Genomic DNA, 72,089 nt, shown 5'->3' with positions numbered 1-72,089 from the left:
GTTATTGAGTGTCAATGCTGCAGGCATTCATAATATAAATATGAATATTCTGGCAGATATTTGGCATCTTTGAACATGCTATAAAATTACATAAAATTATTGTATTTTCCCCTCTTCCTCAGCAGTATTATTTCACTTGGTCACTTAACATCATATTCCAGCTCCTGTCTCTTTCTCTGTCTGTCTGTGCTTCTCTCTGCCAGTCTTTACTTAACTAAACTAATCAAATTGGTCATTATAAATCTTACATACAAGGAAAAAAACTGCAAAAATGTTTCTAATCTGAGACCTCGAGCTGCTGATTCATTGTAGTAAAATTAAAGCAGAGTGTCAACCGCATGTTTGCTTTTAGTTTTTGCCCTGCAGGTCTTATGGTGTCAGTCATGTTGATGGTAATATTGTTTTCATTATTTAAAGAAAAAAAAGAGAAAAGGTTCACCAGGAGTTCAGTTAGTGCACTTTGCAGTCAGAGATGCATTGGCGTCTAGCTCTTGGCAGTAATTGAGGTTTTCAAACTCACTTTTTGTACCATACAGATTTACTGCATCTAATCTTGCAAAGCTGCTTGCAAAGGTTCCTAGGTAACATAGCTATCCCATCAGAGATAAACAGTCTATCTGTGAAACCTGGGGAAAAGAAGGCATTTTAAAATTAAACTGGTAAATACAAAATGTTTAATACATTATTACTTGTATAAAATGTACATTTCCATTTACATGGGTAGCAAATGTTGTTTATGTCTCATATAAGGGGCTCTAGTCATAGCTTCTTTAAGAACTGATTGTTTTGTGACATCAAGCATTACGGTTTGTGGACTGTCTTTTAATTTGTATGCAGACACACATTATATATATGTTTCATTTTTCATATTATGGCCAACTTGTGAACATTGACATTTGCAATACGTGTCGGCAGGACTGTTAGCATTTAACATCTCTCAGCATGTTCACAATGTTTGCCACCATTGAATAGGAAGGAGCGTTATGGAAATATGTTGGATGTTTGATGCTTTAACTCTGAATTGTACAGCAAGACACGGGGAATTGTGCAGACTATGCAGGCTAGGTCTGTAGAATAATAAACGGGGGGAATGAAATCCTCTGAGGACAGGATTCTGTTTGTTTATTCAGAAGGTGCATTATGGGTGCTTGCAAAGGCAAAGCATGGGTGGTTGCAAGTCAAGACTTCTTGCAGGTTCTGTTTCCAGTTGGAGTAAGGAAGCTGTTGTTCTTCCTTCATAATTATCCAATCTGTCCAAGCTTTCAGCAAGGCTTCAAGGCGTTCTAAAAGGATGACGGTGTTGGTATAGTCAGGGACAAGTTCAAGCAAACAGAAGCCTAATGTGAAACCACACGAGATCCCATGAGCAGCAGGTGACTCCTTTTGTTTTCATAGCACAACAGTTTCATGATGTCGGGCCTAATTTCCACTGAGATCGTATTTGAAGTTGCGCTGCTTAATGTTAACATAACACTCATTCTTTCAGATAATTTACATGAACACAAAGTCACAAAATACTTCACAATATTTTGAGTGCAGAACTGTACCCCAATCCTTTTATTTCACATTAGGCCCAACAAATGTCTCAACCCAAAACAAACTTACAAATGATAACTGTATTCACAATGGAACTGGAGCTTGTGGTTTGACATCATCTTAAAAGAAAATGAACAACATGGTCTCCAAAAAAACACAATAGCACATTTGTGTTCCCTAAGATACATCTACTGTGTAATTATAGATTATGCTTGTGACACATTTGAAAGGTGCTTAGGTCGCCAATACTGCTGCTTAATATCAGTCTTTTTTAATTAGAGCTCTTCAGTGCCCTTCCTGGATGACTTCAAAACTTCAAACCAATCAAAATAGCCACCCTGTTGCTGGCGTATTGTATTATGTCTCCCCAATATAAACCCTCTTAGCTTTCTGTTGTGTTAACAGACACTTGCTGAGCAACACGTGGGCAAGAAATCATCTAGATGTTGGCTGAAACTGATAAGTCAAAGTTATGGCTACAAATAGTTCAAGAATGAAGGCAATGTTTATTGTTCCCCTTTCTCCACCCCCCCTCCACACACACACTCTCTCTCTCCAGATGGTGGTAGTAAGACATACACTAAACAGAGGAAGGTCAGGGATGGATCAACACTTCACTCTGTGTGGCATGGGGGTGTGTGAGGCCACAGACCTGCCAGGCGAGGTGCTGGCTTTTAAGCTTTTTGGGGACAATTAATCAGGGTTTTGGGGAGAGGCTGCTAATTGTCTGAGTGAACAGCCTGACTTCCAGGATGTTGTGTTTTTCTTCCATCATGAACTTTGATCCACATTGTCAATACGTGACATGAGACAAGAAGAAGGATATAAGATATTCGTCAATATCGTTTTTTTGATATCTTCTCAGTACAGCACTGTTTATGGCACTGTTTTGCTGTTGCAAAGAGAATTCAATTAAACAGTTCATCGTTCATATATATATATATTGTTATATTGTTTTAACCTAGGTTTGGATAGCCAGTAGACATGGTTAATATGGAATCTTATTTATTCTTATTTCTTTTATTGATGAATTACAGCTTTTCGATCAATTAATCAATCAATATTTAATACAGCAACCCTTCGCAAAGGAACGCCTACAGGGCACTTTACAGAACACTTTACTGAAGAACACTTTTCAGTGACTCAGTGATTGTATTTTGTTTGTACATATAATTTAAATGATCTCTACTTCCATCTTACTGATTCAGTATATACTGTGTACTAAATATCCATCCAAGCATCCATTTTCTATAACCTCTTAAACCAGTACAGGGTCACAGTGAAGCACAGAGTGCAAGGTAAGTGTATATTCAGTATCTATCTATATATGTGTGTCTAAAATTGTGATTGGGGACATTACACAGGAGAGCTAGTAAGTCAGAGTCTACATTCTCTTCTGTGTGAGGTTCCATGCTTCACCAGTTCCCACAGTCATTCTGAACTTTTTTAAATTTCTTTGTATTTTACATTGTTTTTAAGAAGAAGTGACAAGGCCAGATTAAATTAACCTCTGACCCCGGACCCTGCAGGGTTCCATGTTTTATTATTTTTAGTTTTGGTCTCAGGAAAACGGACACATAATTAAATGTAATGAAAGCAAACGTGGGGTTGTTGCGTTAAACTCATTTGACATTGTTTTGACTGCATGAAGTCATGAACTTCTGTACATGTTTTTTGCACTGAGGAGCATAGCTGTGGTCAGGGCCCTGCAGCTCTCACACCTATAGTGGAAATACATTAAAAACACATTCCCTTTCCATTATAAGGCTTAATAGTTTTACAGGTCACATGATCTTTTACACAGTCTTTCCAGATAATAAGGTTTGAAAGGAAGAGAAGAACCATATCTGATGCAAGTCTGGTATCACCTGTATGTGAGACCAGAAAAGAAACTACAAGCTGTGACATTATAGAGGTTCTTCTTTGATCAGTAATACAAATTGACAACTTGGAACACTTATTGTAAGACTTTTTTCTTGTTCATTCAACTTTTCAGCACAGAGAGAACCTACGCCAGTTGGATTCGTTCAACTTCAGCAAAATAAACAGACATCTGCTCTTAACTTGCCAGGCAAAACAGTTGCAAGGCCATTTAGAAAAAGTGTTGCTTACTCTGCATGATTGCTGTCTCCATTTGAAAAACATAATGTTATCAATGTCTGATTGGCAAATGCAAGGAAATCATGAACTATGAACTATGAACTGACCATGAACTAAATTAAAATATTCTACCGGAATAAATGGAACGTTTTCGGGGTAAAGTTGGATATTCAGCTCATATTGTGAGAGACTATATTTAATGTTCCACACAGTCTCCTATTTGAGATACACACAGAGCTGTGTTTTTACATAGAGTTTAAAACTGAAGTTCTGGAGGAGGACAACCCCTATCTCATACTTGACTTCCACCTTCCCAAGCACAAGTATCCGCCAACATAGGTACTTTCCCACCCCACACACAGCCTTTGTGTAAGCTCATTGGCTCATTCCTTTTAGTGGTCATAGTTCCCTTAGTCAAATGAGTCTAGGCCAAAATAAACTACTACATACGCCTATTGGGGTTGTCGTAACTCCAGAACTGTAATATATTGTAGATACGTGAATTTCATTGTGTCACTCAAAACAGTTTGACTTTGTTTCATAATTGTGTTTTGTCTACACTTAAGGTAGCAATACAAATGCATGAGTAGAAAATACTTTGCCTGATTGCCAGGAATTCTGTGCTTTGGGCATGTTTTTTTTTACACATCAAAAGGAGACAGCATGTGTGACACATTCAAAATGTGTGATATTTAGTTTAACAGTTCCTTCAGGCTATATAGTGTAAAAGGAAAGGAAAAAAAGAAGAAAGCCACCTGTGCTTCATTAGGACAGTTGCTCGACATTTTCCACTTTCACAGTCTGTGGTTCACTGCATATTATTGATTTACAAAGAACGTCTTATAATTTGCAATCAAGCCCGCACAAGCAGAACTGGACCCCGACCAACACAACTAAATTGCCTGAAACTGAAAGAAGGAAAATTAAGTATTAGATTTAGCAGTGATACAGTAATCACAGTAAGTAATACAACCGTGCCATATGGACAGAAAAACTTTCTATTCATTTTGAGTAATAGCTGGAGGGCCCTAACAACTGTTTAATATTTATTAGAAAACGCAAGACAGATATGAGACACATTTTCCAATTCAAATTCACAGTCATAAAACAGGCAGCTAAGAATATGAGAATGTTCACATTTATATATGAGAGCAACATGTTAATGTTTATCAGTAGAAGATGCCTGGGGTGGTGTATGCATTGTTTTGCTGAAGCTGTCATAAGTTGTGGTGATGAACATGTTTACAGTGTTGGCTACTCAGCTGGGAATGTGCGTACAACAGTCACTACACAGACATGCAGAATAAGTATGATTTCGAAGAATGAGTAGTAATTATAAATGAAGGCAACATGCTATTATATGGAAATACCACAAAGTTGTGCTTTTGCATCCGGTACCTTTGGTTTCCCGCTGCATCATATGTTATAGAGATTTATGTCTGCATCATTTTACAAGCAATAAAAAACAATGAGTTCCACTTCTGACAAGCTGTAAAATACTTATTTCAACTTCATATGAAAGTCTCATTATAATAATAATAATAATAATAATTACTATTATCTCTTTCTCTCTCTCTCTCTCTCTCTCTCTCTCTCTCTCTCTCTCTCTCTCTCTCTCTCTCTATATATATATATATATATATATATATATATATATATATATATTATTGTATTATCCAACACAACTTCACATTGTGTTTCAGAAGAACCTACTCTATCAATATAACTCTTATAACATGCTCACTGAAATGTCTTGCATACATTATAATAAACTGTAATTTATCCTTCGGTGAGAAGGGTTTTCTTAAATACTTAAGCAGACTTAAATCATTACATCAGGACTAAAGAAAAGATTTCCACTATCTGTGCAGAGTTATGAAATCTGCAAGAGATCACACATTTGCCATGCAGTGTAATAGTTTTTTGTATTCGTTTTTATATTTATTATTATTATATTTTATATTATTTTTGCTAATTTGAAACATAAATTACAAAGCATATCTCTGTGTGTCTAAACAAGATTAAATGTCTATTAAACTTCCTTTCAAGTTACAGCTGTCATTTTAATGTGGCAGCTTGCTACCATTTTAAGATCTATGCTGTTAATCAAATACTGTCATCTTGAGAAAAACACCATAGCTTATTACCCCCCGTTTCACATAGAGATAATATTATATTTTTAATGCTTTTGAAATTATTTATGCACAAAAACTCTTCAGAATTTCTGTAGTGTACTATTAAGAATCCTCAGTTTTGAATTTTCATGAATAGTTTATGATTTAATTTATTTCTTGTGTTAGGTGCCATGTAGTATCAGACTACTGTTTTGTCTGGGTATCATGCGGCAATTTAACATTCCTTCCAAGCCTGGGGTATTTTGAAAGCATGGTACCCCTGCCTTACGTGCATTTGTATTTTTTATAAACTGTTACTTCTTCTAAATTGCAGCTTTTGTAACACTGAAAAAATTCTTACATAAAGGAAACAAACTGTCTCTCTGTCCTATTCCCGGTTTTATTGCGGTCGAGGGAAAGTGAAGCCAAGATGTTTGCAATTGTAACATACAATGTAGTTGCCAATATTGAGGTTAACCATAAAATACTTTTTCATTGTAATTTATACCAACAGTTCTTTTGTTGGCTTTAGTGTCAGTACAGTATTCATTCTCAGGTTATTAACCTCAAAGTTACATAACATACTCTCCTATTGCATGTCAGGGAACTAAGACAGAACAGAACTTTATCTAAACTGGAATAAAAGACTACTTTAACAGCCCTAATACACAAACTGTTTTATTTTAAGTCTGAAAAGTAATCTGAACTGGTGAAAGATTGATAGTGAAATAAAACATTGACATGGAAAGTATGGGAATTCAATAATTCCTAATAATACAGTGATCAAATTCCCACCTGTGTCATTCTAAACAGTCCGTAGCAATACAGCGTATTGTAAAAACTAAATATCCAAGAGGTTTACTCGATAGGGTGTAATGAACGGCCTGCATGGTGTAAACTGATTTACATCATGAAATCTCTTCATTAGACTGCATACTCTTGTCTTGCTTGATTGAAAACGTCACATTAATATCCCATAATGTAGTAATAAACTGGTCAGTAAACGTGCTTCTGCCACTGTCCAAGAATAGAATAGAAAATAAGAAAACAAAGGCTTGGCCTAAATTACAATTTTAACACACACTAGTATCATGTTACAAGCCGAGCAGTTGACACCAGTAGACTCCTTTTCTGTCATCAAGTCTTGGGTTTGGAATTTGCAATTGGCAGCTACGTTGAAGTTTTGATTTAATCCAGATCCCAAATGTAATAAAATGGGAGGTGGACATTAAATCTCACGCAGTTTCGGTGTCCAAACTATTATAATCTATAATCTTATAATTATATAATCTTTCCATTTTGTATTCCAGTCCCACAGGAGCTGCCATGAATGGATTGCTTTAAACATAACTTATTACTTATTTACTTCTTCAATTTTAAATGTTAATTTATACTTTACTCAAATACATCTATGGATTAGAAAACGAAAACAGAGAGACTTGTCTAGTTTTGTGTTTATTGTTCAAATTATTAAAAAAAAAGTCTGTCAAAAGCAGCTGTTAAAACAGAAGGGAGGAGAGAATCATGGAAGACCTTCCTAAGGATTGAAACATCAAAATTCTGTTACCCGCCTGTGCAGGATAGCGGCTGAAAACGCTTCTCTTCCTTTCTTGGAATATCTGAGTCACAATCAGATCATCTGTGAATAATTTTTTCAATCTGGAAAAAGCTCGGCCAAAGGAAATCTTTCCTTTGAAGGCACTTAAGCACTCAGCCTCATTAATACGCTCAGATTTGTGTGGAAATATTTTTTTCAATGTTTTTTATCTGAAAGAGTTCTGGCCAATCACCAGATCACTTTGAGTTTGCTACTTACTGCAAAAGGTGTCTTTCACCTGCAGACTGGAGAATGGTCAATTTTCTTGTTTGTCACCCACATGTTCTTTTGACTGCATAGTTAGTCACATAATTCAGGAAAGGAGACACAGGCTCCACACAGATGTGAGAGGCAAGCAGGTGTACCAATCATATGTATTATTTATGTGTAATGGGTTAATAAAGTTTCAATGGACTGATCTTACTTCATCTGTCTTACCCCGAGGCCTAGAATGTTCTTTCCCAAAAACCTGCTCCTTCTTAAGTGGTGGAAACCACACGGACTTAGCAGTAGCCCTACCCTGGTGACTTGTGATCCACTTTGTCTCTTTGTTCACTGCAGAATCCTGAGGTATTACTCAGAGGGGTAGTTGTGCAATTTGCTTGGACCTCTCCGGCTCGACAGCGAAATGGTTGTGGAGGCCCGTAAAACAGATTAGAGTCAGACTGTCCATGCTGAAAAGGAATGAATCAGAAACTGGAACAACCAGCAGATAAATAAATCAGGGATTAGATCATCTTGCCTTCTTGGACTGTAGTCATCAAACGAAAGTGCCGGGGGCTGTACCTGGGAGAAATGTAAGTGAACACATTTTTAAAACAGGAGAGAAAGAGAGAGATAAATTAGCTCTAACAATAGAAACGTCCCTGTAGTTTGTTACAGACCAGAGCTGTTTGAAAACAAGACCAAGACCTATCCTCCTCTACGAATTATAGCTTACAAGAGAGACTGGAAAATGTAACGATGAATATATATGAAAAGACCATCCTATAATACACATCATGAAATGAATATATGAAGAAAGATAACTGACATGTTTAGCAGATTCAGGGGACCAACAGTGCATATGTGTCTGATTAAAATTAATCAGCACTTAAATTACCTTAAATTTAATAAAAAAATAAAAATAAATAACAGAATATAAAAGGTTTGTTTAAGAAAAAGTAATACCAGACACTAGACACTCTTTGCTGTGTTAATGTGTTGTCACTGTGTACATGACATGAGTCAATCATTCGTTTACAACAGGCAGCAGTATTTATTCTGTGTCTCTGATGTCGACAACGACATTATAAGGCTTAAGTAGTCGCTGATGCCATGCCATAATCTGTAATGATTTTCCATTTTTATAACATTTATTCAGATGGAAATCTCATGTTGACTTTATGGATATTTATTATTCAAAAGGGAACACTCCACATGCACTGCTGCATAATTAGACTTTTCATATATCTTAAAGGAGGAGATCTTTGGGGATATTTTAAGTCCTTGTTTTTCAACCATTACCAAGGCCTGCTTTCTAAATTCAAATTTAGCATAATGCTGATAGTCCTGGATTTACCTTTGACAGAATAAGTGCTTACTGAAAAAATCAAGGTTCTGTGAGCAAAACACCACCACCACCAAAACAGATTCCCAGAATGAATCCATGTGATTAAATGGGGGAGGGGCTGGGGGATAAAATTGTGAAACTTTAAAAACAACAAAATAAAGCAAACAGATTGCCATCTTGACTCACAAATGCACATAGTTTCGTATCCAGGACATAGCTACTTTATTCAGGGTTTCTGAAGGATAAAATAAAACTTCTATCTTGATGTCTGTGACCCTTGTATCTAGGAGAATACTTGGAAGGAAATATATTCCACTGTCTCGTACAACATCTGTTGACTGAAGAACACCTGCTATATCATTTCCAATGCCTCAATCTCCTTTTGTTACAGCAGTAAAAAAAAAATGAATTGATGCTTCACCACCCAAAGGCTGAGATGTTGCATCAACCAATGGTAAAAACACCACCAGCAGGGTTTCAAACCTGTTTTTCACACTCAAAAAACTAATTCATAAAAAAGAAAGAAAGAAAGAAAAATGTTTCTGCAGTTTTTATTTGTGTCTGTTTAATGTTATTACTATCCATATCTAGGTTCTTGGTTGTCTGGCTTCAAAACAGAAAAAACGGTAGCTCCTGAAGTACTGTGGTAACCCAACGTGGCAGAACTTCAAAAAAGGATCCTGAAGTATTAATTCAATAGAAACCGTTTTACAATTGCTCCTGCTATTAAAATGGTTCCTGGTTTTTAAACATAGCTTTTCCAGTTGTATGAATAATCGAGTTTAAAACATTAGTGTGACACAGAAGATGTTCAGTTACATGAGATTTGTGGAGCCCTGTTTTATACACACAGAAACAGAAGCGTTATTTACCCAGTATTTGTGATGTTTAGTCCCTGCAGGATATTTCTACCCATGGTCAAATTCAATCGCCCCAAGAAGTACCCTGAGAAAAGGTCTTGACACTTAAAAGAAGAGTTCACAGTCAGCCTTCAGTGTTTTTCCGCAGGAAGCTGAAATAAAAAGAGGGCAGCTAAAACAGTGATTCTCATAATGACTTTATCATATGAGACGTTTTTGTGAACTGATTGTGTCATACTGTTCCACACACTGCGGGGGCCAACCACTTAAATTTATGGGAGAAGCTGTTAATGACTTGGGTACGAAGGTTTCATGGCAGGTATTATTGAAGTCAGACATTTTGCCTGTAGTGTTGGATTGGTGAAATACTTTCATATGTATAAAAAACTAAACAAAAGAAGGAGAGAGTATAACTTTCATGCTTAGTAGCACAGTGTGGCTTGGCACTGGAATTTAGGTTAATAAACTGTCATACAATGGGAGACAGTCTTTGTTTCTGGGTCTCAATTATATCTGTCCAACTAGAACTGTGGGGAGAAAAGGGGGTAGACCAAAATGCTCATAACAATCTGGGAAGATGTCCACTAGTGTTTTTCATCTGTACAGTAATTACAAAGTAAACCATCAGAGGAACAGACCTCAGACCAGTTCTAAGAGAGACAGTCTGAAGGGAGTTTTAGCATTGTGTGGTAACTGCAAAATCCCAATTCTTGCTATCTGTAATCTGGTTTCCAGAACCCAAAACTACACCACAGGATATCTGAGAGACCTAGACACACGAAACGTCTCAGAGCTATATCCTCATATCCCAAAGGAACAACAGGGATATCGCATTACTCATTGTTCAAGTCAATCAACCAGCAGAGAAACAAGCTTCTGTATTCTGTCAGATAAAAAGTGCCTTGAAATTCATAAATACATATGTAAATACACACAGATTAATAAAACAGTAGAAACACATAATACAAATTATTTCACAATAGTTGTCTTTAGGCTGGTATGGACTTCAGTTTGTCTTATTTTTAATCACTCTGTAAAATAAATGAAAATTGATAATTAAATTGCCTGTGATATGTTCTGACTTTTTGGGAATGTTGTTTGCTAGTGGACTTTTCTTCTCTCCAACATCTTAGATCAATTTTTTTGGTGATCATTTTGTTATTTTGTTTTAAATGTGGAACAAATAATACAACATAACAAAAGCAAGACACCCCCCCTCCAACCCCTTCACCCGAGAAGGAACCACAAAAACAGAACTTAAACACACAACATCCTAGATCCATGAAAATATAGGATTGCAAAAAATGTTTCTTTAATGTTTGAGGAAAGATAAGAACTGATATTGATCCCTGGGGTGTAATGAACACGTCCTACATTAATCTCCCATTGAAGATAGATGAGAGCTGTCAATGTACTGGCATGTTGATTTATTCTTGCTGTTTAAAGATAACTTTCTTTCTCAGTGGAGAGGTATCTTGTTGTTGAACTGTTCCACTTGAAGAGAAAAGAAACTCAGGCCACTAACAAACCTTCTGAAATTCATTTTCAGTTCTGCGTTAATGTAATTGTAGGTTTAGTGCTGGTGTGGTGAAAAGGTTTTGACTGCTTCAGGTACATTTTGGTTAACTTTATGGTTAAGGTTAGAAATAAGAGTGAGTTTGAGCTTTGTGTTGGGTCAAATTTATGGTTAGTTTTGAGTGAACTTAAAATTCTATGTTATATTATTTTTACTTAGAAGGTCTGGGTCCTGGATGTTGTGTTTTCTTGAGCCAGTATTGATTTCTTATGGTTTTTGGTATATTTTTCTTTCTATTTCACAATTTTTCAATTGAACTTGTGTTTTGCTCTTCAGGGACAGCATAGTTTAACTTTTCATGTTAGTTTCGAAAGACAACAAACGTTTATCAAAGGAGGGTGCAATGAAAACAGTGTGGTCTCATTTCCTCTTGATCCGGAGACAGCCCTGGGTCTGGTTGCTGTGCCTCACACCGTTGGACAGTGAATCTGTCCTAACATCTCTGTGAGAGAGTGAAACAGCAACTGTTGTCAAGCTCTTGTAGGGAATTCTGTGGCCATAAAATTGACACCATTATGTTGTAATTAAACAGAAAGTTATTGATTTATCTGTTCACATTATTCCCATAGACTAGATTGAAAAGGTTAGTGTGAAATAATACTATCAAAATGTTTAATTTGAGACTGCTTTGAATTAACCAATCACTAGGTCTTCACAATACTGAAGAATGCTCTTATAGTTCTCCAGATGTCTGAAGCCTGTCTACACAAAGGGTGATTACACTCAGCTTTTCTAATATTAGTTTATTGTATAAAAACACAACCATTTATTCAGGCTCTTGGATTGAAATACTGTATCCCAGGTTCATCTCAGCAGGATATTTATGGTTTTTGAAAGGAAGACGTATGAAATGCAAAACCATCTCACCTGTTTATTTCTATAATATTACTCATCTGAGCAGGGACCTGGATCTGTTGCCATAGTCTTATTCTCTTATTCCTGCATAGCTGCAGGAAACTTGCAGAAAATGCTATTTACTGCCCTGCAACATCTGCTTTCTCTGCTTATAAGTCATCAGTTGAGACTTGTCAGTTTTATTTCATATGATCTTATTTATCATGCACTTCTCCATATGTTTCTGCTTTACCACAAGAATCAGATAACTGTGATCCATTTGCAAAATAAATTTATAGTGTAGTCGTAAGTAAGCCCAATTATGTCAGTGTTGCAGGAGCCAAAGTTATATTCTTGTGCCTCAACAAACATTGGAAGGAAAATATATTGATCTAAAAAAAGGTCTAACACAGATAAGGTTAAAACAATAAATTCTTGTTTTGATAGCTGTCAGTGCTGTAATATAATTAAGCTATGAATGACTGTGTAAAAAATACCAGAGAAAGTCAAATGGATTGTGTGCAGTGCTTTTTGTGTGAAATTAATCTGATCCCTCATGGTCCACAGACTCTAAACAAAGTCACGTCCCCCAATATACCTCCCAAATTCCATTCATGCATATAGTTTTCTACTGTTAAACTTACCGTACCATGCTTTAACTCAAAATAGTTTACTAGTATATTACAATAAATTGCCTAGTTGCTTAGATTTGTTGCCAAGTTAAGTTTTTTAAGTTATTACAAACCTGATTTTTCTTTATCTGCTGTATTATTTTGTGATTTATATCCATATTTATATCCAACAATCTAACAGTTTTTGGGAAAAACATCAAATTGGTTTAATATCGCAAAATATAAAACAATTACATATGAATGCACTGTTGTATATTTCCTTGAAAAGCACATTTCAGACATTATGGAAACTATTTTCAATACTGGATCTAATGATGTTATTATTATTTATTTCATAGCAAGCACCCTTACCCTGGGGTGACATAATAAAAACATCAATCATAATACATTATTTCCTAAGGTTCCATAATCATCTTCATTTAATTTACAAGCCCAGCTTTCATAAGAGCATTCTTGACTCAAAGCCAAAGTCCCATGTCGCTTGGCATTGTAAGAATCTGGCAGAGTTTGCATCTGTATGTAATGCATGTGAAATAAACTACAACTGGAAAGCAGCCATATCCCCTACCTATACGGCTTTTTTACAATAATGTAATACAATGTTTATAATCATAACACATTTGAACAAAGCTGGACTGAGAGTTGTATTTTTAACAAACTTGCTCATCTTTTAGAAAAACACAGACCACTTTGTTTCCTTTTGGAAATCAATAATAAAAGCCAGACCGAACAAAGACTTTCTCTGGTAAGGGAATAGATGAGGTCAACCTTTTGTGCACAAACCCTTGTTATGAAGGATGGTTCCCCCCTAATTGCTTAAGTTATGCTGTTGTTTGAAAGATTTCCAAGAATCTTCTTGTCCTTATCCAAGTGATTGTGTTTCAGCCTTGAATTGGCCGTGGTCTGGGCTCAGGTGCTGCCAGGACCCATGTGCAAAACTCATCGGTAGATTGGTTACAGCTGTCACTCACACTCAGCGTGTGGGCCGGTTGCTTGTGGACTAGGGTGAAGAAGTCACACGTCTACATATGCAGCACCGTTCAACCCTTGACCTTCAGGTTTGGGCAGCGGCAGTATAGATGCTAATCAGTCTCCACTCTACTGATCAGAGAATATTCATCACAACAGGAAACGTTCCTCTGAGATGACAGGGTAACCCTGAGCCTTTCAGGGTCACTTCCTACATAAAAACATATAGTCGCACTCGCTGACCTAATATTCAGTGAGATCTCTGCATGTATCTACTTATTAGCACCCCTGGCTGTTCCCACCACTCCTTTTTATGGTTCTTTTCATACCTTTGTATCAACCAAAGTGCTAAAAACAAAGGCTGTGCTCCACTGTGGTCCCAACATGACCTCCACTCATAGTTGCAAGGATCTCCTACCAATGCAAACTCTGTCTCATCAGCTGCCATTGTTCGACTTGGGTACAAAGGTTTGCCGTTGTTTTTCTTTGTTATATTCCATAGATCGGCAGACACAGAAGGGCATATGGATTTGTAAATCTCCACGTGTGTTCTTCTCAGGGAATGCGGGATCTGCTCAGAACATTTACCACAGTAGATCTGCACCATCATTTAGCAGATTCCCATGCTTATAGTGTGCATTTACCAGAACTGGGCTTTGTCATGGTTTTCCCCAGGGTTATATCCTGGTTTACCATACCTCTTTGATGGAAACATATTACAATACCAGATTTTGCAAATAAAAGATTAACTTGCCAAAAAACCAGCCCCAACAATTTAGCTTGGTCAGTGTATCCGTGTATGAAGTCCTTACATATAAAGGAGAACCTGGGGGATATTGTTCTCTTGATAATGTGGAGATGTTCTGTGAGCAACACGGAAAAGTAAAACCTCATATCATATATGAGCTACCTGTTACTGTGATGCCAGACTTCACTGGTAACGCTGATCATAACCCAGACTTACCTTTCTGTAACCTATCTGGGAATTTTGTCAGAAGTCTCTGCAGCAAATCAGTAGCAGCCACTTGGCTGGCCCGAGACTCAAAGAAGCAACATAATCCATGCCTTTTTGCTAGTGGTTTTACCAGATGTGCAAAAAATACTCTTGATTCCTATTTCTTTACTTATTTTATTTATTTTTTTGGTCCCTGACTGTACAGAGGGAAATATATAGCTAGTCTGAGTCTAGTGATGAATGGCTTTATGTTAATATGACAGTAAAGAATTGTTTGGGAAAGTTTGGGAAATTGGGAGACTAACTTACTGTTTTCTAATGACAAGGGAGATAAAATATAGAAAAAACAAACAAACAGAATACTTTCTCCTAACTTTACATGCTTCTGTCTCCCAATGGCAAATTCAAATGATTTATTTATTTATAAATAAAATCATGACAGTGATGTAAAAACTGCCCTGTCTTAACCATCTTTAAAAAAGCTGGCCAGCAACTCATCAAATTCCTGGATTTCCTGTGGCAAAATAAATAAAAAACAGATATAAGGCACACATCATTGGTATTGTATGCATCTATAATATTAAATATGTATCCCATGTTGCATATTGTTGCTGCAAACAATGACTTGTTTAGCTTATTTATTTTTTATTTTATTTTTCCTTTTCATGTAACCTATAGTTGTAATAATTTTCAAGCTCCAGTACATTTTCTATCGTCTACAGACGGACTATCAATGGCTCCTGTTTCTATCAGAACCAGGTGCTGACCTGGTGTTTAAATCTTAAGAAGGACCCCATTTAACCAGTCTGCACTGAAGTCAGCTAATCTAGAAATCATATGTCAGTTCATTTTAAAGTTCATGTACATTTTCAAATGCTGCTTATAGGTAGCATTTATGATTTTGTATTTACTGCCAGTAAGTCCCTGGGTGTCCAAATATTTCTTTGTAAAAACTATGTTAGCATTCCCCATTAGCATTGTGGTATTTGTTCAGAAGGAAATGGAAGTAGAGGGAAACAAATCTCAATCTAAATATACAGTAATGCTTATTCTGAATAGAGCTCTGAACTGTCAATTGTGACTCATTTCTTGGGTATTGGAGCTTTCCAGAAGCATGTTCTTCTAGTATAACCATGGTGATTAGTTTTGTTCACTCAAGTTAATTTTATTTTAGTGCAGTGTGGCAGGGTAGCCAGTAATGGAGGCTTGGAGACAGACTATGGGTAAACAAAAACCAAGACCTTTAATACAACAAATAAACAGGCACGAGGGCCAACAGAAATGGTCCACAAAACAGGTAACCAAAAAGACACGGGCTGGTCAAAGGACTTCACCATGCCACAAAAAGACCAAAGCAGCAAACTGGGCAGGTTTCCTCCCACACCAACTCTCCTAATGGGATGCTGAGGCCTCCTTATATAGCAGATGGCTGGGGTTGATTGACCTTAATTGATCAATTACCCCAGCCACCTGCAGTCCATGAGCAGGCAGGAAGGGACAATTAACCTCCTCCCTGCCACATGCAGGTTGCTGTGTTAATCAATTTTGTGCTACTTTTGATGTCTTTTAACAACAGAAAGTACAGTAACATCTGGTACCTTAGTGTTTTGTTGTTGTTGTTTTCTAGTTTCTTGTTTGTTTATAAATGCTGCATCTTATTAAATTGAAACAGTACTCAGTAGATGTGATTGTCTTTATTTCAGCAGTTTCTATAACTGTATTTATTATTGTATGGGCAGTGTCTTGTCATGTTAGCAGGGCAGGAAAACTGATGCTAATACTAACAAGCATCTTACGCAACAAGGAATTCATTTCCTGACAAATAGCTACTGCTGAAAGATTTTCTCAGTGATTGAACTGAGCAAAGTTTACTGCAGTTTACTATTTCAGAGCAGGCCTGCCTTCTGCTTTCTAATTACTAGACAAATGATCTGACATGTATATCGCTGACATGCTGTAAGGATTATTTTATTTGCCTTACACAATAGGAAAGTATTGGCAAAAGGATCTGTACTTAATGATTATGTGAATCACTTTCCTTTTAACACTAACCAATTACACATATAAATAGACTTGTTTTTTTAAGTAAAAGTAAGTTACTATTTTATCATCAATATAAAATGTAATATAACTCAATCTACAGGAAAAGGAAACAATAATACACAGCCTTCTGAGTAAACCTAAAACTTTGACAAAATATAATTTGAGCTCACTAGTGAATATTCATAATCAATATACATAACACATACAACCATATTGCCATGAATATTTCTAATTTGATTAATAGTGGATCGATTTTGCTGCACAGTACATGGTACAACCCTGGGATGAAGTGCTGTATGATAGATTATATATATGATTTTTATATACAACACAAGAGGGCGCCAACGATCTAACTTAAATATTTCATTGTCACATTGACGGACAAAGCAAGTACAATCATAAGGCCTTGACAGGTTGTGACATACGTTGATGTTTCACACCAGTATAGTCAAGGCAAACTTAAAATGATATGGTTTTATTATTTGGTTTGAGACCTTGCAAGTTATTACAGTACATCTATTCAACAAAGCAAATTGGCCAACAATAATCCCACTCAAAAGCCACTGAAATTAAATTGAAAACACCCCTAAGCTATTTGTAGGATGTTTCTGATTACTTAATCTAAACAAAAATGCATAACTAATAACACTAATAATGAAATAAACAGTTACACATTTATGTTGATACTTTCCTATTAGCTACTGCCACCTTGTGTTCAAATATATAGAGAATAATAATACATGGAAAGTCTACTTGAATAAGAACCTCTTGCAAAACTTGTCCTTGAAATCATGTCTTTACTGGGGTTGCTGCTGCTTAATGCCCCACATCTCTTCCCCCTCAATTCCCTCCATTGCAGGTAATCTGATAAGTGACCCGAACAAGCAGTTCTGCCACAACTTGGCACACAGATACCAGACACTCATCCACAGCACATTGCACTGGTGTAACCAAGTACCCGTAACTGCCCTGAAACAGAACCCTGCACTGTATTGTTTTTACTTGCTCTTAGTTAATTTTACTCTAATTAGGACTAACATTGTATATTTTCTGTTTCTTACTGTGCTATTTTTCTTTAAATGTATCTGGTGACAACATTGAAAATGAAATCATTATTATTAGTAGTAGTAATTATATGTGAATGATTATTAGATTTGTGAATGTCAGTTATGTATGAATGTATGAGTCACCAAAACTCGAATGGCATCATTAATTTGTCTTGGATTGAGTGCTTTTTATATGAATGTCTGGGAAAACAAAACGATTTCCAATAACTTTCTGCAAGGAATACATACTTGTGTGGGAGTTTCAATCTCCATGTTGCTACACAAAATAGTGAAAATGTTAATAGTTGTGTCTGCAAGCAATTATGAACACAGTATCATTGAAGCACACTTGCTTATATGTGAAAATAGGATGTGTGATAAATATGTGGTGAAAACAACAAACCAGACCCTTATGGGTGATCATTTCAAGTCCTCGAACAAAAAACAAATGTCTTTATTGTGTGTTTTAAAGGCCAATGGAGAATTAACAGAATGTATATCATTGTTGAAAGCCTGAGCAAATAACCTATTTCTCAAAGGGCTTTTGTTTTTTAAACTATAAACTAGACCCAGAAGGGAATCAACAGCCATAGATCGAGAAGGGTGAGGCAGCATCTGAGTACTTTCTGTTATTAATCTTTCTCTTAGTATAATCAGCATTTGTAAGTCCTGAGGCTGGTAGGTCAAGCCCCGTAGAGGGAGCAGAGGCAGTGCAGTGTTTTGATCATGGGGACAGGGGACGGGGGGGTTTGAATGGGGTTTACATCTTGTATTCTGCATATCAAGAGGTGTCTGGACAGAAGTGAGTAGGCCTACCTCATCTGTTGTAGTCTTAACTTACAATGCAGTGACTGGATACTTTTAACTATATATATATATATATATATATATATATATATATATATATATATATATATATATATATATATATATATATATATATATATACTATTATTGCAGAGAAAATCAGTAAGCCATGCTTTGTTTTGTTATTTTCCACAGAAATGAAAAGTGGTCCTCATATCACAATGAATCAAATAACCCACTTACATTTTTAAAATCAAGGGCAACAAGAGACTGTTGCCACACTCCAGCCTAGCAAATGTCATATGTCAAAATATACAGCACTTTCAAAACTACCAAAAATGGAATTGTACAATAGCATCAAATCTAGCCAGCAGCACATTACTACTTATTACTTTTTCTTTGTGCAATATTTAAATCCCTCTCTTTCTCTCTCTCTATATATATACATATATATGATAAATCAACACGAGGAAGATTTTAAATGAGCTCAGCTCCAAAGATTGGGTGAGATTTTGCACAAGGGTATTTCTACACAATAAGCCTCACAATAAAAAATTAAATTACAAAATGAAGAAACATCCCACAGTATTAATCTGTGGAGGCTAAGCACTCTGGCAGTGTGCATGACAAGTAAATCATGTTTGACAATATGTTCTGGAATATTTTGGCTATGGGTGATAAGCATGTGTGTTGCCCAGAGCAAAAGTATCTGAATCCATTTACATTACTGACAATGAAACATATACAAGCAGTAAAGACCGGAACATTTGTTTTGTTTTTTTCCTCTAGTGAAAACATACCTGCAGGTGCAATAGATGTATTGATTTAGGTATACAATCAATTCAGCCTGGACAACTACCTAACACCCAAAATGAAGCTAATGCCAGAGGGTGGAATATGTTTATGACTGAAAATGAAAAGCACTTCTTTACACAAAGAATAACGTGTCTTTGCAATACATTATGTAACCATATTTTTATTAAACACTTCGGTCAGCTTCAGTGTGCTACTATCAGCAAACTGAGCACGGTGAGCTGACTGACATATTATAACTTGTCTCATGTTCTCTTATTTTAAAACTGCCAAAAACAACTCTACTGCCATTTTGCCTGTTAAAGTTCAACAATCTCTAATTTCTAGCACAGTATGACTCAATGGTACAATTCAGCATCAACAAGTTTTGATAACTGTATAGGGTCTGCAGAAGACTTGTGTTTTGGAAAGTAAGAAATCCAGATAGTATGCCTGCTCCCTTCACGTCTCCTCTGTTAGCACAGAAAACTGAAGAGCATGTTGTTTCCCAGCGAGAGCAGCACACATCGACCACGTGGGGTGTAGTGAGAGCAGCAAACACACTTACGGTGCCAAATGCTGTGTAGACTGCCTAGGGTTTCTTTGAAGGACAGCCAGTAATGACCTCAACAAGCGTGTCCATTCATTTTTCTGTGGTGTCTCACTCTTCAATTTATGCAGCTAATTACCTTCTAAACACTGTAGGCACACAACATGTAAAGCCTTACCATTACTGTTTATTGTAAAAAAAAAATTACATTGATTTTAAAAATTAAATGTTCAAAGCATAGGCTGATATGCAGTTATCTGTATAAAGACCTCTCTGGTCATGTGCTGTTAAAGTATTAGTAAAAGAACGGAAGACTTACAAATTAAACTTTAAATGCTCTTGTTGCAACATTAGCTGATGGAAAACGTCAAGACTGCAGAAGAAAGATAAGAAAACAAATAAGTAGTTCCACTTCTTTTCGCAGCTGACACAAGCCTTAAACACATTACCACTGAGCAGGTCCTCTCAGTAGGTTTTGTGAGCTGGCTCAGCAACTAGCCAAACCACACCAGTGTGCCGTGGGAGAAGTTTTAATAAGGTCACTATTTGACATTCACAGTCTCCTGGATATATGATATTGAGCGACTTTGACAGGTTTTTTAATTGTCATCAATGTGTTGATCGTTGTAGGGGATTTCAGACTCAGATGTATGTGTTCAAGTGCTGACAAGACGTATAATTCTCCTGAGTAATCCGCCAAAACGACAGAGATTATTGTTTTTTTAGTTCAGCTTTGTTTTTAATAGAAAAAAATATGTTGTGGGTGTAAAGGGTCTGATGGCTTTTTCCCCTTGAAGTCTGAAGTGTTTTGTATGTGTGGGAACCAACACATCAAGCATCACTATCGCTAAATGTTTTTCTCCTAAAACAGCTCTGATTGTTACATATATACATTACCGGGGAGCATCTGTTATCAAGTCTGTTCCAATAAGACTGCATACCAGCTGAGGTCTCAGTTTCTGTATGAAGAGAACAGAATTGCATCCAAAAAGTCCTTCAATTATGCAGCATTGATATACACATCATTATATTTCACATACTGTATTATAATTGTTGTAGTCATTTATGATTATTATTTCATTAATATTATTATCTGTTTATTATTTTTTTGAAAAGCAACAACCTCAAAAAGAAGGAGTGTCTGAAAAGCATTCAGCTTAACTCCATAAACACCAAGTTAATAAATTAATGTTTGGATACCTAAAAGGATTTTGAGACAGGTCCAAAAATAACACAATATCCAACTGAATCACATTGATCTCGCTTTAAAAAACATTTTACTCCATCAATCGCCCACTTCTTACCCAAAGGATAAAGTCTGGCTACACAAAGCTGCTGTTCATTCTTGAGCCTTAATATCAGGTGACAGCTAACAAGAAAGAAAGCAAGAACGCATCTGACTTTGACTCCCCCGCTCTTTTCAATTAAGCAAGTAGCCCGCTTCTAAACTTAACTTTAAAACACACACACACACACACACACCTAAGGAGTGTAAGTAGAATCACTGCGTTTTCAAATAAAATATTAAATCAAGAAGAGAAAAGAAACAGTGAGTGTTAATGTCTGAATGTGGTGGGTGGGTGTGTCTATTTCTATGCTTTTCTGTGTTTACAAAATAAAACAGCATCATTTTTCACGTATTTCATGAACTGAACTGCAGCTGTTTCTTCAAGGAGAGGACAGGAAACTAAAATATACAGTTTAGTGCCTGTTGTTTTTTTCATTTCGCTTGTATTTGCTGCAAATCCCCGAAGAGAGTAAACTCATCACAAAATTGGAGTGCACTCTGAAAGCATGCTCAGTGGAACCTACATTCAGCAATCATGGGGGCATTCTTCCTACTTTCTGTTTGCCTACAATATTGCCATCGGGTGAAGTGAAGTAAAAGCTTTGCTGCTCTTGTATTTTGAACTCTGCTCTCTCCCTCTGGGAATTTTATTAATTTAAAAAGGGTTTGCAGACTTTCAACCTTATTATCATCAGCAGGGTGAGCTACACTGTCTTGAAGTTCCACACTCGCAAGTGTCTTACAAAGGTCGAATCATAAACCGTTCCAGGCCTCTCCCTCTTTTGTTTGTTTCTCCAAGGAGATGGAAACTCTTTGTCTTCCTCTTCAAACACAAATAAGTCTCAGAGAGAGGTGCACCAGCATACACACCCAGGGAAGATAAATCAAACCAGCACTCTCACTCATTTACCAGTTTGGCACACGTCAATAGAAATACTTGGGTTCGTGACCCTGTATTACTGCTTTATTTAAGTGGCCATATTAGCAGTATAATTCCTCTGCTTCAATTTGCTGTTCTGCCACTTTGCTCTTCTGTCAATTTAGAAGGTGTGAAATGTTCGTACCCTCAGGCTCACAGATTAGAGATGGTAGATATGCCAACTGAGTCAAAGAAACCTCTGAGCTCAGGTAGACCTTATTCAGTGCAGGTGATGGTTTACTGTTTATTTAGATTTCCAATTAATGCTAATTTTAGATTTGCATTTATTGCTTACAATTTGTCTGATTTTATTATTTGACTTTTTAATAATAAATAGAACACAATTAATTCCATGCCTATTTGTTTTGTTTTTATATAGTAATTGAATGAATGTAACCTTATTTGGTGTAAATTTAGACCATGTAGCCTACATTTTAGTTTGATTTCGAAAAGTGGCATGGTTTGAGGAAGTGGGTGTACAGGTCAACTGGCAGATGATTGTTTCAAGAAACACCATCATAAATTGGTTACCAGCTAAAACCAGCATGAAAGTGCCCAAAACATACCTTAAACTGGCCACCAGCAAAAAGACTGGTTTAGCTAGTCTAAACTGTTTTTCTCAGCAAGGGTGTTGCACCAGAAAGGACATTTATTTGTTTAGCCTATTTTTGTTTAAAACAACTGGGCCAGGGCAAAGAGAGAATAATATATTATTGAATATGGCACACACGCACACAAACAAACAAACAAACAAACAAACAAATAAATAAATAAATAAATAAATAAATGTAGTGTCATATCAGTTAAGCATTTATTTACTAATTCATATATTTAAGAAATAACAAATAACATAACCATGTTTTACTTCACAAATGCACTTAATAATATACTTCCGATTCTTTGCAAAGTGAATGGCCAATGCACACAGCAGGTTAACCTAAATCTTTACTGCAAAATTCAAACTTGAGGGATTTGCAACCAGAAGTCAGTGCAACCCCAGAAAAAAATGTAGGTTTGCAGCAGCAGCAGACAGGATGTACAGGGTGTAATCCGACGCGATCTGGTTATTTATAGAAAATTAATATGTCATTTGCTCATTACTTGTCCCATAAGGAGCATGCAACTCGTCGGCTGGGCATTAATAAGAAGATCTGACCGGGTTTCAGTTTGGGATCACACACACACACACACACACACACACACACACACACACACACACACACACACACACACACACACACACACACACACACACACACACACACACACACACACACACACACACACACACACACACACACACACACGTGCTTGCTTACCTTGCAGAAGAAATAATAAGACCGTGGGAAGTTATACATTACTCAAAAACAGAAGTTGTATCCGCCACAAGCAGCGCACGGCGGGGTCCGGGTGTAATCGCCTTGATGACAGATTTTGATCAGACTTGATCAGATGACATTAACACGTGCTGTCATATCTGCCTGGCCCCGAGCCAAGATGAATCCCAGATTACACTTTCCCCGACCGAGGGACTCCTTCATCAGGAAGCCCGGGACTCACAGAGCTTGTTTCTGCCCTCTAGAAGCAAGTGCATTTGTCAGCAGAAATGGGATCCAAAGTCATATTTCTGTTGCTCACAGGAGCACTGACTGCTTATTATATTTACTCTCCTATTCCGGATGGAGTTGAAGAGAAATGGAAGCTGATGTTGGCTGATTCTTTCTTCAGAAGTCTAAGTCATCTGGTAGGTCTGTGTATGTATGTATGTATGTATGTATGTGTGTGTGTGTGTGTGTGTGTGTGTATATATACTATGCAATTCGTTTTAATTTTAAACCTATTCAAGTAGTGCTCAGCCTTTCCAATCTGCATTTCCCCATGCTACGTTTGTTTATAACTACGGATCAATCAAGGTGTTTGAGTACTTTGCATTTGATTTATTTGTTTGTCATCATTGCTCTTTAATAATTGTATTATTGGTTATTACTGCGTGTGTAAAACACCTAGGTCATTGCTATTCAAGTATTGTTCTTCTTATTCTTATTATTGGTGTTGTTTCTGTTTGTTGTTTATATTAGTCTTGATTTGTTTCATCTTACACCAGCCCAGCTGTCATCACTAACAGATGCACAGTGCATGTCAAGTTATACTTAGATGTCGTTATCACATTATCACCTCGACATGTCAGCTCTTCATAATCCTGCTATTGTGGCTCTTCTCGGTTCATTCTAAGTATAGACGTTATTAGGGAAAACCTCAGCCTGTTCAATACAGCATAGTGAACCGATTAAGACGGACAGCGATATTTATAGCGCCTGCAAAGTTTTCTGCCTCTTGTTATTAGCTGTGCTGCTCTGATGTTCAGGTGAAGTTAATTGTGTTTGTTGTAAATGAGACCTTCGCCCTTCAATCCCTCTCTATATGTGTGGAGACTGAGTGTTTCATGGAAAAGGAGAAGGGAAAAACGCTGCGAGGTTGTACAATGTAACCATCAGTGCTCTTTGGTAACATCACGAGTTACATGAATGATGCCGTATAAAAAGCACTTAAAAATAGAAATAGGCTTTCCTCACTCCATCTGTGTTCTTTTTCTTATCCTTTTCAATTGTGCAGTCGTTTGAATATTTCATCTGATCCAGCTATACAATGTCTATACTCTTCTGTTCTGTTCTGTTAATGTTTTACCTGTGTGTGTGGGTGTGTTGCATGCCTTAACGCTGATCCAGTAAAGTCAGGTGTAGGTGTTTTTAACTGAACAAATCTATAACATGCTGGACATGCTGAAGCTGGAGCACAGGGGCTTGAAAGGGGACCTGTTTAAGTGTACCTGGGGAGTTAACCTTTTGAGAGAGAGCGAATGCATAGACTCTGAAACATTATTCAACCTTCTCTGATTTAGTTCCAACACTTGAAAACCATGCGACTTTAAAATAAGAAGCCATCTGTAAATTATTTTCCTGTGCCTAATAAATGATAGTATATATCGGTACAGGATTGTGATTTTGTGAACATATATAACCAATATAAACATCAACATCACAAGCTAAGCTGTTTGTCTTTAGTAGACAGGTTAACCCTTTGGAACCTAGTCTGACATATATCTCAAATACAGATGCCTGAGTAATTGGGAATATAGTTTTGCTAAGCCTGTTAAATGTTTGTGACATATGTCTCCTATGGGTTCCTAAGGGCTGGCTAGTCTTTATAAGGTATTCATACAATGGATTAAGAGTACTGATATTGAATGTTATTGAATTCTAATTGGTGGGGCAGGTTTGGTGCATATGCTACCAAGGCGTTAGTTGCATAGAAACAAATATTCCTCTGAGATCAAGGGAGGGGAAAAAAACAACATAGTGCAGAGACTGTGCTCATCTCTGGTTCTGAAGGCTTCAGAGTAAAACACTTCTGTGTGCTGTGGGCCCTGAAAAGCATATTTAATAAAGTCATCACAGCCTCATCCTCTATTTCACTCTGCAGGGGATATTTTGCCTACAGGAGAAACCGATATCACATGCTCTCCTTCCCTTTCCTTCCCTGCTTGCTTTATATCCAGCTGCGTGGTTTTGATGCTTATGTTCAACTCCGAGTTTTAGTGCTTCTCTTGTGATTCCAATGACTGACAACCTACAAAACAGGGGTTTCTGCAAGCATTTTGCAAGACCAAATGTGAAGTGATGCTCGTGATGGGCAGCAGGGTGGAGTAGTGGTTAGGACTCCTGGGTGGAGGGTGGTGGGACCAGTCCCAGGTGGGGGGCACTGCTGATGAACCCTTGAGCAAGGTCATTTACCTTGATTGCTTCAGTAAAAAACAGATATAATGTGATATATTGTATCAACTGTAGGTTGCCCTGAGTAAGGGGATCTCCTAAGAAATACAATTGTCTTATGTTATTCAAGGCCAACATCAGAGCCCTGTGCATCACCAAATTACTTCCCCTACCCACTGCCTCACAGTCAGTTTAAATAAATGATTTTTCAAAGCAACATTTCAACAACTTCCATACTGAAATCTAAGCCATACAGTGAGAGATTTAAATAAGTCTGTCTCTTTATCCTGGAATAGAGACAACTTTGTGGGTGTTTGGTTCATGTATTTGAAATCCTCCAAGCTAAAGGTTCTAGCCAGTGCGACAAGTATTTAACTAAGCTTCAACAATTTAAAACGGTTCTTTTCTTCTTCTTCTCCTAGGCAGATTTCACAGAGCTTGTGGGTCTGAAGGATTACATGGGTGTGATGATGTTCATCACCTTTGCAGAGCGCGTGCCGCTATCCACAGACAACAATGTGACAGTGACGGAGTCTGTGTTCAACGGGGTAGAGGTGGTGGTGTACGAACCGCACCGCCACAGCAATGGGGAACTGCGGAGAGCCGTCATCTATCTGCACGGGGGTGGCTGGTGCTTAGGCAGCTCCAGTAGGTTTACTTCTTTGATTCTTCTTGTTATTATTATATACCTCTAGATTAAAGTTACAGATGGGCTGAAAGGAGAAAGTGAGGATATTTTATTCACAGAAGAAGCAGTGCATGACGGAAGCGGAGACAGGGCAGTTCTGCTCTTTCAGGTTTGTAGTTTGGCACCTGCAGACAGCCTGGAGCATTTCATGTTGGGTTCAATTAAAAAGCTGCTAGCTCAGTTTGAAAAGAAAACAGAAGGCCCTGTCCAAGGACCAGGGGTGACTAGGACTGTCCTAATACCACATTCACATTCAGCAGTGGTCAGCCCAAATTTCTTGGTGAACTCCCCTGTAAGGTCATGTCCAACTAACATGTGGCATTTGAACTAGCCATTGCATCTTCAGCATTTTATGCCCAAACGCATTATATAGGCAAATTATGCAACTGGCTATGTAATATTTCATTACTGCATGTTAGAGATTGAAATTAAATGGATTGTGTAATGAGATGACAGCATGCCCTTTGGAAGCTTTAGACCAATCACAGGATAGCAAACATGAGTTAAGGCAGATAAGGAATTGCACCAGAATGTGTCAAAGGAAGAACTAAAGGACTGCTTCAGGCCTTGATCAATGATTTCTTACATTTTCTTTTTTCAAGGAATGGGACCATATGATCTGCTTGCTCGACGGATTGCCAACGAACTCAATGCTGTCGTTGTTTCTGTGGAGTAAGGACGCTATCTTGCTCCGTAACAGGGATTCCCCAAACACTCAGCAAATGTTGCCTCTCTCTGTCCCGAGCTCTGGTCTTGTTTACCCCTGCGGTCTAAACGTTAGAGTTCGAAATAACAGGGCTTTGCTATGTTCATTTTAACTAGCTGTCAAAAATTTTGATATTTAAGAAGTATTGTGAAGTAAAATAGCAGCACATGTGCTATAAAAAGTTAAGAAAAGGCCTGTTCTACTGTGGTAAAGTGCAAACAGAGAGACATGCATAGCCTTGAATTGATTAATTACCCTTTTAACCTAGAGGATTGTAATTAACAAAGAGACTAGATGAACAACAAAGTCTTTTGACTTTATTGTCTTTAACCAGAGTTTTGGTTAGAACTGCAACCGCTGTAAACCTCATATTGTCTGCTCTGTATTAATCAAGGATGTCTGACTTTGAAAAACAGTCCAGACTGTTTTGATATTGCTAAGCACATGTCCTTGTCATGTGGTCTGCATAGATGATTTTGTTGCTTTGTAAGTTTTCATATGAATGACACTGCTTTGTTATGTGTTTTACAAACAAAGACTCAGCTACATGTCAAGTTCTTCTTTACATAGGAAAGCTACATTGGATTGTAGTAAATGACTAAACATCTGATGTTTTCCGAATGGCAAGATCAGAACCGGTGGAAAGGATTGAAACTCATGGGTGTATAACTCTCATTTCCCTAAATCAGTTTTTCAGACATGATTATAAATTATAAAATCATGATGATAACTAGGCTAATAATTTAGAAATAACATTTTGCTTTTCATATAAATATATATTGAAAATCGAATTTGATTGTGTTACCCAACTGTAATTAATGTCATAGATATAACTTTATGAACAGGCCGCTAATATATTACAGGCAGGCTTATATTTTTCATTCTTCTCTATGTTTTGACACTTGTTATGTCTTTATAGATACAGACTAGCGCCAGCTCATCATTTTCCAGTACAATTTGATGATGTGTACGGTGCAGTAAAGCATTTCTTGAAAGATGCTACCTTGGCCCAGTACTCTGTGGATGTGAAACGCATAGCTGTTTCCGGAGACAGTGCTGGAGGAAATCTGGCTGCAGCCTTGGCCCAACAGGTACATCCTTTCTCTTCTTTGTCTTCTCTGGACCAATACAATCCAGTTGGCAGTTGTGGCATCATCACACTTTGCGTTTGTGTACCATCCAATACAGCTCCAGCAAGATCCTGAGCAGCAGGTGGAGCTCAAGGCTCAGGCGTTGCTCTACCCTGCTCTCCAGACCCTGGACTTGAATACCCCCTCGTACCAGCAGAACGCGCACATGCCCATCCTCCCGAGGACGCTGATGGTCCGCTTCTGGAGCGAGTACTTCACCACCGACAAATCCCTCTATGAGGCCATGATGACCAACAGTCACAACAGCCTGGAGTCTTCCCACCTCCTGAAGTTCGTGAACTGGAGCGTGTTTCTGCCTGAGACGTACCGCCTCCGCTACAACTACACCGCACCTAGCACCGGGAGCTCCGACAACTCCAAGACCATATCGGCCATCACGGACCCCAGAGCCTCGCCGCTGCTGGTGGAGGACGCCCAGCTGAAGGTGCTGCCCAGAGCTTACATCATGACCTGCGAGTATGACGTCCTGAGGGATGATGGCATCATGTACGCCACCCGCCTGCGAAGAGCAGGGGTGCAGGTGACCCATGAACATTACAAAGGTGGGTTCCATGGAGCAATGATGTTCACGGTCTGGCCGACTGACTTCCAGATCGGCCACAGGATGCTAAACAATTACATCGGGTGGCTAGATGAAAACCTATGATCGCCAGCCATTTTCAGGCTACTTTGACAGTGTCGCTGCTGTAGTGGTTTGTTTTCGGCTCTGTTTATGACCCGAGTGGTATTAACCCTTTAATGTTTGACAACTTCCAATAGGGATGGATAAACAAGGTAATAACAATAATAATAATAATAATGACAAAAACAGGAAATACCTTATACACATATATGATGACTATGTCTAGAGAGATACTCTGAATGGTGTACAGTAGCAGCACACATGCTCTGAAATCAATAATCTTTGGTGTGAGGGTCTGAGTGTAATGTGTTCTGTTCCTTGGTTGCATGCTGACTGCTTATACAGATCCTTTTTGTTCCCCTTATTATTAATATATTTTGTATTATTTCTGTTTGCTATAATGGAGAGATTGCTGGTGTTCGTACTTAATACTATTACATCAATGCAACCTTTTACAGTTTTTTATGTTGTGATTGTTGAATATCTGATCTATGTTTTGAGATGTTTCTTTTTCAATGTAAGAATGTTGGTTTCAGAACATTATGGTCACCTAAAAACCTATTGCAATTATGATTGCACTCACTTACTTTCTGTCACTGGGAACTAAAACGGAGCTCACAAAACTGCAGGAGTTTTGAGTTTGATTTACCTTTACCGTCAAGCTACTGTGCGTTATTCTTGGCCATGTCGGTGAACTCTTCACTGGTTAGTTTAGGGTCGGTTTTCATGGACCACATGTTTCGGGGGTTTTGAATGTTCAAGGATTGTTTATTGTCTTATCTTGAAACTCAGAAAATACAATTGGGATCACATAAGGTTCATGTATATTTATTTCTCCTTACCCTATCTCGATGAACAGTATGACCACCTGTGGAGGTTTACATAACACAGCAATTTCCAAATCAAATTACACCCTGCATAGTTGAGGGAGCGAGAGACTGATGCTGAGCCTGTCTCCTCTGGATTAAAATGAAGGAGCAACTGTTGTTTCAATCAGACAGTGATTTACACATTTCTGGAGCCCAGGAGAAAATAGCAAATGCAGTGTGTCAGTTCAGTCATAAAGCATCCTTAAGAACCCCCAACCCCCCCCCCCCTCCCCAGCACAAACTGGAAATATTGTGTTTCATTCCAATATGCTGCAATAGTGCAATAGCCAAAGCCAAAACAGTACAGAAAAATACTGTGAATATAATGAAACGCAGTATTTCAATTTATGTGCTGAAGGGCACGTTAGCTCCCATTTAGAACTTTCTTTGCTGAAACTTACAGAACCTTGAGTTAAGCTTCCAGCTGTCACTCAATAGCATTTTATCAGTCTGACATAAGTGAAAAACTCTGTAATTGCTCACATAGGTCAGAGTCATATTTTCCTGTACATGGAATAATGATATCTTAAGGCCAAAGGGTCTCGACTATCCAGTTGAGCAGACTTGACAAGGGTTATTTACACTGTTTTGCAATTTACTTCACAAAATGCTCAGCTGTGTGTACTTCTTCATTCCTGTACATATGTTGTTGATTGCTTCTTTTCAGACAATGTGCTTATTTTCTAATATTCTCTTACAATAAACTGAACCCACCTCCAACGATCTTGGATCTTATTTTTGTACGGGTTCTTTCAGATATTGTCTAAAGTTTTCCTCTGGTCTTAATATGGTCTTCTGGCAGAACTGAAGGTAGGGCCAATGTGTCACATTTAAAAGTGATTAAAATCAAACAGTTACGCTTTATTTGTTTAGCTAAGGGTAATTGCAAAGTTATTATATTTATGTTTATATATATATATATATATATATATATATATATATATATATATATATATATATATATATACCACCGTACCAGTTTTGACAGTAATATTTCCACTTAGAGGTGACCCATAGGCAAAGAGAAAAAACAGTCACTACCAGGAATGTATACACATTAATCAATAAATCTGTAAATAATGCCTCTATATTGTTCTGAATTGTGCAAGCAAAGTTCTCATGTTTAAGATTGCTGCTTTAATCGTGTTATTCTCCTTCATGTGTACCACCCTAATCTCTGCTCTTTAGAATGCTCCCTTTATTCTGGAATGTTGTACAACTACATGTGACCTCTTTTGAAGTAAAAATAAAGGTATTTCATTTAGTTTCTTGAAGATCATGGGCCAAAAACGTCCCTTTCTGGAAATGTCATAGTCTATTTTCATACATAAAGCTACAGATCTAACGATAAGTAAACATTAGCAATAGAAAAACAAGTGATGCAGTGATTAACAGAATAATGAATGCATAATTCAGCAATGATAGTATTAAAACCTTAGAAGGTTTCACAGGAAACAAGAAATTCGGGGGCTGCTCAACTACACTGGAAGACAAAACTTGTAACAGACCAAGCACAATAGTTAATATTATCTTTTAGTATGTTAAAACTTATCAGTTGAGAGCAGTGACAGGAATTGAAATGATGGTCATGGTGTTATTAAGACAAGTTATTTAGACAATCCATTTCTTGCCAAATACCTTCAGAGTATAGAGAAAGGTGAAGTTAGATTAGGCTTGATCTTTCTGTGTATATATAACTACAGATAATCTTTATAAAATAATAAATAAAATAAAAAACTCTTGAGACCAGTACACAGAACAATTAATCAAAAACAAATACAGATAACCCACTGTGCAAAGCATGAAACATAAACCTGGAAGATTTGCTCTATGTCCTTGTGTTCCTTGCCAGAAATGTACGTAACTGAACATTAGAATATTTGTGACACTCAAGGACAGTGAACCGAAAGGAATTTGGCAAATACATTTAGATCAGTGATGACGGACTGGTGCCTGAGTTTTGGATGCAGATACATGTAGGTATGCAAACTTAAATGAAGTTAAACTTATACCTAGATTGATTACACAGTGTTTTAGTGATATTTTGTGGATGAAAACATAGTTTTGTGTGCCGATGGACACGTTTGCTTAATTGTTAGCTAAAGTGGAGCTTGGCACTATTTCACTTCCTATGATTGGGAGCTCATTCCTGGCATTGGTGGAGCAGGCTGATGGACCTGTGGAGGAGGTTTTGGGAACGTGGGACACGCAGACTCTCAGAAGACTTTTGAGCATGGGCATAAACCCCTGACCCACAAAAACAAAAAGTAGTGGGTCCATACAGCTGTTGGCCACAGCAAAGCATAGGGTGGCAACGACCGTCTTCTGCAAAGCTTTCAGAAGCTCACAACTGCTCTGATGATGGATTATGTAGTGAAGGTGCACCGTCCGTTGGATGTGATAAGGTAAGAAACAGATGCAAAACACAGTCAAGACCAAACAGATCATTGCTATATCCCTCCCTTTCTTTTTCTTTTTGGTTTGTACAATGTGCTTTATCATTAATACATAGCAAACCAAAAGGATGGAGAAGGGGATGACGAATCCTATCACAAGAGCATAGAGATTCAGGCGGTACAGCAGCTCCCACGAGGATGGAGTTAAGGGCTCAAAACACCTTCTGACTTCTATCTGAAACCCAGTGATGACAGACACATAGGAGATGATTGCCACAGTGATGAGAACCCACACCGCCAAACAAAGAGCCAGCAGCCATTTATAAGAAAGGTTGTTCTGAAATTTCACACACCTGGCCATCACCAGGTAACGGCAGATGCTGAGGCTGGTGAGGAAGAAGATGCTGCAGTACATGCTCACGTAGAAGATGTATGTGGAAATCCTGCAAGCGGTATTTACAAAGGACCAATCTGTCTTCGTCATGTAGCTGAAGATACGGAATGGCAGGGTCAGGATGAAGATCAGGTCCGCTATAGCCAGGTTCATGAGGAAGACTGTGGACATCCTTTTCTTTTTGGCCAGACGACAGAATATATAAAGAGCAGTAACGTTGGTCACTAAACCGACTGTGAACACCAGGCAGTACACTACCGAGTATGCTGTGAACTTGTAGTCGTCCTTGAAGTTGCACTCGAGATGGCTGTTGTTGGTAACAGTAGATGCGTTGTCTCCCACCGAGGTTATGTTAAACTCGGCTCTGTTTTCCATGTTTGTTTATATTGCTTTCTGAAAGACAAGCAATAAAACTGTTTCAGTGCTGTATAATGATTTTTTATTATTTATGTGCACCACAAATACATGTAGTGTAGTAGGGGATTTCAAATGTCACATATTCCTTAAGAGAAGTAATTTATATAGAAGAATCAGTTGTGGAAACACTTGACTTGTTTTGGGGGGTTACACACCCAGAGTTAGTTACAGGGTTCAGTGTTTTATACTTCAATTAGCTAATCTCTAATTGTTTCAGCTTCTCATATCCAGTGCATAACTGCAGCAATCATACATACATACTAGGGCTAGGGAAAGGTTAGGGTTATTGATAAGGTTACAATTAGGGTAAGTGCTGGACGGCTGTGTGTGGAAATGTTTATATACACACACAGAATTACAGAGTCTGTGTAAAAGGATGATTAAGAATTGACCCTGGAAAAAAAAAAGTGTTTGGACACATTTCTTGTAAATGTGAGTAAACATAATTATACATGTTTTCTTGATAAGATAAAGGCTGGCTTTGTTCAATTTCCCCTGCCGTTAATTTCTTTCAAAATTGGACGGCACAGAAACTGCCCCAATCTGTTACCAATAGAAGGTGATGACCTCTAGATATTAAGGCCACCACTCTGATGCAGGGTTTCAGTGTAACTATTATTTATTTTATCAGCACGTCTTTGGAAGTTCTTGTCATATCTTAAACATTCAGGGATAGCAAAACTGTTGGAGTAGACAAATAAATTAAACCAGATGGGCTGGCAGATGAGATAGGTCCAAGGGGTCTAGTTTCCTCTTTCTAGAAGTTTCCTTTTTTTTTTTTTTCACAAACTGTCAGGGTATTGCAACAAATTCCTATTATGCAGTAATGACAACATTCATGAAAGAAATCAGTTCCTGGAAATAATGAGCTGACAGACTTTCCAATGCAGTAAAATATGTACACTAGTAATGTCCTACAGCTAAAATAGTTTTATTAGTGCATGTTAAAAATAAAAAACACTGAAACAAATGTTTACCTTCCTGCTCTGCTACTGTTTGTCTATTGGGACTCCTGTTTTTTTGTTGCAACCGAACCTAATTATTAATTGAACTGTATATTACATTGTTAGTTCACTTAAGGATTAAATTAAGCTATTAAGAGTTCAGTTGGACCACCAAACCAAAACCCAGCAGGACAGGGGGTACTCCAGGAAAGGTTTAGGAACCGTTGTCTTATTTTTATATCATATTTTAAAACAATGTCAGTTATACACTTTATTTTCAGACTGTTAAATTTATGTGACTTCATTTCAGATTGATTTAGTTATTCTCATTACAATAAAGTAAATTAATGCATTCATTATATTGCAAAGATAATATTAAGTTCATTCTCAAATGGTCACATACATATAGCACTATGAAAATAAACCATATAACTGATGTATTGGTTAAAAATAAGACACATTTACTAATCTAAATATTAACAGTATTTTATTTTTATCAGTGGTCCAGACCAAATCAAACGTTAGACCCATTGATTGGCAGGTGGGTTTGGCCTGTGGGCCTGTGTTTATATCCTTCACATGCAAAGACAGAGCGAGTTTTTCAGGTTTTTCAGGTTTTTCAATTTTCGTCGTAAGTTTTAAAAGTTGCTTATTTGATCAATTGATTTGGAAGAGTGGTAAACTTCTTTGTATTATAGCAATCCATAAAGATGCATAAAACCATAATTTTAGGGATTTTGCAGAGTGAAATGGGTTCCTGATGTTCAACAATTCGAACATCCAATCAGAAAAGAGTATAATTTTTAAATGTTTTGACATCATCACCCCTTTAATTCTGCCTGGAGGGAATTTCAAATTAGATGTCGGTGATCATCTGTGAAGGTAAGATACAGGATGTCTTTCCATGTTTTGTCAGATTTTTTTTTTTCTGTAAAACATCCAGTTTTCACTGTGAAAGAATCCACTTTCCTTTTATTATTTACCACATAATAGTGATTTAATAGTGTGGCTTGTTAGCCTATTCATGTAGGCTACCCCCAAACACACACACAGACAATTTTAATCATTAAGATATGTTTATGTATCATTTGAAATACTAATACTGGATACTATTAATACTCAGAGTGCATTGTTATAGGATTTTGCTGTGTTTTGTTTAATTGTTAAAACTGTATGCCTTTCATTTGTTTTACTTTTACGTCTCACTTGAATTTGTTTGAAGTTTCGAAATGATCTAGCTTCAAAAATCAATGCATTCATTACTCAACTAGAACAACAGGGACATCACTGCTGTTCACAAGGAAAAGGTTCTTACTAAATTCAAAACGGCATTATTATTATGAAGTAATATACACTCACCTAAAGGATTATTAGGAACACCTGTTCAATTTCTCATTAATGCAATTATCTGACCAACCAATCACATGGCAGTTGCTTCAATGCATTTAGGGGTGTGGTCCTGGTCAAGACAATCTCCTGAACTCCAAACTGAATGTCTGAATGGGAAAGAAAGGTGATTTAAGCAATTTTGAGCGTGGCATGGTTGTTGGTGCCAGACGGGCCGGTCTGAGTATTTCACAATCTGCTCAGTTACTGGGATTTTCACGCACAACCATTTCTAGGGTTTACAAAGAATGGTGTGAAAAGGGAAAAACATCCAGTATGCGGCAGTCCTGTGGGCGAAAATGCCTTGTTGATGCTAGAGGTCAGAGGAGAATGGGCCGACTGATTCAAGCTGATAGAAGAGCAACTTTGACTGAAATAACCACTCGTTACAACCGAGGTATGCAGCAAAGCATTTGTGAAGCCACAACACGTACAACCTTGAGGCGGATGGGCTACAACAGCAGAAGACCCCACCGGGTACCACTCATCTCCACTACAAATAGGAAAAAGAGGCTACAATTTGCACAAGCTCACCAAAATTGGACAGTTGAAGACTGGAAAAATGTTGCCTGGTCTGATGAGTCTCGATTTCTGTTGAGACATTCAGATGGTAGAGTCAGAATTTGGCGTAAACAGAATGAGAACATGGATCCATCATGCCTTGTTACCACTGTGCAGGCTGGTGGTGGTGGTGTAATGGTGTGGGGGATGTTTTCTTGGCACACTTTAGGCCCCTTAGTGCCAATTGGGCATCGTTTAAATGCCACGGCCTACCTGAGCATTGTTTCTGACCATGTCCATCCCTTTATGACCACCATGTACCCATCCTCTGATGGCTACTTCCAGCAGGATAATGCACCATGTCACAAAGGTCGAATCATTTCAAATTGGTTTCTTGAACATGACAATGAGTTCACTGTACTAAACTGGCCCCCACAGTCACCAGATCTCAACCCAATAGAGCATCTTTGGGATGTGGTGGAACGGGAGCTTCGTGCCCTGGATGTGCATCCCACAAATCTCCATCAACTGCAAGATGCTATCCTATCAATATGGGCCAACATTTCTAAAGAATGCTTTCAGCACCTTGTTGAATCAATGCCACGTAGTATTAAGGTAGTTCTGAAGGCGAAAGGGGGTCAAACACAGTATTAGTATGGTGTTCCTAATAATCCTTTAGGTGAGTGTATAATCCAATACAGATTACAATGTATATATTTTTAAACTTCTAGGGTTTATGCCCAGGTTTATTATCCAGGTGACTTGCATCATCCTTCCTTGTGATCAATGTGTGAAAAGCTGTGCAACAGGCTTTTCATTGTTCTTTGAAAAATGCCTTGGGCTGAAGAAACTCCATTAAGCAGTGAGGTTGTAATACAGCCCTCCGTGTATTAAATGCTGTTAATTCGCACTTTAATCTGGTGATGTGCTTTAGACATGTCTAGCTTTGTAAATTTCTGAACTTCTCCCAACACTGCCAACAAGCCCTCAGATAATTGTCCAGTTTTGAAATAAGGTTGACTGTGACATTATAGTTCCCACAGATTTGAATTAATACATCTGGTTTCACCATCAATACATTTGGGGCCCACTGGGCAAAAGACACAAGTTTGATTCCTTCCTCTTCCATTCTCAGAAGCTCTGCCTCCACTTTGTCTCTCAGTGCATAGGGCACAGGCCCGGATTTAAAAGATCTGGGCTTTACTCCTGGTTCAACATACGTTTCTATAGTTCCTACTAGTGTGCCTAGGCCCTCCTTGAATAGTTCAGTGTATTTGCCCAGAACTGATTGAAGGTTTGGAGGTTTATCAATCTCTTTTTTCTTGTAGCAGTCAAGAACACTTCAATTTCTGCAAAAGGTCCAACTGTATCAGGACTCTGTATGGATGAACTTTCTTCCCCTTCATGTGATACAGTGGAATAACCTCTTCAAAGTTACTCACATCACTTTTCTCTCTAAATCTTGATCTTACAGATTTTTTCAATCCCTTGTTGTTTCATTTTCATGCAGTGTGCTCACTCTTGTGGCAGGAGTGACATATTACCTCGGCAAATCATCATGTTTCAGCACAGTGCTTACTCCTGACTGTATCTGCAATTTTTGACATAGAAGACTGCACTGTTGAATCAGGTTTTGACTGCTGATGAAACCCCAACACACCTCTCGTTGTTGCTAACTCCATGACTCAGACTGGGTTCTGCAAGTTACTGGCATTGGATCTAAGGTGACAATTCGTGCAGTTTAACCGTACAGTCCTGTTTTCAGCTTGTCTGTCTCCTGTCCGGTATCAATACCACACTGGATGCCTTTACATCCTATATTTTCTATTTTGAAACTCCCAGCCTATGACAGCCACAATTGAATGTTAAATGGTCTGTTTCCATTGGTCATTTATTCCCTAATCAGTAAAAGGGTAATAATTAAAATGTATCTACTTACCTAGTTAAAACCTACAAAAAATGTAAGGAATCAATAAACCACAGCTAACCAGAAACTAGTAATCTCTCAAGCAAAAACAACACTTAATAAAGTATGGATTCCTTACCATGTAAGACTGGGAATTGGATTAGGTCTTCAGTGTGCTGAATGTGTGAAGCCCCTTTATAAGCTGTGGAAGGTAACTGCGATCACAATGAGTTTGGCTATATAATGGCATAGTGGGGCTTTATTTTCTATCTTATAATTCTCTTCTCACTGGATCTGCAAAGATTGAAAACATTTTGCATATCATACCCCTGCACAGTTTCCTAAATCATTAACTGCAGCCAATTGTACGCAGACTTGGCTGGGTTGTGTAACCCTGAGCTATCACAGAGTATGCTGAACACCGAGATATAACACTTGGAAACACTCTTCTGAAAACGTCCCACACAGAAACACAGACATAACAGTTCTTGTCACTAGGTCTCGAACAGATAAAACTGTTGTGGGGATATGGTGAAAGCCTTGGTGGAGTGATATCACAATTTATCTGAAGGCAAGAAGAAGGAGGAGAAGAAGAAGAAGGAAAAAGGCTACAGTGTTGTGTGTAGTACAGATTAAGGAACTTGCTAAATGACATCCTGATTTCTTTGAAACCAATGTCAAATGATGCTTACCAGATGACTACAACTCAGGGCTTTCCATTGTAGATATTCATGACCATGTATTAAGAGATTGCAAAATAAATAAATAAATAACTTGATAAATGTGTTATTCAAGTCCCAAACGAAATTCGCCATGGCTTAGTATCCTTGAGCAAGAAAGCCACTTTAATTGTTTGTATAAGACTACAACAAAGAGTCTGGAATGGATGAAACAATTTGAAGAGGTCTGAGTCAGTTTCTGGGAAAATTACCCAAGGGTGCTTCATGTTTAATTTTTCTGCAGTAGTCAAGCTATATTTATAATAGCCAATAAAGTGCATAGACCATGTTTACTAAATTGATCCTTGAGTTTTAAAGACATGTTTGAATATAAACATATTAAACAATAGGAATATTTGCAGATGCATTCATGATGGAAAAACTAACAAACCAAAACAAAGTCTTGTGTGATGACACATTCTGCAGAAGACCCTTATCCAGGATGACTAACAGTTTACACAAGCATTACAAAAGTGCAATAATACAATTTCGTTATTGTAATTTAGATAAGTTTGCTTATTACTCTCATAATAAATCGTCAATCTGATTAAATTCATTAACTTTGTGGTATAACTAGTTGGAGAGACCCAGTTGATTGCTTTATGCCATGGCCAGTACTACTCCTGTTTGATCTGTAAGTTGTTTTGAACAAGGTCTAAATCCGCAGATCGCATGTAAGGTCTGCAAGAAAGAGATTCAAAGGAAAACCACAGGGAATTTTCCATAATTTGTAGACCTATATTTGATGGTATACTGCCAATTATTCCCTCTACGACCCCTCTCTGTACATACATTTATCTGCATATCAGTGTAATGTGTATGTGTGCTCTACACACACTATTTATTGGCCAGGCTTGTACGTTTCACCTGTAGGCCTATGTAGCCTAATAATGACATTTATTTTTTTAAAGTGCAGCGATGGACTGGTGTCCCGTCCTGGGTGTATTCCTGCCTTGCACCCTATGCCTGCCGGGATCTGCTCCAACTTCCCCGCGACCCTCACCAGGATAAGCTGTTTGGAAAATGGATGGATACATATATAAATAAATCAACAACATAGCTCATATTGCCTGACTTTGGATGTATTAATATATATTATATTTATAGATATGTATAATATATAATTTGTATATAGTAATTAGAAGTTTGGTAAAATAAAAAAAACAGAAACAAAATCTGTCAAAATTAAAAACACCAAGCTCAGTCTTTTGCTCAATCTAATCTCTATCCATTTAAAGATCTAAAGATAGCTGGCATCCAACACCGTTTTGATTTTAATTTGGATTGGTTTTGCGGAAGATGGATTTCAGCTTGCTCTGCAGTTCTTCTCTAAACTGTTCCCCCACAAGGAAATAGAAGACAGGGTTAAACACACTGTGAGAGACCATGACCGGTCTTGTTATTATGTACACACTGTGTATGTACACCATTGTGCTTTCAGAGAAGACTGACATCCGCGAAGCGATGCGGATGTTTCTCATGATGTGGTACGGAGTGTACAACACAAGAAACATAGTGGCTGCAAGGATGACCAGTTTCTGGGATCGCCGAAAGGAAGAGTTCTCAAAAACGTCGTTCCTATTTTTTAAGAAACGGACAATCTGAAAATAGAAGTAGCACAGGATGACCATAGGCAAAATAAACATAGTCACTGTGAGACAACAACTGTAGATTAAAACATCCTTTGGGCTTTTTCCCAAAGACCCAAAGTCCCGGCAGTATCTTGCATTTTCCCCATTGGTGTTAGGACTTTGAAAGGTTAGCAGGGGTATTATCTGCAGTTTGACCACTATCCAGATTAGAACTGAAGTGCAAACAGCTGTTCTTCTCTGTAATAAAATATGTGTCCTGAAGGGATATTTTAAAATCAGGTATCTGTCAATGCTGATGCAGGTGAGAAAGAGAATGCCAGAGTACAGGTTTACATGCAGGATATATGTGTTGAACATGCAGTAATGATAGGAAACATATGCCATCTTGTTGGAGGCACAACTTCTCACCATCTGTGGCAGTGAGCACAGGAAAATTAAATCCGAGAGAGACAGGTTGAAAAGGTAGATGTTGACACTTTTCCACTCCTTGATGCAGAAGAGACAACCAAATATAACGACCACACTGCCCAGAACCCCGAAACAAAACTCCAGTGCGTACATCGTTGAAAGGTAGTATTTCTCCAAAATTGTATCCAACAGCAAACCACCTGAGATATTGCTCTCCTGTTAATGAGTAAATTTGTTACAATCAAGCTTATATTTACACACAAGGATTTCAGAACAGATGTGCATCTACAGATCAATTGATTGATTCCACAAAATATTTCACGAATGTTCAATATTGTATATTATTGTAGTTCTAGAAACTCCTCTATGGTGTCAATACTAAAAGCTCACTGCACATGATATTCAAACATCTACTCTGGATTATACATATATACACCATTTGTACATAATAATTTACACCATCTCATTAGTTAAATGATAATATTCCCTTTAAATTGAAATTTAAACAAAATCAAATTGTAATGGACCTCATAGTAGGTCATTACAGCCATTTCTTCTCCAATACAATTAACTTTTAACTGAGTTCTAACTAATAGCTTTATGTAAGATTTACCTCACCATTGTGCTGATGACTTTCTGGCTCCTGTTTTATTCACTGTTAACAGGGAGTGATAGCAGATCCAGGAAGTTCCTCATCCTGACACACAAACACACGCTGTGAGCATCATAGCGCAATGTTATTGCATTTTACACATCAAGGGACAGTTTGTCTATGTCTATTTTAGGGTATGTCTGAGCATTCTTAAATTTACATTATATTCAAATTAGACAAGGGGATTTCTACATGTGTCATTAATATAAATGCACAAGCTAATGCTCACCAATATGCAAATTGCCTGGACATTAATGACATTATTATGATATAATTACAGTTCTGTTGTCAGTGACAGAATGGAAGTAATGGTAACCATAAAATCCAATTGGATGCCACAGATTGGATAAGACTTGCTTTATCCTGTAGAAAGGTGCAGGTGCTTGCGTGGCATGGCTAAGCTATTTTGTATGAGACATTCATTTGGTACCAATGTTGTACTTATTGATGATTTATGAATATGTAATAAATACTTCATAGATGCATTATAAATTATGTATAGCTTTTCACTGATGATGTTATATATAGTGTTGCCTTTGTTTACATTTATTTCTGCCATAACTACCTGCCTTATGCTATAATTAGCATTAAAGTGCAGGAAGTGATGACAGAAATGTATGTTAAGTAGTCTGGCCTAGTTAGTGAATATTAAAGGAGAATGTTTTACACATTCTCCTCCCTCCCCTGTACTCCACTCTCTGGAGGCCAATGGAACTGCCATTGGGCTTCCAACAAGGCTGACTTCATCTCCGCCTTTGCCTCCCACCACTCCCTGGATTTCCTCGCTCTCAACAAGACATGGATCTCCCTGGACAACTCAACCACCCCTGCTGCCTTATCCTCTCTCTTTGTCCTGTCCCACTCCACTCGCCTTACCAGGTGGGGAGGAGGAACAGGGCTCCTGCTCTCCCCTTCTCTCCTCTTCTCTGTCCCCCACTGTAGAGCCGTTATTAATGTTTTATATAAACTGTATTATGTTTTATATTGATAATAATATGCAGACTGAGCTAAGTAGTTGATCAAGCTAGCAACAGGCAGTTGTTTAGGGCATATCCTCTGGACATTCTCCTTTCCACTTTGACTTCTATTTTTGTATGATAAGAGAAATGGCCCACGAATGTATCAAACATGGGTTTGTCCGTTTGTGGATTTCCTGTTTCTCCTCTCAAAGCTTAAGATGTTACCTCATTGAAAACTCATTAAGAAAACCACAAGATTGTACAGTTTGTATGCTGTAACAGGACCAGACATCTGCCTCCATGATGGCCTCCTCCCTCGGGAAGGGCAGCCTACAAACTTTTTTTTTTTGATTGGATGAATGGCCACAACATTCTACATCATCTTCCTTTAAAGCTGCAGTCATGTTTGTAAACATTAAGAGTCTCTGTTGGAGAGCTTTCATGTTGGGCCTTCCAGGCCTGGCATATAAAAAAATACATGTTATCCTCTGTGCATCAAGACTGGGTTCTTCACCCCCTCTCTCTCCTCTATCACAACCCACAGCTGCCGCAGAACAGAAGTGGAAAAGGACCAAACTCCCAGCTGCCCTCGAAGTAAACCGCTCTCTACTGTCTACATTCTCCTCCTTACTCACCTCAGCCAAGAAGTCTTACTTCCAATCACTCTTTGAATCCACTGTCAACAACCCCCGCTAACTCTTCTTCACCTTCCCCTCCCTCCTTGCCCCCCCTACCCCTCCTCCTCCCTCATCTCTCACTGCTGATGATTTCGCCTCCTTCTTCTCCTCCAAGATTGCAGACATCCGCAAGCTCTTCAACAGTCCCCCGTCCTCTCACACGCTACTCCACTGCTCCGCTCCCTCCACTGGCTCCCGATACCGGCATGCATTCAGTTCAAGACACTGACCCTCACCTACCGCTGTCTCGACCACACTGCACCAAGTTACCTTCAGACCCTTGTCTCCCCATACATCCCCTCCAGACCACTGCGGTCTTCCGGTGCCAGAAGACTAACTCTGCCTCCTCTTCACTCTCTTTCCTCCAGAGTCACTCCTTCTCATCCCTGGCCCCTATATGGTGGAACGACCTTCTCACTGAAGTTAAAACAACAGAGTCCTTGACCTCCTTCCGGCTCTTACTCAAGACACATATTTTCAGACAGTACTTGTAATATTAGTCCTTTTAATCCCTGTTAGATAGCACTTCATAACATTTTAACATGCTTCTTGCATTATTGATTGATTTTCCTCGTTGCTCTCTTTCCCGTAACCCTTGAATGTACCTTACATCTTGACGGCACTTAGCTTTACTTTCCAGGATGTATGTCTGCACTTACTATACTTAACTGTGTAAATTGGAAGTTGTAAAATGTATTATATCTTGAATAGCTTTGTTTAATGTAAATTTGAATTTGTAATGTTTAATGCCTGAACTGTATTTTTACACTTTGTATTGCACTTATGTTGTAAGTCGCCCTGGATAAGGGCATCTGCCAAGAAATATTAAAAAAATATGACTGCAAAATATGGTATTTGAATGTATATGATTTTCTATCCACCCATTAAAAAAAAAAAAAAAAAACTTTATCCTGTACAGGACCACAGCAAACCTGGCCTGGTAGTCATTGGGCGCATCCTATAGGTTTATTCCACCTTACATTTTATTATTCATTTGACTTACTATCAGTCTCATTTGTCTGATTTAGAATAAAGATAACATGGATGGCATATATGATGATAACATTTAGCTGTAGTTAAGGGTTATTTCCCATTGTTTCTGTTTTCAACAGGGGTTTCCTATATTGCAGCATGGCCAATTTAGCTTTGCAGTACTTTCATTTTCTTTGTTGTAATCCATAAATTACATGCACAAATCCAGAAGTCTGCCAGTAGAAACATTTATTTGCAATAGCTTATATATACTACACAACATATACAGTATAAATTATATACACCAATTATATTCTTATTAACCCTAATATGCCTTCATTGGGCATTATGTTTAAAGGGAGTAAACTAGATTTCTCCCCCTGTAGCAACAGAGAAATGCTTCCTTTCCGTGTCCGCTTGGTTATGATACATCTTGAGCGTCCATGTCTGTGACTATGAACACTGTAGAATGTAAATTCAAACATATAATCAGAAATCCTTTTAATTGCGTTTTACAATACTAATCCAAATCCATAATCTGCAGTAAGTGGAATTTTCCCACGACCCCTGTGATCTGGTCTCTATGCTTTACGGACAGTACAGACTGAGCACAATTCCAAAATACAAGCATTACTCATTTACTCCAAAACAGAAACCTTTCCATTATCTTTAACAGTGTTAACTGTTAAAATTGATTCAAAAAAGTAATTTTAATTAATCAAGTTGCATACCATTTCAAATGGCCATTTGAGCAATTCTCAGGGAGATGTGAGGGCCATGGCCATCAAAAATGAGGATCCTCCTAGAGCTCATGTCTCTGTTAATATACATTTTACATACACCGTCTATGTAAGTGGGCTTAAAAGGAGCACACTGGGCTTAATTGGAACAACAGTATAATTTTGTAAAAATATAAAACCTATTATGTATTTAGAAACCAATTGTTTGGGCTATAAATAAATACTGTAGACTACACCATAAATGTAATATCTTGTACTTATCTTGATTTCATCTAATTTTCATTTACATTTTACTCAGAAGCACTGTTTCTTGTGGTATAGTACCCTTTAAGCCCACTTTGGAAAACTGTGAATTTGACAAAAACTATAGGTATGTACTACTATTCAAGGTTAATTTAAGATTAATATAGCACAAAATGAATTGGAAAATGCAAGCCAGCAATACTTGTGGTGTATTATATTGGTGTTGCACACAACTATATGTCCCTAGCATGTTGACTGTGACGTGTTACTATCATGAACTCTCTAAACCAATGTTTTGATTTACTTGCAAACTATTATTAATATTACTGTTCTCTGTTTTAATATGCATATTTAAGAACATTAATCTCTTATATGTACATTACGAATTTGATTTTACCCAAAAAGAAAATGAAAACATGTTAAAAAAGGTTTTTTCTGGGGTCCCCTGCACAGCAAAGTTATTTATTCACTTTCAACATGGCTACTAGGAAGTGACAGCACTTGATGAACCATATCATAAATAAATCTGATTGGCTTAAAATAAAAACTGGGATGGAAATGACAAATGCATGTATTGGTGGAGATATTAAGCAGCAGAACATATCATACTTTTTCTTTTTATTTGAAGTCAAAATGGTAGTGGTGGGCTTAATGGGTACATGGGCTTAATAGGTACACTTACCCTATGTCTTTTCTTTTGAGCGAATCACCAGAGTTTACATTCTCACCTGCATTCACCCATATTCAAACAACTGGGCGTCCCCACCTGTGTTCCCTGCCCTATGAGGAGTTTAAAAGACCAGCTAGAGCAGCCCAGAAGCAGCAGCCAGTGAGACGAACATCTTTGTCTGCCGACACCAGCAGAAGGGGAGAAGGCAGACCAGACCCGAGCCTGTGAGTATAATATAAGAAATGTAAAGGTTTAAAAAATACACACACACTGGAATAAATGATCCCAAGTGTTTATTATACAACATTTTGACCTGTATGTCAGGCATATGAAGAAGATCATACAGGTTGAAACATTGTATAATAAACACTTGGGAGCTTTTACTCCAGTGTGCGAGTATGTTTTCAACCTTTATGCTGTATCGGGCAGATTTTATTTTTGCAATTGCAGTTGAGAATAGTTGTAGGGATTCTGGCAGCAGTGAAGATGTTTCTGTTAAAGAAGCTCCCCACAATTATAAATAAATATTTCCAATATAATCAATATAATTATTGGGGAATAATTATCAAAAATCCAATTATGAATATCAAAGCATTGGGGAATGGGAGGTTTGACAAAATAAGTGTTCCGGTTGACATTGCCTAGGCACTGATCCATTCACAAAAGTTGAAAAGGGGACGGCTGTTGAACCCTGAGTAAAGGTGATCAAAATGCCTGTACTTCTAAGGCCAGTAAGCACTGTACAATTTGATGGAATTGATCACTTTTCTTCAATCATGAAGAAGGGAAGATGCAGGCTGTGTGCTGATTGGCAAATGTTGGTACATTTGTGACGAATGCAATCTTCGGTTGTGCATTGTAGTTGGGGCAAATCCATGTAATTTACTTCAGAAACTTCCACTTAAAATGAGTCTCGGGGTTATGATTAGAAGGAAACTGTTGCATAGATTTTTTATGTGTTCCATTTTAGAGCATTGTGCATTGGGGGATAGAATTAATAAAATTGGGAAATATTAACATATGTTTAAAAAAATGCTGTACTATGATGAATTGTGACCTATATGTAAAATAAATACAAATACAAATATTTTCCTAATGCAAATTGGATATGTGACTCTTTAAGAGTTAATTTGACTCTTTTATGAGATCTGATTAATTATCCAAATGCACATATACATCCTGGCTTGGCACGGCACCTGTTTGAAACATGTTGTTTTTTTGTCCCTGAATAACAACAACCACAACTTAACTTCTCTTGGTGAACAATTATTCTAAAACAATGAATGAATTGGATTTTAAGGTGAAGCTGCTGTACAATCAGTCGACTTGTCTGAGCCAGGATGAGGTAGCCTGCTAGTTTTTATTAGTGCTACATTCTCAACAGGGTTTTAATATAAAACTGTCTGTTTTCATAACTGAACCATGGGGCACTGCTATTGTTAAGGACGTTTACAAATTAAAACAATAACAACAACATTCATGAGAAATGAGACAGTAAAGTGGATTTGAATTCTAATTAAACAAATACTGCACTCTCAGAATAAATATAAAGATCGGTATTTGATTATTGTTATTTATTTGTTGTAATATGTATTTTCAACCTCATTTTTCTGTGTCTGAACCTCCATTTATTAATCTTGATAGATGCTGTAGGATGTTGAAAGACTATCTTGTACTTGCTTGTTTAATTAGGAGGGCTACACACACTAAGACCATTACAAACCCTAAACAGTGCATTGTCCCGGTACATAATACAACAGGTATAACAACAAACCTAGCGCTGGACAGTTACAGTCTTTTAGGTGTTAGAGGTAGCAGTAAACAGACAATGAGGGGAGGCCTCTCCAGAACACATCTTTAATTATTTTCATGAAATTATTCAGCAATGATTTCTTAGTGATACAATGTTAACTGATACTCAGTTGCTGGATATGTCCCTTTTCAGTTGAAATTAGATATTAAGAAAATATGTCATCACTGTCTTATCTCCACCTCACATGATTAACCGAAATTACAAGACTCTGATGGCTGAGGGATCTTTATCTTCCGAATTTAATTTGTAATTTAGCTATGGAATATTTTACTTAATTTATATACTTATAATATTTAACAGTCTTTATACAATTATATTTAATTCATCACATAGACTAGGTGTCTAAAAGGAGCAGGAAATTACATACACACACAATGTTATGATATAAAGCACAATGTAACAATTGTAGTATTATAATCTGGAACTAAAATAGATTTCATTGGGATTTTCTGTCACTGATGTACACAAAGTATTACATAAAATAGATGTTGGAAATAAATTATATTATCTTTATTTTTAATGAACTGCAAATAAAAACGGAAGTCTTGACTGTGTAAGTATTTACCCCCTTTGCTATGACACACAGAATAGTGTCAAATAAAGTGTCACTGTATAAAATACACCTGTTTCTGGAAGGCCCCAGATTATGTCAGAGAGCTTATCCAAACAACCACACCTAAAAATATTTTTAGGCCAAATGTATGTGGACACCTGCTCATTGAACATCCATTCCAAAATCATTGCCATTAATATGGAGTTGGTCCCCCCTTTGCTGCTAAAACAGCTTCCACTCTTGTTGAAACATTGCTGCGGGGTTTGCTTCCATTTAGCCACAAGAGCATTAGTGAGGTCAGGCACCGATGTTGGGCGATTAGGCCTGACTCACAGTCGGCGTTACAATTCATCCCAAACGTGTACAATGGGGTTGAGTTCAGGGCTCTGTGCAGGCCAGTCAAATTCTTCCACACCGATCTCGACAAACCATTTCTGCCAATTCCACCACTGATCACTGTGTTCATACTCTCACACAGAAACTGCATAGCTTTATGTCTTTGAGATTTTCTTTATTTTAGAAACAACCCCCCCCACAAAATAAAAACAGTATTAAAGAAACAAGTGACATACAATGAATTATAAATACAATATAAATAAGAGTATTTCACGAAACAACTATATGACACCTTAGTGCAATATGCATAATACAGCATTGTTCTACAGCCTTACTCGCCTTGCCTTTCTTGCAGCAAACAAGTGACATAAAACGAATTATAAATAAGTAGATGGTTCGTGCAGCACATTCAAAGGTAAAAGTGTATTTCTCAAAATTATGTTATAGGTTAGGTTATTCCCCAAACACCTGAACAATCTTTCCAACATTCCCTAATTAATTTAAGGTAAAAGTAACTGACATTGACATTGACATTAAATGAGCGAACGTTACTAGTATCGTCTAAAGTAAGCTGGCTAGTAGTAACACTGCTCCAACGGTAAACTATGCAATTAGATACACTATTCATTCATCACATCACATCACCTCTGTCCTTATCCCATTTTTTCTCCTCTTCTCCTCTTGTTTTTCTTCCCTGGGCACCAGAGGGCTTTGGTCTTTTTGACATGTTTTGAAGTGGCTACTGATGCTAATGTATCACTGCTTCAGATAACTGAACTCACCCCCCTACAATCAGGTCAATCTATGAGAGTGGAGGTTGGGGGGATGCGGGTAACACAGAAAATATGGCCTAATAAGATATGTATTTATGTTGTTGTGGGGGCTTTTGCTTTTTTTGTAATATTTCGAAGTAATGGTATTAAAATAGTGTTTGTAAAAATAAGTAAAAGTTAAATAAAATATAAAAAATCTTCACTCATGTTGGCACCCCTAGTATTTGCCTATTCTGCCTATGCCACGGGCCGGCCCTGGTCCGTCAGTGGGAATAAAGGGTCTAGCCCAAACCATGAAAAACAGCCCCAGACCATTAATCCTATTCCACCAAATTTTACAGTTGGCACTATGCATTTGGGGTAGGTAACATTCTCCTGACATCCACCAAATCCAGATTCATCTATCACTCCAGAGAACGTTTCCACTGCTCCAGAGTCCAATGGAGCTTTACACCACTCCAGCTGAAGCTTGGCATTCCACATTGTGATCTTTGGCTTGTGTGCGGCACCATTTCATGAAGCTTCTGACTAAAGTTCTCGTGCTGACATTGCTTCCAGAGGCAGTTTGGAGCTTGGTAGTGATCGTAGCAACTGAGGACAGATGGTTTTTACACGCTTCAGCACTCGGCAGTCCCATTCTGACCGGGGCAACTCTAGCAGGACAGAAATATGATGAACTGACTTGTTGGAAAGGTGACATCCTATGACGGTGCCACGTTGAAAGTCACTGAGCTCTTCAGTACAGCCCATTCTACTGACAATGTTTGACCATAGAGATTGCACAACTGTGTGCTTGATTTTATACTCCTGACATAGACAAATCCACTAATTAGAAGGGGTGTCAGCATACTTGTGGCCATGTAGTGTATTTTTTATGCAGTAATCTCCTTCCAGTCTATGGTCATACTAGTATTTTAATTTTTTTTCATAATTGTGAGTTGTATTATACAAACAATGTATATATATATATATATATATATATATATATATATATATATATATATATATATATATATATATATATACACTCACCTAAAGGATTATTAGTTCAATTTCTCATTAATGCAATTATCTAACCAACCAATCACATGGCAGTTGCTTCAATGCATTTGGGGGTGTGGTCCTGGTCAAGACAATCTCCTGAACTCCAAACTGAATGTCTGAATGGGAAAGAAAGGTGATTTAAGCAATTTTGAGCGTGGCATGGTTGTTGGTGCCAGACGGGCCGGTCTGAGTATTTCACAATCTGCTCAGTTACTGGGATTTTCACGCACAACCATTTCTAGGGTTTACAAAGAATGGTGTGAAAAGGGAAAAACATCCAGTATGCGGCAGTTCTGTGGGCGAAAATGCCTTGTTGATGCTAGAGGTCAGAGGAGAATGGGCTGACTGATTCAAGCTGATAGAAGAGCAACTTTGACTGAAATAACCACTCGTTACAACCGAGGTATGCAGCAAAGCATTTGTGAAGCCACAACACGTACAACCTTGAGGCGGATGGGCTACAACAGCAGAAGACCCCACCGGGTACCACTCATCTCCACTACAAATAGGAAAAAGAGGCTACAATTTGCACAAGCTCACCAAAATTGGACAGTTGAAGACTGGAAAAATGTTGCCTAGTCTGATGAGTCTCGATTTCTGTTGAGACATTCAGATGGTAGAGTCAGAATTTGGTGTAAAAATCTAGCTAAAATCGCCTTTAATAAAACAGGCGATTTAAAACCCTAACTTAATAAAAAAGAAATACATATACAAATAAATAAAATGAATGCTAGTAAAATATATTATGCTATTATGATTGCACTTCCCATCAAATTACAAAGTACAATGTAACACTCTATTCTCCCATAGGTAAAGCGTGCTAAGGTAAGTATAACTACTCTGAGACTTTAGTCTCGATGTTTCTTTGGTTGTAACAACACCAGGGTTACTTATCTTTCTCAGGCACAGGAGAACTGTCCCGCCTGCTCCAGCTGCCATCCGCCAAGTCTCATACAAACTGCTCCATGTTACACTTCTCAGTTCTTTCCAGTCTTTCTGTGAGGTCAATGCTGCCGCTGCAAATAAACTAAAAATAAAATTAATCAATTATCTCAAAACCACACAAACCACAGTAAATATACACAGATCAGCATTATGACCACCTGCCTAATATTGTGTAGGTCCCCCTTTCGCCAGCAAAACAGCCCTGACCCATCGAGGCATGGACTCCATTAGACCTCTGAAGGTGTGCTGTGGTATCTGGCACCAAGACGTTAGCAGCAGATCCTTTAAGTCCTGTAAGTTGGGGGTTGGGGCCTCCATGGATCGGACTTGTTTGTCCAGCACATCCCACAGATGCTCGATTGGATTGAGATCTGTGGAATTTGGAGGCCAAGTCAACACCTTGAACTCGTGATTCATCAGACCAGGCCACCTTCTTCCATTGCTCCGTGGTCCAGTTCTGATGCTCACTTGCCCATTGTAGGCACTTTTGGCAGTGGACAGGGGTCAGCATGGGCACCCTGACTGGACTGCGGCTACGCAGCCCCATACGCAACAAACTGCGATGCACTGTGTGTTCTGACACCTTCCTATCAGAACCATGGCCGGCCATGACCCTATCGCCGGTTCACCGCTTTTCCTTCCTTGGACCACTTTTGATAGGTACTGACCACTGTAGACCGGGAACACTCCACAGGAGCTGCAGTTTTGGAGATGCTCTGACCCAGTCGTCTAGCCATCACAATTTGGCCCTTGTCAAAGTTGCTCAGATCCTTACGCTTGCCCATTTTTCCTGCTTCTAACACATCAACTTTGAGGACAAAATGTTCACTTGCTGTCTAATATATCCCACCCACTGACAGGTGCCATGATAATGAGATTATCAGTGTTATTCACATCACCTGTCAGTGGGCATAATGTTATGGCTGATCGGTTTACATTAACATTAAAATAAAGTGCAAAAATAATACAGTGAGGGAAAAAAGTATTTGATCCCCTGCTGATTTTGTACATTTGCCCACTGACAAAGAAATGATCAGTCTATCATTTTAATGGTAGGTGTATTTTAACAGTGAGAGACAGAATAACAACAAAAAAATCCAGAAAAAATGCATTTCAAAAAAGTTATAAATTGATTTGCATGTTAATGAGTGAAATAAGTATTTGACCCCTTCGACTTAGTACTTGGTGGCAAAACCCTTGTTGGCAATCACAGAGGTCAGACGTTTCTTGTAGTTGGCCACCAGGTTTGCACACATCTCAGGAGGGATTTTGTCCCACTCCTCTTTGCAGATCCTCTCCAAGTCATGGTTTCGAGACTGACGTTTGGCAACTCGAACCTTCAGCTCCCTCCACAGATTGTCTATGGGATTAAGGTCTGGAGACTGGCTAGGCCACTACAGGACCTTAATGTGCTTCTTCTTGAGCCACTCCTTTGTTGCCTTGGCTGTGTGTTTTGGGTCATTGTCATGCTGGAATACCCATCCACGACCCATTTTCAATGCCCTGGCTGAGGGAAGGAGGTTCTCACCCAAGATTTGACGGTACATGGCCCCGTCCATCGTCCCTTTGATGCAGTGCAGTTGTCCTGTCCCCTTAGCAGAAAAACACCCCCAAAGCATAATGTTTCCACCTCCGTGTTTGACGGTGGGGATGGTGTTCTTGGGGTCATTCCTCCTCCTCCAAACAGGGCGAGTTGAGTTGATGCCAAAGAGATCGATTTTGGTCTCATCTGACCAGAACACTTTAACCCAGTTCTCCTCTGAATCATTCAGATGTTGGCAAACTTCAGACGGGCCTGTACATGTGCTTTTTTGAGCAGGGGGACCTTGCGGGCGCTGCAGGATTTCAGTCCTTCACGGCGTAGTGTGTTACCAATTGTTTTCTTGGTGACTATGGTCCCAGCTGCCTTGAGATCATTAACAAGATCCTCCCGTGTAGTTCTGGGCTTTTTCCTCACCATTCTCATGATCATTGAAACTCCATGAGGTGAGATCTTGCATGGAGCCCCAGACCAAGGGAGACTGACAGTTATTTTGTGTTTCTTCCATTTACGAATAATCTCACCAACTGTTGTCACCTTCTCACCAAGCTGCTTGGCGGTGGTCTTGTAGCCCATTCCAGCCTTGTGTAGGTCTACAATCTTGTCCCTGACATCTTTGGACAGCTCTTTGGTCTTGGCCATGGTGGAGAGTTTGGAATCTGATTGATTGATTGCTTCTGTGGACAGGTGTCTTTTATACAGGTAACGAGCTGAGATTAGGAGCACTCTCTTAAAGCAATCTTGCTGATTGATAGGGGATCAAATACTTATTTCCCTCATTAACATGCAAATCAATGTATAACTTTTTTGAAATGTGTTTTTCTGGATTTTGTTGTTGTTATTCTGTGTCTCACTGTTAAAATACACCTACCATTAAAATGATAGACTGATCATTTCTTTGTCAGTGGGCAAACGTACAAAATCAGCAGGGGATCAAATACTTTTTTCCCTCACTTTAAGTGCACACAAATCAATATAAACCAGCAATACAAATTAAATAGAAATATGCAAAACAAAAAAATTCAATAGTGATTAAAATCCCCCTCAGGCAATTACCTTGTCCATGACACTTACCCACCCAACTTGCGAGAGGTTGAGCAATTGTGTCAAGAAAAATGGGCAAAAAATACATGTTCAAAGCTGGTAGAGACTTGCCCAAAAAGACTGGTGATTCAACCAAGTATTAACTTAGGGGGGTGAATACTTATGCAAAGTAACACATTTTAGTTTTTATTTAATGTTTAATGTGCATGCGATGTTAATCAAAGGGAGATAATCCTTGGGAAAGGGGGGAATACTTGCAATCCACTGTGTGTGTGTGTGTGTGTGTGTGTGTATGTGTATATATACACTCACCTAAAGGATTATTAGGAACACCATATTAATACTGTGTTTGACCCCCTTTCGCCTTCAGAACTGCCTTAATTCTACGTGGCATTGATTCAACAAGGTGCTGAAAGCATTCTTTAGAAATGTTGGCCCATATTGATAGGATAGCATCTTGCAGTTGATGGAGATTTGTGGGATGCACATCCAGGGCACGAAGCTCCCGTTCCACCACATCCCAAAGATGCTCTATTGGGTTGAGATCTGGTGACTGTGGGGGCCAGTTTAGTACAGTGAACTCATTGTCATGTTCAAGAAACCAATTTGAAATGATTCGACCTTTGTGACATGGTGCATTATCCTGCTGGAAGTAGCCATCAGAGGATGGGTACATGGTGGTCATAAAGGGATGGACATGGTCAGAAACAATGCTCAGGTAGGCCGTGGCATTTAAACGATGCCCAATTGGCACTAAGGGGCCTAAAGTGTGCCAAGAAAACATCCCCCACACCATTACACCACCACCACCAGCCTGCACAGTGGTAACAAGGCATGATGGATCCATGTTCTCATTCTGTTTACGCCAAATTCTGACTCTACCATCTGAATGTCTCAACAGAAATCGAGACTCATCAGACCAGGCAACATTTTTCCAGTCTTCAACTGTCCAATTTTGGTGAGCTTGTGCAAATTGTAGCCTCTTTTTCCTATTTGTAGTGGAGATGAGTGGTACCCGGTGGGGTCTTCTGCTGTTGTAGCCCATCCGCCTCAAGGTTTGTATGTGTTGTGGCTTCACAAATGCTTTGCTGCATACCTTGGTTGTTATGAGTGGTTATTTCATTCAAAGTTGCTCTTCTATCAGCTTGAATCAGTCGGCCCATTCTCCTCTGACCTCTAGCATCAACAAGGCATTTTCGCCCACAGGACTGCCGCATACTGGATGTTTTTCCCTTTTCACACCATTCTTTGTAAACCCTAGAAATGGTTGTGCGTGAAAATCCCAGTAACTGAGCAGATTGTGAAATACTCAGACCGGCCCGTCTGGCACCAACAACCATGCCACGCTCAAAATTGCTTAAATCACCTTTCTTTCCCATTCAGACATTCAGTTTGGAGTTCAGGAGATTGTCTTGACCAGGACCACACCCCTAAATGCATTGAAGCAACTGCCATGTGATTGGTTGGTTAGATAATTACATTAATGAGAAATTGATCAGCTGTTCCTAATAATCCTTTAGGTGAGTGTATATATATATACGCATATGTCCACACATTTATTTAGTATTTGCAAAAATGTTTACATATTTAAAAATAACTCCCCCTTATTGTATTACATTTATAAATTAACACATGCATATTCATTATAGAAATCCATCTCTTTAATTTATAATTTACATTTTATTTTATATGAAGTAATGTTCAAGTATCAGTAGTTTATGCACATAAGACATATACAGACACATGGCAGAATATTTTTCTGGAAGAGTAAGCATGTTAATTACTATAACAAGGGAGGGTGTGTAGCCAGAGCAAACAATCTACATTTCTGAAAGTTATTTTTCATTTATATAGATATAATTATTTTAATGCATCAATGATAATTAAACATGAACAAAGTCCTCAAGATCACTTTGGAAAACACAGAGTCCCTTGTTAACTTATTGATTTCATGATGCAGGTGCCAAAAACATAGCTTGCATATCTTCCACTGTTGTAGGCTTTACAGAAAATACTCTAATAGCATTATTATGCTTCAAGAGATACATTTATTTATTTATTTATTTATTTATTTATTTATTTATTTATTTATTTTTGCTCATTTGACTACAGGTGGCAGCAATTGGTTTCATATGGTATTACCTAACTCTATTAATACATTTCACACAGTCCCTTCATTCAAAGACAAAACAACCAATTCAGGCAACTTTGAAACTTTGAATGTTTACTTGTTGGCCATTTATTCAATCAAACGCTAATGCTGTATTATTACCGGATTTTCAATTACCTTCATCATTAGCTTTCAAGCTATTTTACCGTATGTATTAGTAACTGCATCAGAGTTTTGCAATCCTTGTAATGATTAATTTGTGTACCTGAGAAGCATGTGTGCATGAAGCAGAAGAAATTACCTGTACCATGTGCACTTACCTTGTTTAATTGTATAGTCAAGCGTGATTGTGTGTGTGTGTGTGTGTGTTGTTTCGAAGTTGAAGGATGTTTATTTATTTAATATATACACTTAAAGCAGACTAGTTTCAAATGTAATTTGCTTGGTAAAGTCCTTTGTTTTCCAGGAATGCAATTTAACAGCATTATATGCTGACAGGTTAAAAATAACAACTTGATTGAGTGGATCTTATTTTGCAGAAGATGCTGGTTGATAGAAAATGCTGAGCAAATTAGGCTGATATTAAAACAATGTATATATTTTGTATTTATTGCTTAAGTGATGACCTATCAGTTAGCATTAGACATCACAGCTGCCCCTTTTTAGGCCTCTCCTTCTGTAATAACTGTTCAGAAATCTTTGCATGATGGAAATAGCATGCATCAGCTGCCCTCTATTGTTGAGATTTGGAACTACATCTTCTTATTCCCACATGATTGCCCTGCATGGTAAATGTTCACCCCATTTTATTCGATTTGGTTTTAATCCGTTAGAACTGTAAGAATTTGAAAATGTGTATTTGTGCTTTATATTAAAGTGTACCTTTTGTTCACTTTCAATTCCACTAACATACGATTCCAATTCCAGCCAGGCAAATTGTTTTATATATATAGGAGCAGGCAGGGATTGGTCTGCACACCATGCTGTTATTAGTGTCTTGCTCACAGCCATTGGTGTGATGTAATGACTGATGCAACGTCCCCCTCCTTTAGTTTTGTAAAGTCAAACTCATTTGCTTTTACTTCACCTTTTATGGCAACGTATTGTGGGATGTCTGATTTGTGAAGCTGCTTTAAAATGGAATGGGGGAAGTTTTTTTTTCTGTTAGAAAGGTTTGCTATTATGTCTGCATATGACGGTAAATATAGCCTATACAAATAACCCCAACATGCCATGTTTCCCCCGTTAATTCCCAAATATCCCCGTTAATTCCCACGGAAAGTTTCCACCTTTGAATATTCCCAACATTGTGCAACCCTATTAAGAAGTATTCGACCTAAATCAAACGAGACAGTAGCTGATCAGGTTTTATGTATGTAGTTACTTAATTGAATACATACTGTATCTGTTATTTATGATGTATGAATAGCTCTAGGTTTTATTTATGTAAGTGGATACGTAGGCTACTGTATCTGTTATGTATTATGTATTATAGTTTTTAACCAACTTAAGTAGTGATTTCCAAAAGAAAACTTGTTGATGTCAATTTTTTGTCGGCGACTTTACTGTTTAAAAGCTCCTGGTGAAAAGTGCGTGGCAAACGGACAGGTACCTTAGGCTCCATTTAAGACTCGTTTTTAAAACGAATAGTGTACATTGCAGCTCCATGCGATCATCGTTAAAGACAGACAGTCATGTTGGTATTTGCACAGACCCTGCACACACAACATCACTGAAACGGATTCATTTACATATAGTTATTTAAAATATGTATTTGAATCTAAAAAGTGCGTTTCAAATGCTCCTTTAAAGTCGTGATTTTAAGTCGGAAACTGTAACAGTTTGCAATGTCATCTGCACATCCTTCTTTTAAATCTTTATTGTATTCAGTTTGTGTTAATTAATTAATATTTATTCATACTACCTTTATTTTGTATTTGTGTAGTAACTAGGTCTACTGTTTGATTGAACAATACAACTGAAGACTCCTCCTACTTTTTCAGAAAGCGGAGCAGCCCCTGAATGCCGCGATTCTGCCAGTGTCTCCGCGACGCGGCTCTCATAGTGACCTACACACCCCGTCTGCACGTCTATCCGTTACAAACGCTCATTTCATTCAGCGCACGCCATGACACATTTGAGCCACCGTACCTCTGCCAGCTCCAGTCTGCGCAAGACAGCAAAGTGAAGAAGTTCTGGAGGTAAGAGAATGTCTTCCACTCTCCTGTGTTAACTTCAGTCAGATACTCTAACCAGCCCCTTAATGACACAGGATTGTGGCAGACACTGGAGTGTGTAGTGACGCTAAACTGGTCATGACAGGTAGAGGTGGGGCCCCTACACTGAGCTTTAATTGGGGCCACAACATTGACAAACGCACCCCTGGCCGCGTCGATGACGAATGATGTGTTTTTGCACTTTATCCACTATCGATGAAGTGTAATGATACACCACGTCCTGTCTCCCTGAAAGAGCATATATGCAATTTTTTCGTAAGTTTTAAAAGTTGCTTATATGATAAATTGACTTGGAAGGGTGGCATAGTCTTACTTATTATAGCAATCCATAAAGATGCATAAAACCATAATTTTAGGGGCAGTGCATACTCGCACGCCCTGAGTGAAATGTGTTCTTGATGTGCAACAAATCGAACATCTAATCAGAAAACAGTATCATTTTAAAACGTTGTGACATCATCACGCCTTGCAGTTTATTTCTGCCTGGAGGGAGTATCAAAATAGACTACGGTGATCATCTGTGAAGGTAAGATCCATGATGTCTTTCCATGTTTTGTCAGATTTTAGTTTTTTCTGTAAAACATCCAGTTTTCACTTTTCTCTATGAAGGAATCCACTTTCTTTTTATTATTTACCACATCATTCACAAAATAGTGATTTAATAGTGTGGCTTGTTACCCCCCAACACACACACACACACACACACACACACACACATACATAATTATAAGCATTAAGATATGGCTATGTATTATTTTAAATAATAATACTGGATACCAATAATAGCTTATAGAGTGCATTGGTATAAGCTTTTGTTGTGTTTTAATTGTTTAAATTGTATGCATTTTTATTGTTTTACTTTTAAAATGTCTCACTTGAATTTATGTAAGTTTCAAAATGATCTAGTTTCAAAAATCAATGCATTAATTACTCTAGAACAACAGGGACATCACTGCTGTTCACAAGGAAAAGGTCCTTACTAAATTCAAAATTGCATTATTATGAAGTAATATGTAATCCAATACACATTAGTGTATGTATTTTTAAACTACTAGGGTTTATGCCCACATTGGAATCCAGGCAGCTGCCAGCTGTGGAATACCTAAACTAGGGCTGGGCGATATGACTTAAAAATAATATCTCGATATTTTTGGAAGTTTGGGCGATACACGATATATACCTCGATATGTCTTGTTTTTATCCAATCAAGCTACAAAATAAGACCAAAGACATTTAAACAACAATCTTTATTTAATCATTAAATATGCAAAACTAACAAATACAGTGGTGTGTGATTACTATTATGTGTGTTATGTTATGGGATAATATATATATATATATATATATATATATATATATATATATATATATATATATATATATATACATACACTCACCTAAAGGATTATTAGGAACACCTGTTCAATTTCTCATTAATGCAATTATCTAACCAACCAATCACATGGCAGTTGCTTCAATGCATTTAGGGGTGTGGTCCTGGTCAAGACAATCTCCTGAACTCCAAACTGAATGTCTGAATGGGAAAGAAAGGTGATTTAAGCAATTTTGAGCGTGGCATGGTTGTTGGTGCCAGACGGGCCGGTCTGAGTATTTCACAATCTGCTCAGTTACTGGGATTTTCACGCACAACCAATTCTAGGGTTTACAAAGAATGGTGTGAAAAGGGAAAAACATCCAGTATGCGGCAGTCCTGTGGGCGAAAATGCCTTGTTGATGCTAGAGGTCAGAGGAGACTGGGCCGACTGATTCAAGCTGATAGAAGAGCAACTTTGACTGAAATAACCACTCGTTACAACCGAGGTATGCAGCAAAGCATTTGTGAAGCCACAACACGTACAACCTTGAGGCGGATGGGCTACAACAGCAGAAGACCCCACCGGGTACCACTCATCTCCACTACAAATAGGAAAAAGAGGCTACAATTTGCACAAGCTCACCAAAATTGGACAGTTGAAGACTGGAAAAATGTTGCCTGGTCTGATGAGTCTCGATTTATGTTGAGACATTCAGATGGTAGAGTCAGAATTTGGCGTAAACAGAATGAGAACATGGATCTGGATTTCTGGATTTTTTTGTTGTTATTCTGTCTCTCACTGTTAAAATACACCTACCATTAAAATTATAGACTGATAATTTCTTTGTCAGTGGGCAAACGTACAAAATCAGCAGGGGATCAAATACTTTTTTCCCTCACTGTATATATATATATATATATATATATACACATACATACATATACACATTATTTACTGTCACATAACAATAACACAAGTAATAGTAATCACTGCGGATTGTCCTGCACACCATTCACAAAACCACACCCTGAAACACCGGCCAGCTGTCATACAATATTAATACCATCGGCTGCTACGATCCCATTATTATCCTTCAGTTTATTTGAACTAGTCAGGCGCTGCACCGGTCCTGTGCTCATATACTCGGATATGAACTGTAAGCCGTCATTGTCTCTGTAGGTGATTTGAGTCCATGCTGCTAATAAACCTGTAATTTCTTGGGCACTGGAGATGCAATCTTCCGACACAGTGTCTGTGCTATGCTGTGTCCGATGCTAAACCTTAAAACTTACTTCAAATATAATGTTTTCACCAATCGCGAAACACGCTCGTGTTGCTGTGGAAATATTCCCTCTTCTTCTGTATGCTCTTCTTTTTCTTCTCTATCTCACAACCCACGTTAATATCTCTCTTCCTCGTCCTCGGTTTGAAAAATGCGCCGCCAAACGTCAAAATAAATGCTTCTTTCAACAAGAGGTGAAATGAGATGTCAATCAGCATCAAACTGCAAGTAGCGAATTAATTTTTGGGTTGGCACCCGGGGTGGCCAATCAGATGTCAGGGGTTTCCAGTGCCACCCCAGACACCCCACTTGCTCCGCCAGTGTCAAAGATTGAAATGTTTTTTCCCCTGCACAGTTTCCTAAATCATTCACTCTTCTGAAAACATCCCACACAGAAACACAGACATAACAGTGCTTGTCACTAGGTCTCTGACAGATAAAACTGTTGTGGGGATATTGTGAAAGCCTTGGTGGAGTGATATCACAATTTATCTGAAGGCAAGACAAGGAGAAGAATAAGAATGAAAAAGGCTACAGTGTCATGTGTAGTACAGATTAAGGAACTTGCTAAATGACATCCTGATTTCTTTTAAACGGATGTCAAGAGACACTTACCAGATGACTACAACTCAGGGCTTTCCATTGTAGATATTCATGACCATGTAGTAAATGCAAACAAATGTAATAAAATAATCAGATGAATGTGTTATCCAAGTCCCAATCAAAATTTGCCACCAGAACTTTCACACCAGAACCAAGTTCGCCACCAGATGTCATCCTTTACCTGTTTCAAGGCATTCTAGTCCTGCATTATTCAATTATCTCCTTCACCTGTTCCAGATACCCCCACTCATCATTCCGTGTATTTAAACCCAGCCAAGCCCAAGATCATTGTGAAGGTATTGTTTTCCTGTGCATCAGTTTCCAAGCCTTGTTACTTAACCTAATTGTCATTGTGTTTTGACCCTTGCCTTCTCCTCTTGACCATTGCCTTTTGGATTCCCCATTCCCCCTCATTGCCCCGTGTGCCTGTGATCTGACTTCTGCTTGTTTTCTTGACTGCAATTACTGGACTGCCTCTTTTACTCATGTCTGCTGACGCATCTGGGTCCTCTTCCACCCAGTCTGTTCACCATGACGGATGTTACACTTAGACAGTGTGTACTGAATTGATCCTGCCTGGGCTTTAAAGACATGTTTGAATAGAAAGATTTTCATCAAGCATCCATATTATACAATATGAATATTTGCAGATGCATTCATGATGTAAAATCAAACTAACAAAACAAAAAAAACAACTTCTAAATCATGGGTGATGAACTTTTTTTTGTTTTTGTTCTCCTACGTGACAATAGTCCTGCACTTGAAATGATTCAATAATAGCATCCTGATACATAAATACATATAGTTCAATGACTACATTTCTGCAGAAGACTTTTTTTGTATTATTATTATTATTTATTTATTGGCATCCTTATCTAGGATGACTCACACTGTGTATTCATTCAGATAATATAAATTACAAAGCATACACCTATTTCAAAGAGGTAGCAAGTACAGACAAGATGCAGTGAAGTCCTAGGTTTGTGCTAGAGGGAGCAGGCATTTAAACACAGCAAAACAAGAGTTCTAACAAGAGCATTGGTATATATAGTCATATGAAGTGCAAAATTACAAGAGTGCTGCGGAAATCAGATAAATATATATTTTTGCCTCAGCCAGTTGGATAAAATATTGTAGTTTGAAATCCTACTGCTTATCCCTTCACAATAATCTTTGTTTGAAATATCTTCTGTTTATTTTAATAATACAGTTACTTTATTAATGTCTGCTTTGCTGTGTTCCTGTTTGTATGCATGTGTGTCTGGTACTGCCCCCTGATTGGCCAGGTCTCTCTTATCAAATAATTTTTAACTTTAACTAAACAGAACTCAGCTATCCCATTGCTACTGTGAACATTTATTACATTGAACTTGTATTGCACTTCATTTCTACTGCAGTCCATTACATTTAATAAGATGGAAAGTCTTTCACTATATGTGCAAATTAAATAATGTGTAAGTGAACTGGAATATGCTTTAGACAGGATTCAATGATACACAAAAAAAAAGAGTAGTAAGTAGTAAAATATGACTGTGATGGTTTCCCCATATATAATAGTTTTATAATAATTTGCATATAGTAATTGAAAGTCTCTTTAAAAAAAATGAAGACCAATTAAAGAATAACACAAATGTCAATCTTTCGCTCAATCTAATCTCTATTCATTCTGACTGTTTTGACTATTAAAAGATCATAGCTGGCATCCAACACCGTTTTGATTTTAATTTGGATCGGTTCTGCAGCAGATGGATTTCAGCTTGCTCAGCAGTTCTTCTCTAAACTGTTCCCCCACAAGGAAATAGAAGACAGGGTTAAACACACTGTGAGAGAAAGCTAACGGTCTTGTTATTATGTACACACTGTGTAAGTACACCATTGTGCTTTCAGAGAAGACTGACATCCGCGAAGCGATGCGGATGTTTCTCATGATGTGGTACGGAGTGTACAACACAAGAAACATAGTGGCTGCAAGGATGACCAGTTTCTGGGATCGCCGAAAGGAAGAGTTCTCAAAAACGTCATTCCTATTTTTTAAGAAACGGACAATCTGAAAATAGAAGTAGCACAGGATGACCATAGGCAAAATAAACATAGTCACTGTGAGACAACAACTGTAGATTAAAACATCCTTTGGGCTTTTTCCCAAAGACCCAAAGTCCCGGCAGTATCTTGCATTTTCCCCATTGGTGTTAGGACTTTGAAAGGTTAGCAGGGGTATTATCTGCAGTGTGACCACTATCCAGATTAGAACTGAGGTGCAAACAGCTGTTCTTCTCTGTAATAAAATATGTGTCCTGAAGGGATATTTTAAAATCAGGTATCTGTCAATGCTGATGCAGGTGAGAAAGAGAATGCCAGAGTACAGGTTTACATGCAGGATATATCTGTTGATGATGCAGTAATGATAGGAACCATTTGCCATCTTGTTTGAGGCATAACTTCTCACCATCTGTGGCAGTGTGCACAGGAAAATTAAATCCGAGAGAGACAGGTTGAAAAGGTAGATGTTGACACTTTTCCACTCCTTGATGCAGAAGAGACAACCAAATATAACGACCACACTGCCCAGAACCCCGAAACAAAACTCCAGTGCGTACATCGTTGAAAGGTAGTATTTCTCCAAAATTGTATCCAACAGCAAACCACCTGAGATATTGCTCTCCTGTTAATGAGTAAATTTGTTACAATCAAGCTTATATTTACACACAAGGATTTCAGAACAGATGTGCATCTACAGATCAATTGATTGATTCCACAAAATATTTCACGAATGTTCAATATTGTATATTATTGTAGTTCTAGAAACTCCTCTATGGTGTCAATACTAAAAGCTCACTGCACATGATATTCAAACATCTACTCTGGATTATACATATATACACCATTTGTACATAGTAATTTACACCATCTCATTAGTTAAATGATAATACTTCCCTTTAAATTGAAATTTAAACAAAATCAAATTGTAATGGACCTCATAGTAGGTCATTACAGCCATTTCTTCTCCAATACAATTAACTTCTAACTGAGTTCTAACTAATAGTTAAATGTAAGATTTACCTCACCATTGTGCTGATGACTTTCTGGCTCCTATTTTATTCACTGTTAACAGGGAGTGATAGCAGATCCAGGAAGTTCCTCATCCTGACACACAAACACACGCTGTGAGCATCATAGCGCAATGTTATTGCATTTTACACATCAAGGGACAGTTTGTCTATGTCTATTTTAGGGTATGTCTGAGCATTCTTAAATGTATGTTATATTCAAATTAGACAAGGGGATTTCTACATGTGTCATTAATATAAATGCACAAGCTAATGCTCACCAATATGCAAATTGCCTGGACATTAATGACATTATTATGATATAATTACAGTTCTGTTGTCAGTGACAGAATGGAAGTAATGGTAACCACAAAATCCAATTGGATGCCACAGACTGGATAAGACTTGCTTTATCCTGTAGAAAGGTGCAGGTGCTTGCACGGCATGGTTGAGCTATTTTGTATCAGACATTAAATTGGTACCAATTTATGTTAAGGTTGTACTTATTGATGATTTATAAATATGTAATAAATACTTCATAGATGCATTATACATTATTTATAGCTTTTCACTGATGTTATATATAGGCTTGCCTTTTTTACGTTTATTTCTGCCATTACTACCTGCCTTTAGAGCTGTAATTAGCATTAAGGTGCAGGAAGTGATGACAGAATTGTATGTAGGTAGTCTGGCCTAGTTAGCGAATATTAAAGGAGAATTGCTGATAGATTGTTACACCAACATATCAATGGCACCTTTTTAGAAACAGTATCTTTGTACAATACCATATTATTACCGGATACTGTAAGTATTAAAAGTATGTTTTACACATTCATATTCCTTTACTGAGTACCTCTTACATGTAAAAATGTTACTTTCATTACTCAGTAAGACTACTCACAACTGGCATTATTTATCAATGCCAATATACTGCAACCCTGGCTCTTTTTAACAGGGCTTTGCTATCTTAAATGAGTGCAGGTAGTCTGAGCCTTGTCTGAAACACACAGCCTCATACAGCGCCAGTATCCTTTGTCTGAATACTGGTGCCTTGATGTAGTTATCTTGGTCCAGGGAGCACAGTGCCACCCATTGCCCCACAAACACCAGTTTCTGGAGCATCCCGAGTTTCTTGTGATGCCTTCCAGCCCAGGACTCTGCAGTCGGAGTCTTTCTGAGCTTCTGATATCCCAGTCAAAAGCTATTAACTTAATGAAATATATGACACCTGAATATTGCATTTCAATGTATATGATTATCTATCCGCCCATTAAAAAAAGAAGTGCATCCAGTACAGGACCATGGCAAACCTGAGCCTGACCCAGCCTGACAGGGCACTTCCTATAGGATCATTCCACCTTAAATTTCGGTTCTTGAAAAATAATTAATTTTAGTCTATTATAATTAATTTGGCTTCCTATCAGTCTCATTTGTCTTTTATTTAAAAAATGCAAATTTATTTTAGAATAAAGATAAGATAGCTGTTATACATGATAACAATTTGCTGTGGTTAATGGTTGTTTCCCCTTGTTTCTGTTTTCAACAGGTGTTTCCTCTATTACAACATGGTCCATTTAGCTTTGCAGTACTTTAATTCTCTCTGATGTTTCCAGTGAATAAATTACTTGCACAAATCCAGAAGTATGCCTTACACAATTGTAAATAACTAACTGTGAAAATAAAGAAGTTTCAAGGTTTTGTAAGCCATCAGGTTTTGTAAAGGTGAGTCCCAATCTTGAAAATAAAGTTATTCACCTAACTTGTCTAACTGATCCAATCACAAAGGTGCATGAAGTATTATGTATCTCCCCCTCTCACTTTAATTGTTTTAAAAAAATGCAAATAAGACAGTGTTGCATTTTGAAGCTCCAAGCATTTTTATTGCAGAGTGCACTCCTGAAACCCACTCACAGAGACCTGAGTCTTGCTGGATATTAGAAGAAAAACATTTATTTTCCATAGCTTGTATACATTTTTGTTTACACAGCATATACAGAAGAAACAATATACACCAGTTAGCTTCTTATTAAACATATGTCTTTATTGGACTTTGTTTAAACTGGGTCAACTAGATTTCTTCCCCTGTAATGAGAGAGAGACTTATTTTCTGTGTCCGCTTGGTTATGAAATGCATCTTGGGTGTCCATGTCTGTGACTATGAAAACTGTAGAATGAGAATTGAAACCTATAATCAGAAATAAGTTTAATTGTGTTTTACACTGCTAATCCCAATCCATAGTAAGGACTGACAGTGTCTGCAGTAAGTGGGATTTTACCACGAATCCTGTGATCTGGTCTCTATGCTTTATGGATAGAGTACAACCCCAAAACAGAAACAGACCACATTACTCATTTACTCCAAAACAGAAACTCTTAGCAGACAGGCTGCTCTCCTTTTCTTAAATATATAAAACTGCCCCAGCATCTGCCAGGCTCATGTCTGTCCTGGGTACAGAATTACTTATTGACTCAATAATAAACTCGGGTGGGATCAAAAGCAGAAGTATGTATCATTGTTTCTGTTAAAATTGGCTTTGTCTGCATGTTCCTAATATGGAGTTGTTTTTACTAATAGTCAAATGTCGAATGATAGTCTGAGTTCAGAGTTAGGAAGACATACCAGGGGACTTGCCTGTATGCCCTGGCTCTCCGAAGGCCTTCATAAATCAAAACCTGTTGATTCCGAACTCCAGACTCTAACTGCATTTGTGGAAGAAAATACTTCCACAGCATAAACATATTCTGGTTTAATGTGTATGTTACCATGAAGACAAACACACATTGCTGTATTGATTGCACACAAATAATTTTGCCTTAGCTTTACATGCTCATGTGGATAGTTAACAGTGGATAGAAAACAGTGCTGGATGAGGATTCCTTCTTTAAACTATCTAGCCTGAGGTTTCAGACAGGGAAGATAATCTATATAATTCTAATGCCACTTATAACCACATCTTCAGAAGCCTTTGTAGGTGCTTTTACAATTATGTGTTTCCTGTTTGGAGTTAAAGTTCAATTTGAAATCGAGGCAGAGGCTATTCTGCATGTACCACTACATTATTAATTCTCAGCTGCATGGACAGACCACATCAGGTTTCCAGTATTGATTTTTCCTTCAATAAAATAACAGTAGAGACCTGCGCTTAAATGTAAATGTAAAATATTAAGAAATAGAATAGTGATCAGGAAGTGGTTTGAATTTCTTCACTTCCCCCTTCTCCTCCCACCGACCTTCCTCCAACTTCCCTTCTCAGTAACATTGCTTGATCATGTACAATAACACTTAATAGAAAACTGTTTCCATCAACCATTCACATCCTAAAATAATAACTGTGATGAAAATGTGCCCTCTGACAGACATGTTGGTTTTCTTATTGTTGGCTGGTTTAATTAAAAATAGACAGCTGTCTTTCGTTACAGCCATTACATGTCAAATACAAATAAAGTTGTTGTTTAACTATCGAGCAAGTAAAGCAAAGAAACAAAAGAAAATATAAATAATACGTACTTCAACATGTTGCCAGCCTTATTCTACAGCACTTATATACTCATGCAAGGGAAAGAGAAGCACTGACTTCTGCGATGTAAAATTGCGATCTGAATTTTGTGCAATCCGTTTTTTTTAATTCATATTTGAATGTTATCACCTTTCAAACTGTGCTTACTTACACAACCCACTTTGTTTACAATAATAAATGTTCAATACTCTATAGTGCTAATAGCTCACACATTCAGTAGTGGTTTTGGACAACCTATTAGAACAGCTGGTTGTTCTTTTCTATGCACGTAGGGGACACAAACACAAGTGTGCCGAATCATTGTCTCCCACAGAAATACACACTGTGACAAATAAGACACGTGTCTATTGAGGTGGAGTTGTAAAGGGGTGCATGCAGCAAACCTTTTCAGCATAGGTTAAAATCTAGGTTTTACAATTATAACCAACTACGAATATAGATGTATATATTTTTAATCTTCATGATCATAATGTTTTGCAAATGCAGATGAAGGATCAGTGAATAGTCATTTCTAAAATTGATAATTAATTTTAAACCAGCACTATCATTTTAGATCAACCAGGTTACATGTGTGGTATGGTACAGCATTCCCATACACTCCTATATCTCTTATTTTGTGTAGAAATGTCATCCTTTGGAGAGAATTATCAATATTTTAAAAATCTTTACTTACTAATGACATTTCAGGACACTACATGCTAGTGGTGCAAGTTTCACAGGATGTATATTTGCTTTAAATAATTAGTTTTGTTATGTTTAACTGGCAGCACAGGTCGGTTAGTGTAAGTCAGTTATAGTGGATCCTGGACCCAAACATATTGAGACAACTTGTGTTGATTGTTATATTGAACTAAACATATTTGTGTCTAATCCTGTGATTTATATTAAGTTAATATGTGTTTTTCTATTTTTCAATTTGATTATTAGTGAATCTGTGGAAGAAACATTAACATGTATAAAAAGAAGAAATGCAACCAAATCAAACAGAATCGGTTTGTATAGAATGTATGGTTTGGTCCCATTGGCTGTGGTTTGGTTTTCTCTTAAAGAAGGAAAGTAACTTGTCCCTGAAACTGTCCCCAACAAGAAAATAGAAGATAGGATTCAGACAGCTGTTGAGGCTGCATAAGGGCCGTGTAATGTTATAAAGTGTCTTGCAGATGATCATAGTGCAGCTGTTCTGACTGTAGAAAAATCGGACGCCGATGCGCACATTGCGCATGATGTGGTAGGGGAGAAAGGAAGCCGAGAAGAGGACCAGTGCAAATAGAATCAGAGTCAAGGGCTTACCCACCTTCTCTGCATTCTGGAACCTTTGCTGCATGTTCTTCAGAACCCGTATCACAAGGACATAACTAAACACCAGGACACTGTAAGGCAACAAGAAACCGGTAAAAGTGAGCGTCAGGCTGAAGACAAAAGTAGCGTGCACGTCCCCAGAGCTAGCATAGTCCAGACAGTTCAGGTTTGTGGAGTTTTTAATGTTCACAATGGTGATCAAGTAAAACATAGGTATGAGCTCTAAGGTGACAACTACCCATATTAAAAGGCAAATGGCTACGGCATGCCATTTCTTGAACATCTGAGCAGATTTCACGGGGTGAGCGATGAGGAGGTAGCGATCCATGCTGACGCAGCCCAGAAAGAAGATGCTCGTGTACATATTTGCATGGTAGAGGTATCGCATCAGTTTGCAGTAGAAGTTCCCAAAGTACCAGATGCCCATGCTTCTGTAATATGAGACTAAAAATGGCAAATTAAAGACAAAAAGGAGATCAGCGAGGAGCAAATTAAAGAGGAAAATGTTGCTCCTATTCCATTCTTTCAGTGCAAACATGTAGACCACAATGGCCATGAAATTCAGGATCACACCTAATACAAAGGTGGCCCCATAGACAGCTGGAACAAAGTAGGCATTGATCACCTGATCTATACTGGAGCAGGAACTGATGCTGCTTTTGTTGGTTTGGTTCCAGACCTGTGAATCCATGCCGGCAGCCGTTGTATTAGATAGTCATCAGTAGATCAACCTACAACCCTGCAGAAAAGATAATAGCAAAGTTGATAAAAAATACCAATTGCATCACAAATCACAGGTAAATTGGAAAATGTTATTACAAAAATAATACAATACTGCACCTAAGGTATATACACCATTTGTGATTTTTCTATTTATCCCTGTATTCATTTCTTTGTTTGTAGAATCAAACACTTTGTAGGCACCCTATAAAAGTATTGTTGAAAACTGGCAGCCCAGTAAGGCTTATAAAGTACTTTGATGTATAAACACCATCATTTGACTCTTTTATGAGATCTGATTAGATTATCCAAATGCACATACACATCCTGACTTGGCACGACACCTGTTTGAAACAATGATCATGCTGTTTTTTGTCCCTGAATGATCTAATTGATTACAGGCAGATGCAGAAGAAAAACAATAACAAGCACAACCACAAATTAACTTTTACATTGACTTCCCTAGGTTATCAAATTTTTCCAAAACAATGATTGAATTGGGTTTTAAGGTGAAGCTGCTGTACAATCAGTGGACTTGTATCAACCAGGATGAGGTAGTTTTTATTAGTGCTACATTCTCAACAGGGTTTTATTGTAAAACTGTCTGTTTTCTTAAATGAACCATGGGGCACTGCTATTATTAAGGATGTTTACAAAGTAAAACAATAACAACAACATTCATGAGAAATGAGACAATAAACTCAGCAATTCAGCAATTATTTGTCAGTGATAACATGTTCACTGCTGCTCAGTTGCTGGCTATGTCCCTTTTCAGTAGAGATTAACAAAATATATGTTATCACTGTCTTATCTCCACACTTATGGCTGAGGGATCTTTATTTCCCAAATTAATTTGTCATTTAGCTATGTAATCTTTTACTTCATGTACGTACTTATATATTTAACAGTTTTACACAATTATATGTGCTTTATCACACAGCCTAGGTGTCTAAAAGGAACTGGAAATGACACACACACACAGTATTACAATATAAAGCACAATGTAACAATTGTAGTATTACAATGTGGAACTAAAATGGATTTAATTGGGATTTTCTGTCACTGATGTACACAAAGTATTACATAACATCAATGTTGGAAATAAATTATATTATCTTTATTTTTAATTAACTACAAATCAAAATGGAAGAAACCCCCTTTGCTATGACAAACTTAAATAATTTGTGGTGCAGCCAATTGCCTTCAGAAGCCACATAAGAAGTTGAATAGTGTCAAATAAAGTGTTTCTGGAAGGCCCCAGATTATGTCAGAGAGCTAATCCATACAACCACACATTGAAGACCAAGGAGTTTTCAAAATATGGAGGGACATCACAGTCATAAAGATTCGTATCCATAAAAGCATATTGTAATTACAGATACAAATAAAAATATATAGCTGCAAGCAGCAATGAGGGGGCTAAGCATATGTTTAGGAATATGATAATGCTAGCATATACATATGAAAACCTACATAGCTACAAGCTGCCAAACATATCTGTATGGATATGGCATTTAGCAAGATAATTTGAGGTTCCATCCATGGTACCACCATACCAATTTCCGTGAGTTTCTGTTTAGTAGTTTTGATTTCATGGTCATTAGAAATTTATGTCAAAAAATTATAATTTGATTTGATCATGGTGGCCATCTTATTTTTTAATAAACTTGCCTTGATAAAACTTGATAGAGGAATTAGCAAAGGTTATGTGTGCAAAATATCACTTCACTGCATCGAACGATTTCAGAGAAGAAGGTGATTTAATATGATTGATCAATCCAGTATGGCTGCCAAACCATATGACTGATTGACTTGTCTTGATCAAATCTAAATATAGGTCATAACCAGGCCCAGATTAAATCTGCGGAAGTTTTGTCTAAATTCTGCTGAACGTTTTCTGTAAATTCTGTGGGAAATCTGCATTAATTAAATGTATATAGTTTTATGCAGCAACAACAAAAAATATGTGCTTGAATTATTATTTGTATTGTATTACATCTCAGTAACACAACCAAAATGTACATCCAGTAGATTGAAGCCTTAAATTACGATACAAGCCAACTACATGTGTTGTTTAAACAATGACAATACCAGCTATAACACTCAAATATTTACATGTTGCTATTCAGAATAAGAAACAGAGCTATTTGATCTAAACAAATGTACTCAAGAACTCAGACAGTATCCCCTTTACAGCAGGGATGCTATCTTAATGGTATTTTTGTTCCTATCAGGGTCATCTTATTTGTATCATTATAGGCTATTTTAGGTTTGTTAAAATATGTAGTATTTTTATGACTGGACGGGAAGCTTTTTTGGGCTCCAACATTTTGCTAATATGATCAGGCATTAGGCCA

General features: G+C 37.8%; 5 protein-coding genes across 5 annotated transcripts; 1 reads left to right on the top strand and 4 right to left on the bottom strand.

The window, feature by feature from the left end:
• Positions 1–23,385: 23,385 nt before the first annotated feature.
• Positions 23,386–31,250, top strand: aadac (arylacetamide deacetylase). The gene is made up of 5 exons (XM_066709534.1): positions 23,386–23,914; positions 26,363–26,588; positions 27,231–27,300; positions 28,254–28,425; positions 28,523–31,250. Exons 1-5 carry the CDS (start codon positions 23,777–23,779, stop codon positions 29,129–29,131), a joined length of 1,215 nt encoding a protein of 404 aa, XP_066565631.1. The 5' UTR covers positions 23,386–23,776; the 3' UTR covers positions 29,132–31,250.
• Positions 31,251–32,064: 814 nt separating this feature from the next.
• Positions 32,065–33,141, bottom strand: LOC136753952 (lysophosphatidic acid receptor 6-like). The gene is made up of 2 exons (XM_066710331.1): positions 32,494–33,141; positions 32,065–32,223 (listed from the first exon to the last, which is right to left on the bottom strand). The coding sequence occupies exons 1-2, from the start codon at positions 33,139–33,141 to the stop codon at positions 32,065–32,067; spliced, it is 807 nt and encodes a 268-aa protein (XP_066566428.1).
• A 6,772-nt stretch (positions 33,142–39,913) lies between these two features.
• On the bottom strand, positions 39,914–49,510 carry LOC136753951 (succinate receptor 1-like). Its single transcript, XM_066710330.1, has 2 exons — positions 49,367–49,510; positions 39,914–40,855 (listed from the first exon to the last, which is right to left on the bottom strand). The coding sequence occupies exons 1-2, from the start codon at positions 49,508–49,510 to the stop codon at positions 39,914–39,916; spliced, it is 1,086 nt and encodes a 361-aa protein (XP_066566427.1).
• Positions 49,511–62,044: 12,534 nt separating this feature from the next.
• On the bottom strand, positions 62,045–64,253 carry LOC136754154 (succinate receptor 1). The gene is made up of 2 exons (XM_066710486.1): positions 64,214–64,253; positions 62,045–63,810 (listed from the first exon to the last, which is right to left on the bottom strand). The coding sequence occupies exons 1-2, from the start codon at positions 64,214–64,216 to the stop codon at positions 62,869–62,871; spliced, it is 945 nt and encodes a 314-aa protein (XP_066566583.1). The 5' UTR covers positions 64,217–64,253; the 3' UTR covers positions 62,045–62,868.
• A 4,439-nt stretch (positions 64,254–68,692) lies between these two features.
• Positions 68,693–69,703, bottom strand: LOC136753950 (succinate receptor 1-like). The gene has a single exon (XM_066710328.1). It carries the CDS (start codon positions 69,701–69,703, stop codon positions 68,693–68,695), a length of 1,011 nt encoding a protein of 336 aa, XP_066566425.1.
• Positions 69,704–72,089: the final 2,386 nt, after the last annotated feature.

The sequence above is a fragment of the Amia ocellicauda genome, chromosome 7, assembly GCF_036373705.1.
Source record: "Amia ocellicauda isolate fAmiCal2 chromosome 7, fAmiCal2.hap1, whole genome shotgun sequence".
NCBI lineage: Eukaryota > Metazoa > Chordata > Actinopteri > Amiiformes > Amiidae > Amia > Amia ocellicauda.
This window is presented reverse-complemented; position numbering and strand designations above follow the sequence as displayed.

Bases quoted from the DNA above. Each gene is read 5' to 3' on its own strand.
- LOC136753950 (XM_066710328.1), bottom strand. From the start codon at position 69,703: ATGGATTCACAGGTCTGGAACCAAACCAACAAAAGCAGCATCAGTTCC.
- aadac (XM_066709534.1), top strand. From the start codon at position 23,777: ATGGGATCCAAAGTCATATTTCTGTTGCTCACAGGAGCACTGACTGCT. The intron at 23,915-26,362 runs GTAGGTCTGTGT...TTCTTCTCCTAG, and splicing joins TCAGAAGTCTAAGTCATCTG to GCAGATTTCACAGAGCTTGT. The intron at 26,589-27,230 runs GTAGGTTTACTT...TCTTTTTTCAAG, and splicing joins CTGGTGCTTAGGCAGCTCCA to GAATGGGACCATATGATCTG.
- LOC136753951 (XM_066710330.1), bottom strand. From the start codon at position 49,510: ATGTGGAATGCCAAGCTTCAGCTGGAGTGGTGTAAAGCTCCATTGGAC. The intron at 40,856-49,366 runs GTAAAATTTGGT...ACTCATTAACAG, and splicing joins CCAAATGCATAGTGCCAACT to GAGAGCAATATCTCAGGTGG.
- LOC136753952 (XM_066710331.1), bottom strand. From the start codon at position 33,141: ATGGAAAACAGAGCCGAGTTTAACATAACCTCGGTGGGAGACAACGCA. The intron at 32,224-32,493 runs GTTTGCTATGTA...TTTGTGGGTCAG, and splicing joins TCCCCTTCTCCATCCTTTTG to GGGTTTATGCCCATGCTCAA.